General features: G+C 46.4%; 1 protein-coding gene across 1 annotated transcript; it reads right to left on the bottom strand.

The window, feature by feature from the left end:
• Positions 1 to 17810: 17810 nt before the first annotated feature.
• Positions 17811 to 48659, bottom strand: ATP5F1E (ATP synthase F1 subunit epsilon). The gene is made up of 3 exons (XM_086932642.1): positions 48504 to 48659; positions 38772 to 38907; positions 17811 to 17965 (listed from the first exon to the last, which is right to left on the bottom strand). The coding sequence occupies exons 1-2, from the start codon at positions 48533 to 48535 to the stop codon at positions 38784 to 38786; spliced, it is 156 nt and encodes a 51-aa protein (XP_086788768.1). The 5' UTR covers positions 48536 to 48659; the 3' UTR covers positions 17811 to 17965; positions 38772 to 38783.
• Positions 48660 to 72089: the final 23430 nt, after the last annotated feature.

Consider the following 72089-nt stretch of genomic DNA (forward strand, 5'->3'; position numbering starts at 1 on the left):
GGGACTGGGATTGTACTCTCCGCTGGACTGTGAAGTGGTTTTAAGGAGCGGAAGCGGCGAAAACGCGCTAGGAAACAGTGCCAACATCGCACTGCACGTTACACGCGTCCCAACGAAGTACTATCGGCGATAGTGCGGGCCAGTACTGTTGATAATTGGCAGAGATACGGTCTTGCAGGTCGGGCCCTCTGGTCGCTCAGTGATATCTCCATTGTGCACGACTCGACCTCAAATTGAGGGACCGGCGGGCCGGAGACATCATGGTTAGACAAGACAATCGCCAACCTAAACTGACATTCGAAGCTCCAAAAAAGGGGTCGAAAGTGTCGCAGGCGGTCCCGCCGGTGAATGGCGCAGGAATGGCGGACCAGGACGCTGCTTCGCCTTCAGGAGGGTCGGACATCCAACGAGTCCTGCAGGAAATGCGTCAGGGGTTCGCCACGGTGGTGGACAAGGTGGACAAGATATCCTCGAGAATGGATGCGCTGGTTCACAAGGTGGACCAGCATGAAGAGCGCTTAACAGTTGCAGAACAGCGCATATCGGATGCTGAAGACACCATGGCCACGCATACGACCCAATTGGCTCGGATGGACAATATTCTCAGAGTAATAGCGGCCAAGAATGAGGATTTGGAGGCCCGCAGTAGACGCAACAACATCCGCGTCACGGGTATTCCGGAGTCCACAGACACTGGCAGGATGGAGCACTATGTGGAGAAACTACTGAAGACGTCTGTGGGAGAAGATGCATTCTTCGCTCAATTCATCGTAGAAAGAGCACATAGAACATTGGGACCTGTCCCGAAATCAGGTACTCCGCCAAGGCCCATAATTGCGCGGTTGCTGAATTACCGCGATCGTGACGTCGCCTTGAGAGCAGCCCGTACTACACAGCAACTGACGAATAATGGCATAAAATTCTCCATCTATCCAGACTTTACCCCGCTTGTGCAGGAACAGAGGCGCAAATTCCTTGACATCAAGAAAAAGCTGCGTGCTGCGCAGATAGACTATGTGTTACTATATCCGGCGAAGCTGCGCGTGACGCACCAGGCGAAGCAGTACTTTTTTTTACAAATCCCCAGAAAGCGGAGGAATATCTAAAAACTGTCAGGAAAGCCCAAAGAGGAGCTAAGGGCAGACTAGATGTGCACGGGCGGATCAACCTGATGTTGAAGAAGAGGCCTGAACAGCTGTGTGGTGACATTATCCTGAACACTACTGAACTATTGCTTACTTTGCTTCTTAGTGCACTGGAAGCGGTTTGTGACTGATAATACACGTGTGCTGCTCTATAAGAAGTGGACTTGACGGACTGGAACCAGTGGTAATGTATTCCAGGGGCCACTGCCTCTCCCCAGCCGAACCCGAGGGCAGTACAGAAATCACGGCTGGAGGCGGGGGTAGTGGTTGTGCGCTCTCGAGGTGTTTCCCCTAGAGGGTGTACCCCACGTGTGAACAAAAACATTTTTTTTCTCTCTTTGGAAATGTTTAAAGTCATTGCAAGGTTGGAGGGAGGAGGGCGGGACGAATTTTCTGGCAAGTTGGGGATGCTTCAGTGGGAGGGGGTGAGAGGGGCGGATTATCATCCACATAGATTGAACGAGGGATGGTCAATGCAAGCCTATCTGGCTAGAGTTGGAAAGGATGGTGTAGATACACACCATATTGTTGGGGTAGACCGGGCATTGGGGGGTGGGGCGGGTGAGTTGGTTTTCTATGCAGAACAGGGCACGGCGCAGATTCATGGTTGCAGGTGTATGAGGGATCATGTGGGGGAGGCACAGGACACAACCTTCACAGACATGAGAATTGTGACACTACTCGGAAATGGCTGATTTTCTGGCAAGTTGGGGATGCTTCAGTGGGAGGGGGTGAGAGGGGCGGATTATCATCCACATAGATTGAACGAGGGATGGTCAATGCAAGCCTATCTGGCTAGAGTTGGAAAGGATGGTGTAGATACACACCACATTGTTGGGGTAGACCGGGCAATGGGGGGTGGGGGCGGGTGAGTTGGTTTTCTATGCAGAACAGGGCACGGCGCAGATTCATGGTTGCAGGTGTATGAGGGATCATGTGGGGGAGGCACAGGACACAACCTTCACAGACATGAGAATTGTGACACTACTCGGAAATGGCTGACACTGACAGAACGCCTTATATGAGAGTGCTCTCCTGGAATGTTCGGGGACTTAATGATGCCAGAAAATGTAGAAACGTCTTAGCTTATTTAGACCGTTATGGGGTGAACATAGCATTGCTACAGGAGACTCACCTTCCACCCCGCTCGGCTCCTACATTTGCGAGTCGATGGGCGGCGTTCAGGGTGTTCTCTTCATATTCTTCCTATTCCAGGGGCACTGTTATTTTGGTCAAGAAATCCACTCACTTTACGCAAGTTGGAGAGTTCAGTTATACAGGGGGAAGATATGCTATGCTGTGGGGCAGATTTGGTACTGATACGATCACTATAGTGAACTGCTATGCCCCCAATGTGGATACACCTGCGTTTTTTACAATGCTGTGGGGCAGAATTGTTGATATTGGCTCTACTCATGTACTTTGGGGGGGGGGGCTTTAATTTCGCATTGATACCTGCCCTGGACAGAGCGGATGGAACTGTGCAATATAATGCAAAGTCCAAAGATGTTGTATGTGGTATTGTGGAAGAGGGGGGCTTGATTGACAGCTGGCGTTTCCTTCACCCAGGGAAGAGAGAAGGCACACACTTCACTTCTCATACCAACACATGGGCCCGGCTGGATTATTGCTTCCTCTCTAGAGGACTGACTGTCGATATGGGTAAGGCCTTACATTTAGCTAGGACTTACTCGGATCATTGCCCGGTCTTAGTACAATTGAAACCTCCGGGGTTTGATGGAATTAGGCCCACATGGAGATTGCAACCCACAGCGCTGTTGGACGCTGCCTTTAGTGCATAACTGGGGGAAGAAATTACAGCTTTTTTCCCTCGCAATAAAGGTTCAGTGGAAAGTGTAGAGCCAATATGGGAGCCATTTAAGGTCACCGTGAAGGGGTTCTGTATATCTAAAAGCTATGGGATACTTCGAGATATTAGGGGTACTATCTGCAAATTGCAGAAGGAATTGAAAGCGCTGGAAGAACGTATGGCAGGTAATGGCGATATGAGACTACATAAGGTCTTCAGACAAAAGCTGTCTGAATTTGAAGAAGAAGCACACAGAGAGATGAAGTTCAGGGGGAAGCATTGGATGGCCCGTAGGTATTGAGGGTGAGCGACCGGGACGGGCTCTGGCGGAGCGGATTAAGCGTCCTAAATTTGGTAACACAGTGCAAGAGATCACTACATCGGAGGGAGTACAATGCCGGGACTCGGAGGGTATCCTACAGGCGTTTCGGGCTCACTACAGTACACTGTATACGACTCCAGGGCACACGGTTGAGGGCTCTGATAAGTACTTGGATGACATAGCACTGTGCTGGCTCAGCGACGTTCACAGGCAATTCTTAGCAGCCCCCTAGAGATAAACAAGATTAGAGAGGCGATTATGTCGTTACAAAATGGCAAGGCACCAGGCAGTGACGGGCTGCCTGCAGAATTCTACAAACAATACATTGATATAATGGAGCCTGTTCTTAAGGAAGTGTATGAGCAATCCTTGGAGATCGGAATTTTACCGGGCTCGATGTGTGAAGTGATTATCACCTCCCTCTTGAAACCAGGGAAGGAGCCAGGGAACGGATTCGTATCGCCCATTGTCCCTTATGAATTGCGACGCTAAAATATTGGCCAAGGTGCTGGCCAAACGTCTCTTCTTGCTCATGACTACAATAGTGCTCCCGGATCAAGCCGGGTTCGTCCCAGGACGTTCCAAAAGTCATCATCTGCGCACCCTGTTTTCACTGATCCAAACTTTTGCACCGGACCTGCCGGTGGCTGCTGTGTTTCTGGATGCCACAAAAGCATTAGATTCGGTTGAATGGCAATTTTTATTCACCATCCTACATAGAATGGGTTTTCCTAAACTATTTATCTCATGGATCCACTTACTATACACGCAACCTACCGCCAGAGTTCTGATTAACGGCAGGCTATCCACGCATCTCCTGATCACAAGAGGCACCCGGCAGGGATGCCCCCTTTCCCCGTTACTGTTCGCTATGGTGATTGAGCCATTGGCTTGCCGCATACGACAACTCCATAAGGCGAGTGCTTTCAACTGCTTCCAGCGGCAGTTGGGGATATCGCTATACGCGGACGACCTGACACTATATGTTAAAGATCCCCAAACACATCTTAATCCCCTGTTGAGAGAATTCTTGGTGTTTGGTGGAATGTCACGCATTCAGATAAACTGGAATAAATCGCAATTTTTTCCCCTTACTGCGGCCGTTAAAGAATTTCAACTAGACTACCCTCTACAGTGGTGTAGCTCGGACCTTAGATACTTGGGAATACAGGTATCAACTGATAAAGATGAGACACTAAGATTGAATTATGGGACCGCAATCACTAAATTGATAGACAATGTTACACGCTGGATCTCCCTGCCACTATCTTTGGTGGGTAGAGCCTCACTTATAAAAATGGTAATATTGCCTCGCTTCCTCTATCTATTCCTGAACGTGCCCTACTATCCCGGCGCTTTCTTCTCAACGCTACGGTTGGAGCTGTTGCGGCTATTCTGGGGAGGCAAACAGCCACGCCTCAAGTGGGCTACGGTGACACTCCCGTATGATAAGGGTGGATTTGATGTCCCCGATTTCGAGATACTATGCGTACCACTGGATGGTCCCAACGCCGTACATGCCGGAGGATTGGGTAGCACATCCGCTTCCATTATCCGGCCTAATATATGGACCGGTCGCTGCGATAGACACTCGCCCACCACTGTGGCTTGCACAATAGATGCCTGGCGACGAGTAGCGAACAAATTACAAGTGACCTTGCTATACTCTCCGCTGATGCCACTTATCATCAGGCGATGTGCAGGAAACTCGGGATAACGAGATGGGATGATCTGTTTTTGGATGGGAAGCTTCGCAATAAGGAACAGGTGTTCCAGGAAGCCCAGCCTACCCCACTTGAGGTGTTTTACTATATACGTCTATCCCAGGGTCGGAGGACAGTACTACCGGACTATCCGGCTGAACCAGCGCCGACTGTCCCATTGGATAGAATGCTGCGCTCGGGGGCTGACGGGCATTTGGTGTCGAGGATTTTCAGGGACATAAGAACACATAGCCCAGAGACGAATAGCCCGGCTCGCGTGAAGTGGGAGGTGGATATTGGAACATATATTACAGATGATCAATGGTACTACTGCTGTGCCATGACCGCTCACATATCGGCGAGCTGTCGGCTCAAAGTGATACATTATAAGTTCTAACAACGGCTCTACTATACGCCAGCACTGAAGCTCCGATATCGATTGGCAACCGATGATAAATGCCTGCGATGCAAGGCGGAAGGAGCAGGTTTTATGCATTTGGCGTGGGAGTGCCCCGGTGTATGGACCTACTGGACGGAAGTGCATGAGGCCCTTCAGGCCATGACAGGACACCCCTATGATAGAGACCCACTGATTATGTTGTTGGGGTATACAAGGCAGATTCCTAAACAACATCGAAAGCTGTTTGATGTGGCACTGTTACTTGCCAAACGCAGGGTAGCCTGTAGATGGGGCCGGGGCCGAGGCCGAGCACCGAAATTTAAGGAGTGGTTAGCAGATCTCACATACTGTCAGGAACAACAGGCTGTATATGCGGACACACTACCAACAAAATGCAAGCCTAGGGACATCTGCGGATCCCTTCAGACATATTTGTTAAGCATCACAGAGGCATCGACTGACACGGAGGTCAATGCACAGGCTGAGGGTGGATCTCCCTCTCAAATTCATGTTGTATTGTGCTGGGTCGGGCATACTGTGTTGCGAATACCATGGACTGTGGACTGGTGTAGCCGACAGTAGATGATGCACGGATGTGTGGGAGAGGAATATGCGCTTGAGATATGATATACGTCGTTTATAATGTACATATTGATAGTACTGTTGGTCGATAGCTTTGATGAGTGGTGATAACTGCTGTCGCAGAGATAACCATGTCTAATACTATGATTGCCGAGTTATGATAAATGCTGTGGTTCTGCCATGTCGATCCAAACACCATGTATTGCAACCCTTTTTATCCTTCATGATTCTGACAATCTGTGTAATGCCTTACCTGCACTGTGTCTTGTGTTGAACAAAAATTTAAATAAAGTTTAAAAAAAAAACAATATGTTTGCCGCTTTAGACGTGTAATGATAAGTATGGGCAGGAATACAGTTGATATTTTAATATAAAACCTTTAACTTTTAGAAATGAAATATAAGGACCTGTGAAATAATAAAAGGAGGATCTACGCATATATAGCGTCTTGTGCCATCACCAGAACCCATGTGTGGGTTGGAAGTATCACCACGGATAAAGTAAGTCATACTCGCAATCTTTTATTTTCTTATTCTTGAAAATAATTTTCAGAGACTTTGGTTTATAATTACATAATATATCTTTACTCTTCACAGAAGACCTTTACTGGAAGTTATAGGTATCGTTATAAGATCATTTTTATTCACTTTTTATTAGTGACTTTCTTTGCAAAGAATAAACCCTCATTTCCTCGCGCCACCGCATCCTTGTCTTGCATGAAACAATACACCACTATTTTGGATATCAAGAGCAATGGAGCATGCGTGTCTAACACGGGCTTACTATCGAGATTCTATACATTTTCTGCTGAATAGCTCCTCTTATGGGTGATATGGTTGAGATCTTATGGACCATTGGAAACATTTTTTTTCCGCTCTCTCCATCACGTGGGTTCTCGGATTTATATAAAATTTCGTATTTGCTTATGTTGTGGCAAATACTTTTAAAAGAACAAAACAGCGAATGGTTCTTTTCTCCACAATTGGTCAACAAGTACTACGATTGTCGGAATCTTATATTGTGTTTTTGATCATGAAAGAGTAATTACAATGGAGAAATACAATACAAATTTTGTATGTTTATCTTGCACAGCCTTGAGAAAGTCGCAGGACTACTATCTAAAGCGACAAAACGCGTTAGCTGTTTGCTGTTTGGAAGAAGTCCGAATAAAACAAAACAAGAATTTGATTTGAAGATTGAAATTGTGGATTTATACTTTTTCTGCATATGAAATATGTGTGTTATTGAAAAAGGGAAACTGTGTTTATAAATATACGTGTGCTTGGGAGTCAGAAATTGTGTTGTGAGAGACTGGTCTCTCGATCTATGGAGTTTTGTGGTTCTCCATTCCTTTGAGCACCGGTATAAATTTTGGGAATTATTAATCACTTAGTGCGATTCTAAACCCTAGGCGCCATTAACCTATAAATACAACCAATGCACTTTTTGTGTTACTACTTCAGCGCAGGTTGGTCACTCTCAAGGCCGCACAGTCTGAGAGGCAGGGTGCGAGGCGTACTGTCCGGTCTGACCTGGGGTACGTGACGAACAGAGTGCCAGCAGAGTGCAGGGGGTACCGGTGGAATTCTGGGTGCGCAGCGCTCGGCTCCGATTTCACTTACAAGCGCACACCGATGTAGAAGGGGAAATAAAACGTAGCGGGCCCGAGCCCGGGGCAGGATTCTTGTTAGGCGCACTGACACAGTAAATCAAGGATTGTCCCTCATCGCAGGGGGACGTGTCAGGCTCTTGATGCTCTTCGTAGCGCAGACGTACCTCGGGGTCTAGGAAGCAGCGGGGGGTTCCGAAGCCAGGGAGGGGCGCGGCACGGGGGCCTCCATAACGGTCCGTGCTGGGGGAAAAGTCCTCTGTTGTGCAGCGCGGCCTCTCCACAGGTCAGGGGGCACAGCGGGACGGCCGGGTGCGTTCACAGCGCACGGGCGGCCGTCCAGGCTTCAGGAGTGCGCCCAAGAGACCAGGATTCCGGCGGGAGGGGGCGGACAAGCACTCCAAGCACCTCCAATAACGAACAGGGGCAGAGGAGCAGGCGGCCTGACCCGAGGGGCAGAGAGCAACTCTGTAGCAGAGCGAGGCTCTCAACGGGTAAAAGTGCGGGCCGCTCCAGAGTGCCACAGCTCTAGGAGGGGGCTAGGGGGTGCAGGCTTGCCTCCGGCAGGAGGAAACACACGGCTCAGTTCCAGACGAGCCAAGGCACAAAGAACCCACTAGACCTGGGGTTCAGGTCAGGGGGCAAGCTCAGACAAGCCCTTGGAGAAAGTCTCAGCACAAGTCAGCAAAGTCCTCTTTAGGTCTTCTCCTCTCCTTCCTCAGCAAGACAGACAACAGGCCAGTCCTTCCAGCTTCTTCTTCCTTCTAGTTGGGCAGAGGTTCGTTGTGGGAAACAGGATCTAGTTTCTAGGATCTAGTTTATTTACTCAGTTTCTTTTGTTCTTTCAGGCCAGGGGGGCCTTTGCATAGCCTATTTCAGTTTTGAAGCACTCTGTTGTGTGTTTCCTGGCTCTTCCTTTCAGTGTGAGGGGCAGGCATATCAGATGCTCCGCAGGAGGTGGAGCCAGCATTGTGATGACAGGGGCAGCCAGAGTACTCGGTTGACAGTCCTCCCTCTTACTGGGCCAGGTGTCGGGCTGAGTCATCAGTCGCTCCCCAGGAGGTGGAGCCAGCATTGTGGTGGCAGAGCACAGCCCTATTCAGAGTCAAGAGGCACTCCCACCTCCCACTAAGGTGTAATCCTTGCATTCACCTCCTGTCATCCCCCAGCCCTGTCACTCACACAACCCAGACAGCAGATACACATCCTAGCAGAGGTGGGCTGAAATGGTTAGGCAAGCAAATGCTAACTTTCTAAAAGTAGCATTTGCAAACACAGGATATTAAAATAAACTTTACTAAAAGAAGTATTTTATTATTCTGAGTTCAGGCATACTAAAACTTGTCCTTCTACCATGTTCCCTGAGCCTGCTGGGATTATAGAGTGTAATAATTCCAGCAGCCCATCTTGGCCTAAAGAGAACAGGTAGCCTTACAATAGTGAAAAACGAAATTGGCTGTAATTCACTATTAGGACATGCCACACACATCAGGGCTTGTCCTACCTTACACTTACAATGCACTCAGCCCTAGGGCCTACCAGAGGGGTGACTAATATGAAGCAAAGGGAAGGTTTTGAGGCTGGCAAGTGTGTGCACTTACCCAGCCAGCGTGACAGTACCAGACTGCACACAGGTTCTGCAATGGCAGACCCTAGACACATTTTCAAAGGCTGCTTCTGTGGGTGGCGCAACCAGCACTGCAGGCCCACTAGCAGTATTGGCATTTACAAGCCCTGGCACTCCTGGTGCACTTTACTGGGGACTGACAGTAAATCCAATGAGCCAATCATGGAAATCAATCACATATACATTTTACATTGGGAGCACATGCACTGCGGCACGGATTGGCCGTGGCGCAGTGCCCTGAGCAGCGAACACCAGCAAAAACATCTGAGGCACATTTGCAAAAAGTGGAAGGGAGATTCACGTCAAGGTGCCAGGTCTAACACTGCTTCGTATCGAAACTGCACTCTACACTCTAATGGCGGCAGCAAAATCTCAAGCGTTTGCTCCAGAATGCCACACCCCTTCCCTACTCACTGCTGGAGACAGCTACAGATGTCTGCGACACCACTGTCGCTATCCACTGAGGCGAGGGCTTCACTGCTGCCTCAGAGAAGGCTGGAAAAAACATCATGACCAGTGATTGTATGTTCCTGAAGAGTTTACAGAGAGGTGAACTATGAGTGGTGGTAAATACCAGAGTTTCAGCTGCCCTTTCACAACGTTTTCTTTTTTTTTGTGAGATGGTGGGCGTTTAAAAACTCCGGTGCTCACGCATGAGTTATGTCTTTATCATTCTGGGGAGATTAAAAAACAGTCTAACAAGGGAAGTGCCACAGCAAAATCTCTTTACCTTTAAGAGAAGTATTTTATGTTTCATATATTTCACTCCATTTTCCATTTAACTCTCACTTCTTCTACACTCTGCCTACTTTACTCCGTATATATTTAGCTCTCAAGGCTTCACTCCACTTTTCTTCTGCCTTATTTTCTGCATGATTACTTTGCAGATAAGAGAGACGACATGGCTGCCATCGAGCTACTGCTGTACTCTCGCCAAAGGATTGGCCATTTTAAATTAGCAAAACATCAAGGGAGGAACATCGAATATCAGCTTAAAAATAAAAAACATTAGGGAAGTAATTTAGTGTACCTTCTTGTTTAAAGTTATTGGTATCGATTAAATTGTACAAATAATATACGCCAGAAAGTATCAGCCATTTTTGTTTCGGTACACAATTAGAAGTACCCCAGGGTATTATTAAGAGCTTATCAGACTGCCAGTGAGCTCAGTCCGCGCATGCGCTCCTCACAGCCTTCATTTTGTTCAGCAGGGCAGAGAAGAGCAATGCAGCACCATGAGGGGTAGGCAAGCAGCCAGGATTCCTAGTTCCTGAGGCCCCAACGCAGCTCTGCCTCACCTGCACGCTCCAGGTTTCAGCAGGTAATTATCAGTTCTAAGCTGGGAAAATACGCTCCTTGTTCACCTTTTGCATCCAGCGTCCATCCACTTTCAATGCTAACACTCCTGCACCCTCCTGCCAATGTCCATTCCAGCTACCCCTGCTTCAGAACATCAGTAGTGTGGTGGGCAAAAGACACACGCCACAGCTGAGCTGCAGCTAATTCAACACTTCAAGCCTAACCCCCCCCCCCCCTCGTTAAAAGTGCCCAATACTCGCCACTGCCCGTGCTTGACTAATGAGGCCTGTTTGTATTATTTTCTACCCAAGCCAGTGCCACCCTCTGCACTGTGAGGTCTTCCTGTACAACTAGCCTTCATTACTCACCCCAAAGCACTTATACGCCTCCTTGCGTGGCCAGACTGCCCCCCCCCCCCCCAATTTCCTTGCCCCAGTCTGCCGTCTTTAACAGCCTATAGGATGGTCACAGCCAGCCTCTCATTAAGTGGAAGACCCCCATATTTGCTACAGGCTCAAAATCTTGTCCCAGGCTCTTGTGAGTAAATTACATCACCCTGGCCTACCTTCTGTCAGCAAGTGCCATTGACATCTGTGACCTTTACCGAATTGCAGTAAGCTCACCAGGCCTTGCTTAACCGGTTAATGCCCTTAAAATGCAGTGTTCCTTACAATGGCAAGATAACTATACCATGTTGCTTCATTCTTTCAATTCACATTTTTTTGGATCTTTCTCCAAAAAGTGCGAGTGTTCACGTTTAACCTAGGTGGTGTAATATCTCTGGTTAGCTCAAGTTACCTGACTGCATCTCTGTGTGAGTTACTATTAGTGTCAAAGCTTCTTTAAAAAAAAATATATATATATATTTTGAAGGGAATTAACTATATTTTCATTAAATAGCACAAAAGTCCACCCTTGGGTGTGTCTGGCCATTACCAGTGGCACGTGAAGTAACATTAGATGTAGCACACAGGATAATATGCTGCATGGCTAAATACTTATAAAGTCCAAAAGGCAAGACTGATTTGCTATTCCATTGCTTGTTCAATCTCTCGCCAGCTGGCGAGGCAGATTGCTCCCTTTATGGCATTTGTCCTTGGTCCTGGAGCACAGTCTGCTTCATTTGTTTAAACAGACAAAGTTCTTAACTAACAATTCTGCCAGAAAGTGTGCTCATTTGAAGGGGTCAATTTCTGGACATTCAGCCTACGACGCAGGTTTTTCATTTGAGATCAACTTTTCAACCAATAGATCTATCCTCCTTTCACTATTCACGATTGGTGTTCCATTGTTTTTTCTAGTCTTCTGGGAAACATTTTCTTTTTGTGGATGTGAGGTGGCCATTTCCAATACTTCTGTATATCGTCTTTTTCATGTTAAAGCATAGGCTTCTTAAAACGGTTTTGTTTTAGACACTTATGTTAGCTTACTCCGGCATGTCCACAGCGCAGATACCCCTTCGGGGGAGATTCAGGCGCTATTGAAAACTCATAAATAGGCTTCGAGTCGTGGGTCCAGGCTCTTCATGCTGTAGTTAAGTGAAGTATGTATTGGTTTGAAATAAATAAGAGCTTAAGCAAAACGTTGTTGCCATGGTTCTTAGTTTCTTGCTCTGGTATTCTTCACCATGAAGAAGGGACTAGACATGGAGCAGGAGGTGATGATGACTGTATGACATTACAATGACTTGCACTATAGGCACTGGACTTAGGAATAATGATTTACTATTCCTAGTCCAGTGTGTGGAACAGTAGGGAAAGTGTTGGAATAGTAAATCATACTATTCCTTAGTGTAGAGCGCCATCCAGCGCAAGTCGTAACAACTTGCGTTGTAAAGCTATCGCTGTGTAACGACCGCGTTGTGAAGGTCGTTTTCCGGTGATGACACTATCACTTACTTCACTGGTTAGAGCTCCTCTTTAGATTACCAGGTGATGTTATAGCACTTCTTAAGGGGTTAACCGTTCCAGATTGTTTGTGTTGGCAAATAGTGTCTACATCTCTGCAGTGTGTTGGGTCTCATTAGCAAGATTAGTAGTACTCACAAACAAATAGATGTATTTCTGCCAGAGGACATTCTTAAATTACTACAAAGTAATATTCTTTTTTGTAACTTGGTTGGGCATGGAGAAATATAATAATACAAACCCCTACCCTACCCTACTTTCATGGAATCAATAGTTGATAGCATCCTTGGACATGAACAAAATTAAATCAGCTTAGGTTTTCCATCATCAGAATTCAGATTTTCTGCACATCAGAAGAGATGGTCTGTTGAACCCAAACTAGTCTGAACTTAAGCCTTTTCAAACAGAGTATAAATTATAAACCATCCTGCAGGTTTTGCAATTTACAATATATGGAATATAAAAACAAGAATGTGTTTTCAAGTTAGAAAGAAAATAAAAACGGCAAGTTTATATGTCATCCAAGTATGCACGGAGTGGCGTGCATCAAATTTAAAGAAATAAAATAACTTAAAGAGCTGAATGTACTCTGGAGGTGAGCCACATCAGCCCGATGGAAGCCCCAGGCCTATTTAGGCCAGAGTAGGGCTGAAACATGTGAGTTTTGGATGGGATTTGTAACAATTTTAAAAATAAAAGAACTATGGAAAAAGTAACCATGAGCCTCTAACAACATACAGCGCTATTACAATTAAAAAGCAGGACTCTTTTCTCTTATTTTGTAGTGTTTTCAGTGGTTTTTATGGCACGGTATGCATCTCTTTAATTAATTTACCACTTGTAGTTACCCTATTATTTGTGCAATTTCTCACCAACGTGACAACTGGGATGTTACAGAAAACAACTGATACAGGAACCTCTCTGGCAGGGGTGCGTTTTATTAGGAGATTGAAATCTCCGTCCTGACACTAAGGAAGCCACTCACCAGTGTCTGGCACCACTGCAGAGGCCAGGACAAGGCTATCGGCTGGCAATAAGGGGGGGGGGGGGCGTTGCAGGAGTATCCGAGTCCATCCATACAATGGGTTTAGGACCTGGACTCAGAATGCCGGCAACTGGCTGAAGATTGGCTGGGCAGCGCAGCTATACACACTGCTTTAAGCGGACGGACCCCTTAACACCAGCTGTAGCTAACAGATGCTGTCAGTAAAACATGCAGCGTTAGTTAATATAGTTGCACACATGCTGGGTCTCGTGCGTGGTCAGTATTTTATTATTGCGTTTTAGTTTTGAAAGGTGAACAGCATTAGTCTCCATTTCGGTATCCTCTTCCTATCACCCCGATGTAAATGTACAGACGTGCGTGTTTGTGCACATGCGTGCACCGATTCCAAAAGTAATGAAACACTTTCAATGAACTACATGTGATGTTTTAAAGGAGCTTCGCTCTTCGGCATGTCGGAAAGCGCACGCAAACAAACACGAAGATCAAAGGTCACCCACGCGTTTTACAGTCTCCCCTGGGACGGGACTTCCGCCTTCTGCGGGAAGCCCGTGCCTGGACGAGAGGAGCAGAAGGCGGAAGTCCCGCCCCAGGGGAGGCTGTGAAACACTGTAGAGACGTAGGAGGAAGGACGCGGTGGCTGCACAAGTAAGGAGGAGCAGAAGTGGCGACGGAGATGACACCAGGGGAGTCCTGAGCGTGACGGACCCGTAGCCCAGTGAGTGAGTGGGGCAGGGAGTATGTGTGTGTGTGTGTGTGTGTTCATAAGTTGCTTGCCTAAGCCAGTGGCGGGGGGCGACAAGAACCTGGTGAGAGGTGTGTGTGTGCATTTATAAGTTGCTTGCCTAAGCTACGGGGGGGGCGACAAGAGCCCGGTGAGGGGTGTGTGCGCGCGAGATTGCAGGAGGCTGACTTGCCTTAGAAGCGGGACAGGAGATGTGCACGGCGCGTGGCTGTACATGCGCGCACACATGCGGAAATCGCAGACGGCCCTGCGCGTGCCCATACCCTGTCCCACTTCCAGAGCAAGTGGGAAACCATATAGGCTTCGCTGGACAGCAGCGCTTTGCGCTGCTTACACCAACTCGCCCTAAAAAAGGAGGACTGTTGTGTGTGTATATCAGAGTTACTCAAACTATGGGGCACTCCCCGCAGGTGAGGGGGCGACACCATCTCCGGAAGAAGGGGGGGTGGAATGAAAAACTCACCCCCAAAATCTTACCTTTGTTCTCTTCCACTGTCCCCCACGTCACAAAACCCTCACCCATTGCAAATTGGAATTTCTTTTCATTAGAGAAATCCAGTAACAAAGTGTTGGGGGGGGGGGGGGGAGAGAAGAGAGATCATTGGGCACGATGTGCCCATGCTTTTGTCTGCTAACTGCTAACAGTTCACCATCCCAGGAGGGTTGAATTGGTAGAGCTGAAATGCTTCAGCTGCAGTGGGAGGCAGGAAGTCTCCTCTGCTAAAACCGAAGAGACAGTCCTGTTCCTTCACGTTCGATTTCAAAGCAGAGGAGACTCCTGCCTCCCACTGCAGCTGAAATGACTGATCCTTTCTTTCAGTTTTAGCAGAGGAGACATCCTGCCTCCCACTGCAGCTGAAGCATTTCAGCTCTACCAATTTAACCCAGTCTTGGGAGGGTTAGCTCTTAGCAGAAACGAGACAAAGTTTCTTTTAAAGTACACATGCAGGTGCACAACGCCCACAAGGTTAAAAGGGCTCAGTTATTTCCTCCACCCTGATCCCTGGTTAAGGCCATAATAGCAACAGTTTAACTTATATCTGAAACACTGCGCCACCATCAATAACCAGCTGAGTTACTTAAAGTGTCTGGGAATGCACCTTGCATTCAGACAACTCGCTCCTCATTCTTGCCCTTCACTTTCATGCTCACCATGCACACACAGCGATCACAATGCCCTCACACTGATCGTGAAGCACTCATATTATTCACCCGCTCACCCTGCACTCGCAGTGCACTTGCGCTCAAGCACACTACTCAGCCTGCACTCATGTGACACTTCACTGCTCAATAGCAATCTCACTCAAATAAGCCCATCACTAACCAAACATTAATTCATCCCACATCCGCACGCAAATTCATATGTCACCTCATTCACCCTGCAGTCACTCCTCTTACCCTACTCTCACACTGGTGCATGGCTCACCGTGCACTCACATGGGTACTCCTCTCACCCACACAGCACAGAGAGTTAATGTGCCTGCTACAAAGATTGTGTACCATGCAGATCAAAAAACTGACCGAGTGTGTGTAAACAATGAGTAGTGCTATAAAAAATTGAAATGTTTGCCATAAAGGTGCAATAGCGAGATGAGGTGCATTGTTGGTGAGTGGTAGTGAGGCAATTTGTGGAGGAGGAAATGAGGGAAGGTGTGCCAAAACAGACTGTTGCACTGTGTGCAACCAGTGCTACAGCAAGCCCTGGCTGGGAGTGTTAGCCCCCACCCAAAGGCCGGGTCTAGTTGTGCCCCTGTACACAAGAATGGGCATGTCATGCCCCCATTAAGGTTTTTGTCCTATATTTCAAAAGGACAACTTTACATGCACTGCAATCCACCCTTTCTGGGGGCCCCTTGATAGAGGCAGCTGTTTTTTTTCCCCGGATGGCCTGGAATAACTCCTAAACAGATTCATGTAAATACCGTTTTGTTTAATTTCTTTTAAATGTGATAGTCACTGTTTTGGCTGAAAATGTCCGCAGAATATTCAGCTTTAAGAAAAACTGCTATCAGAACTCTTGCCTTTCAGCTCGTCCTATTTATGGGAGACTGGGGTAGATGTGGCACACAACCTGAGGATGGCAGTAGCAAAAAATCCATCCACAGATTGACAGTGTGGTAAAAAACAGACACCAGTCACATTTATGTTGGTGGTATTATTAATCTAGGTCATGTGTAAAACAAAGCATTCTAGTAAAAACAATTTTTACACATTTTATCTTGGAAAAGTGTGATTAGGGCTGTATAATAAGCCTCTGTCATTTCACCACACCCACTCACAAACCTGCAGTTTATTATACACTCTTGTTGTGTAGAACATTATTTGCTGGATATGGCCCATGATATGCACGTGGCAGTCGATTATATAGTGCACCAGTTTCCAGAAAATTGTGTCAGGTGGTGGTGGTGGTGTGGGGGGGGGGGGGGCCGTGGGTGGCCCAACATCTAAAAAAAAAAAATTCAGCTGGGGGAGGCTCAACCTACAAAGGTTTGAAGACCTCTGGTGTGTGTAATATGGTTATGATATGTGTATATATATATATATATAAATAACATAACACACACACACACACACACACACACACTAGTTAGTTATGCTTTAAAGCCCTTGCTAAGCCTCTGTGTTTATAATCTACTAGCAGCCCATCCCGACGTTGTCAGGGTATGAATTGCTGCCGGCCAGTAGTATATTGTTTTGTAGGATTTCGTTTTGATAGCATTTCTTATCTGCGACAGGCCAGTGAAACGCTCCGATTCACAGTGCACTGCTGATGCACTTAAGAGTGCGCGTTCAGTAGTGTGTGAACTTGAGTTTCCCTACTTTATTTTAAGGAGTAAGGGTGGATGGGTTACGATTATGGGGTGCAGGGGTATTTAAAGGGAGCAGGGTGGAAACCCGGAGCTGGAAAGTACAGAACCTGGGAAGAAAAAACAATGAAATATTGGGCACAACGCTCGCTTTTTTTTCCGTAATCCCGCAAACTCCCACGCCCCCCAGCACACGATATGAGACATGGCATGAAGGGCGGAACGTACCACACGCCCACAGCACAACGCAGACACGCCCACAAGGGACTACTTCGCTGGCACGGTTCCTTTACCTTTTAAATGTATATGGTGGGTGTCTGCATAGCCTATGTCCTTCTGCTGCAACTGCCCTTTCCAACGCTGTATTGGGTGCTGTGGTTCCTGAGATTACCCGCCTCAAAGGTTTGGACTCTCTCTTTATTATATTAGTATAGATGGGAAGAGTGCACATCACTCAAAGCTACCTGTAAGCATTATCCATATGCATCAGTCCAGGGTGCTAGTATACAAGTTTATACCTCCCATTCATGTAATGGCAGAAGAACGACTGTCCTGATGCAATTTATATCCGGCTTCACTGTTACAGGACACTTCCATAAGTGGACACATCTGACCACCTACTTTAACATCAAATAATAGTTTCATAACAAAAACTCATCATGCAGAAATCAACAGGAGCGAAAATGAACACAAGGTTAAGCGTAACCAGAATACATGCACAAGATTTTGATAAATAATAGGACATATATAACAGGTGTCTTTACAATTCGGGAACAAATTGAGACTTTCAAGTGAGACTTAGTAGAAGCATTTAACCTTCTGCCACTCAGCCAAAGACTAGTCCTCAGTCATACAGAAAGTATGGTTTTATTGGAAATTCCGTTTAAATTACATCTACATCAAAGTAGAACCCATCAGACTACTTGTCCCCTCTCTAAGCACACGTGCTTCATTTGTCTGTTCGAAAAGGTGCAGTGTTCACAAGACAGCCATCAATCAGCGAACTCTAAGGAGAAGAAAAACAAGGTAGTCATTTTTTTCGCAACACATTCTAAACATTTAAAAAAAGCAGACAAAAACACCCCGCGACATCAGCAAATGAGTGCATACTTGTGAATAAAATTAATTATTGTTCACCAACTGTGAGAATACTATCTTACATGATTAGGTAAATGATTAAAATTGCTGTGGAGGAGGAAATGCCAAACTTGATTAAATGACTCAAACTCAACTCTCCCCCCCCAATATAAGGCAAGTTTTAGGTCTAGACAACACTGCAATTTCTGCTGGAAATGCTAACCATAAAACTTGTAGAGGTAGGTGGGTTTAGTGCAAGAGACTACAGTCACATGACACCCACCCAAGAATCACTGCCAGAGCCAACATTTACACAGGAACACCTCTGTTCACCTACAGGCCAGAAAGTGCCAGAAGGTGACACCAATGAAATAGGACCAGCTGACATCTGTATAATGTGCTATTACCCTATTGCTTTACCTTGACCCAGAAGGATAAAGGACAGGGTTAGTAAATCACTGTGCAATGAGACAACATTTCCGGTCTGGGCTTATATTTAGCAAACCTGCCAAATAGCTCAAGTTAACTAAACCAAAACTACAAGCCCCAAACGTTGTTAAATGAAAGCCAAGAACAGGAAATAAGATGCCCTGGCAACATTGAGCCACCTCTTAACGCCAACACACGTACAATTTTTCTTTATGCTGGTTCCACATGTTCTTGCATTAGAAATGCAGCAAATCGTTGGTTTACTAAGCTTACGAATGTTGAGGACTTACCAGACAGAAATACTAACTTATTTAACAGGATTTCAAAAAAGGTACCCCAGGATGTTTATGCATTTTCTAAAACGTGCTTTAAAAAGCAGCATTTAGAAAGATAGCAAACATATTTTGCCTCAGATAGGAGACGACCTTTCCAAACCGAGCGCATTTGCCTGGAGGCGCTTTAGTACCTTTCTGCGCCCACGCCTTGACCTGCCAACGGACCTCGCCGGCTTCTGAGAGGGGCTGGACTCTGGACACTGCAGGGAGCTGAACAACGCAGGACCTGGGCTGAGGGCTGCAGCAGGGCTGCGAGCGTTGCAGGGACTCCATTACCCAGGAGTCCCTGCGTGACCGAGTGACAGCTTCCGGTCCGCTCTCCCTGTTGGCCCGCCCACTAGAGGGCTTTTTAAACCCCCGTCTTCACCGTATCTGTGGGACGACCTTTCCAAACCGAGCGTATTTGCCTGGAGGCGCTTTAGTACCTTTCTGCGCCCACGCCTTGACCTGCCAACGGACCTCGCCGCACCCGCTCCGCGGGTGCCGCATCGCCGGCTTCTGAGAGGGGCTGGACTCTGGACACTGCAGGGAGCTGAACAACGCAGGACCTGGGCTGAGGGCTGCAGCAGGGCTGCGAGCGTTGCAGGGACTCCATTACCCAGGAGTCCCTGCGTGACCGAGGGACAGCTTCCGGTCCGCTCTCCCTGTTGGCCCGCCCACCGCCCATAACGCTCACTACATCTAAGAACTGTCCTCCCGCAGCGCAGGACGCAGCTCGGGGCGAAGACCGGGCTAAGAGCGGGCCGTTTGAGGCCGTTCGAGGACTGAGAGGCCTGGGCTGGGCCACCCCCCCTGTCTGTTAGCTGCCATATTTAACTCCCGTTATTCTGCTTTTTCTTCATAATCATTATGTGCACACGGGGTAGTCGTAGCAAAACTGCCAAGGGGGTGAACAAGCCCAATGGGACTCTTGATGATTTCCTTACCAAGACCAATATGGCCATGGATGTGGAAATCAGCAAAATGCAACATAGAGTGTCCTTGGAATTAGAAGCAGCTCGTAGACTTTCCCTGAACCGAGCGTCTTCTAAAAAATCATCCTTAGGAAAAATTGCCTCTGTTCTAACCCCGGAGCGCCTGTCTGGCCCCCGCTCATTGTTAACACAGGTGGATATCCATCATGCCCCATCCACACCTCCATTTGAACCTCCTCTTATCCCATTATCGACACCTCCAAAGTCCATTAAGGTGCCTGCGCCATATGTCCCTGGGTCAGGCATGGGCTTCACCAGCAATTTTGAGCCGCCAAAGCAGGCAGCAAGTACAAAGAAAAAAGATGTCACTCATAAAAGGAAATGCCTTGCCAAATCAGCATATGCCCGTAAAAAGGCCAAAATTGCGAGGTCTCATTTTTTTAATAATCGCTGACCTCTGGTCACAAACTGGGTAGATAAAGAGGTCCCTGAAGTCAACACTTGTACACTGGGAGAGGAAAATGGCCCTGGTTCATCCAGCGCTGTGTTAGATTTAACAACGGGGGTTTCTCATGTCAACACTGCCGAGAGGTCTACTGAGACAGGGAAGGATCGGCAGAGGGGGGGGGGGGGGGGGGGGGGGGGGGGGCAAGAATTTCTTAAAATCGTTTGGGCTACCTTAAAACAGCTCCTAACTCCCTTGGAACTTACACTTTCTCGTATTGAAAACAGCCTATTAGAAATGAATAAGACCATAGTTACCCTAGCTAGTCTTAGCCTAAAACAAATGGAAGATATAAGTTTACCAGGGGTGATGATTGTACCACCCAGGCCCCTGTGCTAGAACCCCCGGCCTTGCCCCCCCCCCAAAACCGAAACCCATACCTAAACCCCGTACAAAAGTTTGTAACCCCACAGCTACTATCCCAAGATCTACAGCCCCAACCCCTCTCCCCCCACATGGCATAGTACAATCTAATCTAAGGTCCCAAGCTGTTCCCCACCAGCCTAATCAGCCAGCGACTACGTGTACACTTCCCCAGCAACCTAGCCGCCCGAATTTTCGTGGGGGATTTATTGATCTCCCACCAGAAGCCAGGCCATATGTCATCGTGTTAGCTGGCGTGCCTGCCCTGGACTCACAAACCCAAGAGAACCATTGGTCGCTTAGAAACAAGGTCATTCACTGGCTTAATGTAAATAGACAGCTTCCTAACCACTTAAGAAGCAGGATACTAATGGTACGTAAATCCACCAACGCCGGTCGACAGCTCAATCAAATTTACCTGGGAGACTTCAACCTCCACTGGAATGACCAGAAAGACACTGTGGTGAAGAGCCTTAAGACTTTCCTCGACGCGCTTGACCTCACCCAAATATGCAACGGTCCGACACATGAAAAAGGCTCCATCATTGACCTTATCATCGCCAAAGAAGACTCTACCCAACTAGTTGCAATCGAACCATGTGACTGGTCAGACCACCACATCATCACCTTCTTCATCAACGAAAAAGTCAAACTTAACCTGGCGCAACCTGCCAAAACCAAGATTTGGAAGAGGGACCTGAAGAACCTTAACCCAAAGACCTTGCCTGCCCACACAGGCAGTCTCCTTCTTCCCCCGACGGACGTCTCTGATGTGCATTCATTGACCAACCTCTACCTAGACTCCATGTCTACAATAATCAATGAAGCCGCACCCTTGCAATTGAAGAGAGTCTCCACCAAGAACTCGAACCCATGGTACGATGGCAGACTCAATGAAGACAGACGTGTGATGCGCTTAGCTGAGCGCGCGTGGAGATCGGACCCCTCAGCACTGAACCTTAGAACGCTTAAGAGTAAGAGAAACGCTTACTTCAGAAAAATCAAACGCTCGAAATCAACATTCTTTAGCCAACAGCTGGATCAAGCTATAAACCGACCAAAAAAACTGTTCGAGTTAGTCAAAACCCAAACCAAAACGCAACCTCCACAACCCAACAACTTAACAAAGGCTATCCCAAGTTGCGAAGATTTCTCTGCTTTCTTCAAGCAAAAGAACGACACTATAAGAAGCGATCACATCAAGGATGTAAGTCGATTCGCCGGCTCCATATGCATAACTAACACTCATGCTAAAAACAACGCTTCATGGACGTCCTTCGACACCTATTCCGAAGAATCAATCCACAAGCTACTGGTCACCTTGAAACCCGCCAATCATCACACAGATCCCCTACCTGCCAATGCTGTTAAAGTCCTCACCCCCCTGTTCCTCCCACTCTGGACTAAAATCAACTGTTCCCTGCAACAAGGGCTCATCCCAGATTCCCTCAAGATTGGGCAAGTCACGCCTATACTCAAGAAACCCACAGCTGACCCGGCCGACCTAAACAACTATCGTCCTATCACCAATATCACCACTCTAGCAAAACTGTTAGAAAAATGCGTACAACTCCAACTGACAAAACACATTGAGCAGTTTGACCTGCTCAACTCTCACCAATCCGGATTCAGAGCAAAGCATAGCACGGAAACGGCCATGACACACATAATAGATGATGCCCTCCAAATCCTTGATCACAATGATTCTTGCCTCCTCATCCTTCTTGACCTCTCTTCAGCATTTGATACGGTCAAACACGAGAATCTACTGGAGCTCCTAAATACCAGAATGGGCATATCCGGGACGGTTCTCAAATGGTTCACGTCCTTTCTGCACAACCGTTCTCAGAGGTTCAAGATCAACAACGCACTGTCCTCGCCTGTGCCAGTAACACTGGGCGTTCCGCAAGGTTCCTCCCTATCCCCCACATTGTTCAACCTCATCATGGAACCACTCACCACCTTGCTTCAATCCTCTAAGGTACAGTTCCATATGTACGCCGATGACACTCAGCTCTACCTCAAGCTTCAATCCCCTGAAGACATCAAACTGTTGAATGCCACACTAAGAAACACCCAAGCTTGGCTGGCCGACAATCACCTCAAACTAAATGCTCTGAAAACTGAGTTCCTTCTGATCTCTCCTCCTGCGAAAAAGGCCATCACCCAAACCTGGCTCAATCATTTAACCGCACTCAATGTCCAACCCACCATCGTGGACTCCGCGAAATCCCTTGGCATCACACTGGACTGCAATCTCGACATGCAGCAGCATATTAGCATAGCAACTAAAGGAGCCAACTTCCAAATCAACACGCTGAGAAAACTCAAACCCTTCCTTCCACCCAAGGACTTCCAAACTGTGGTACAAGCCATAGTCATTCCTCGCATAGACTACGGAATTGTGGCTCTCAGCGGGCTCCCCCTGACAACAACGGCTCCCCTAAGAGCCTCCCTGAACGCGGCCGCGAGACTCATCACCGGCTCAAGAAAACACTCGCATATATCCCCTGACTTAAAAGCCCTGAACTGGCTGCCTATTGAAGCCAGAATTCAGTTGAAAATTGCCTGTATGACACTCTGCCGTACACCACAAGGCACCCAACTACCTCTCTCATAAGCGGACCATATCAGGAGGCTCAAGATCCAACAGAAGCACAAACACTCTCCTCCTGAAACCACGGAGATTCCGGAAGGAAAAAACATACAAACGCTCCTATGGAATGGCACCTAGGATCTGGAATGCACTCCCGCCAGAAACCAGGCTTATCCCGTCCACTATACTCTTCAAGAAAGAGGTGAAGGCCATCCTTATGGCTAAATACACCTGAACACTATTGATACTGGAACAATGACAGAATTTGGCTCCCTCATTATCGGCTGTCTGAATACTTCTTTGTACACTAGGACTTGAGTGCCTCAATAACCTGCAATGCACCCACTACTGACTACTGCTCTGCCTTCAACATTGTGTTTATTCACCCTCTGGGGTGCTATAATCTCATCCGTTTAGACATTGTACTGTTTCCATATTATTGTTTCTTGATTGTTATTACTCTGTATACTCTTGTATGATTGATACCCTACTTTTTGCAACTCACTGTCTACGGAATCTCATTGATTTAGGAGTCTTGTTTATCCTACCTACTGTTTCTGTAAAGCGCTCTGATATCTGCAAAGATCTTGTTCGCGCTATATAAAACTTTAAATAAATAAATAAGAGTACCCTGGGTAGGCCCCACACGCAAGTCTATTGCTGGTGACTGCATAGTAATCTCCTTTGCGGATCCCCACACAGCCCAGCATCTTTGTTCATGGGATTCACAAGGTGATAATTCAACTATTGTTGTCAGACCCCTCACATTTTTCTACCCCCCACGGCAGAACGTTGATATAGAGGGGAGCTGGTCAACTGTCCAAAACACCAGACGAAATGGACGAAGGGATGGTCGGCAAGGCCAAAACACCTGGTGGGGAGGGGCTCCTACTTCCAATATGTTCGGATGAGGTTGATTGACTTGGGGGGATTGATGCCTCAGTGCACACCATCGAACCTAATCCCCTTCTGGTGATTCCCCCCCTACCCCCTTAGTAGCTTGCGTAGTCAGCCCTGCTCTCTCCGAAGGCCCTAGTCCAGTCCCTGTGCATGCTATTAGATCCACTGAGATCAGGGCGGATGACTTGGGCTTATCGGAGACTATTCCATCTAGTAGTTTAGTAGGAACAATCAGGGTGGCTTCCTGGAATATAGCAGGGCTAAGGGGTCGCTTGGACAACGATGATTGGGCCGATTTCATCAACACGTATGATATCGTCGTTTTTCAGGAAACCTGGGCAATTGGCCCTCTATTTAGAGCAGGTTACTTGAATTATTACAAACCCGCCATTCAGGGCACCAAGGGTAGGGCCTCTGGAGGACTTGTGGTGTGGATTAGAAACACCCTGGGATTCCAAGCTATGGAAATTTTGGTAGAGAATGCTGGCCTTCTATGCATTAGCCTTAGAAAGGGTAACAATAAGGACATTCTCCTAATTAACATCTACGCCCGAGGCTGCCAGGGTGGTCGCAAGCAACCGGTTTTGAATGACCTAGATAGCCTTCTTAAGAAGTTCAGTGGTGACCGTTTTATCCTAGTAGCAGGCGACCTAAACTGCTCTTATGAACCCATCCTTAGTCTGGCTGAAGATGTGGGAATTGATGAGGATACTGCTTGGAATATCCCCCCGCTATCTATAAGTAAGGGTGTCAGGGGAACTGAGGCGGCCCTCCACTAGTTGGGATTTTGCCTGGAGTGGGGGCTTCGGGCAGTGAACGGCCACACTCCATCTGATAAACACGGGAAACCAACCTTTGATAATGGGACCAGCGTGAGTCGTATTGACTACATACTGGTTAAAGTAGAATTTTGGTCACTCGTAATAGATATGGAGGTAGAGCCTAGGTCAGAGAGTGACCATAATCCCCTCTCTTTGGGTCTTAGGGTTCCCGGACTAGGTGTCGGTCCTATGGTAACAACTTGCCTAACGTCCGACACAATTCTGTGTAACAACAGAAGACAGGTCAAATGGCCTAGGGTCATAGCTGACCCAGAGCTTACTCATGAAATAGAGGCTCTGGTCCTAGAAACAAGGGGTAAGATGATAGACTCATCTCCCCCTAGTGGGGCCGACTCCTTAATTATCAACCTTCATGAGAAGTGTTTTACGGAACTCAAAAGCCTGCTCACCAAGCCATCAAAAAATAAGGTAGTCAAGGCCCACAAAAGATGGTATAACAAGAGCTGTAGGGAAGCCCACAGTAAATTAATAGCAGCTGTCAAATCGAGGATCTCCCACGACATTAAGGATGCCAGGCAGTTCTATAAGCAGGTCCTTTGGACAGCCAAGAGGGATTGGGATGATTCTTACTGGTCAGATCTACTTATGGCGTGCAAGTCATCTAACCAAGTGAAATTTTGGGAGATTATTAGGTGGGGCAGGGATCCGGATTCCCAAATCCCGGTTAATCACGTCTCTGCTCTGGACTGGGTGGAATTTTTTTCGGCCCAATTTAAAGATATGAACGCCGAGCCCGAACTGGCAATCAAGCCTGCACTGGGGGAACAGCCCACTAACCCCGGGTCCCCTCTTATCTTTTCCACCTCAGATGCGGTTCATGCCCTCGGATCCGTCCAGTCAGGAAAAGCCCCGGGTCTAGATGCTATTCCAGCAGACCTTTTTAAATTAAATTTTGATCTGTGGGTCCCTTACATCACCCTATTGGCAAATGCCATTGCAGCCGGGGCAAGGATTCCACAATCCTGGAAAGGGGCAGAGATACTGCCAATATATAAAAAAGGGGATCGATCATTGCCAAACAACTATCGCCCCATAAGCTTGATCGATTCACTCCAAAAAAAATAGTATCAAGAATGGTCCTTGCAAGAATCCAGGGATGGATAGAACAGAATAATATACTTTCCCCCATGCAGGCAGGGTTTAGATTGGGCACAAGCACTATAGACCAGGTGTTCAGATTCACCATGCTCTATGGGAAGGTGGTCTTCTTGGGTGGAGGGGTTATCTATGCCGCATTTGTAGACCTTAAATCAGCTTTTGATCTAGTTCCAAGGGTGAAACTATGGGAAGCTCTAAGACGTATGGGCTTTCCTGTCGAACTCTTGGATCTAGTCATGAGATTGCACGAGGATAATTTTGCCCGAGTGAGGTGGGGCAAGCAGGGCCAGGTGACCAACAGCTACCCGGTCCAACGAGGGGTGCGCCAAGGCTGCGTGTTGGCTCCCACCCTGTTTCTCCTCTTCATTAACCAGGTAGTCTAATATTTTACCAATACGCAGACCGATGCACCATCCCTGGGTGGGTCAAAATATCCGATGCTAATCTTCGCTGACGACACCCTGCTCCTTTCAAAAACCCGGAGCGGGTTGCAGTCAGCCCTGAACAGGTTTGCAGAGCTCTGTAAGATAAATGACTTGCAGATCAATGTAGACAAAACCAAATTTATGGTCTTCAGCAATAAAACCCCAATCAAAAGCTCAGTTAGTTTGAACGGTGTTTTAATCGAACAGGTCAAGGTTATGACGTATTTGGGTGTGACCCTGGATTACCAACTTAGCTGGAAACCCCAGTTGGAGTCACTAAATCTCAAATTTGTCCGCCTCACGGGTTGTCTATTGCATGAACAGAAGAAATCCTTGACTAAACGTATTACCCCAGGATTAAAAATATATGAAGCCAAGGTCAATGCAGCTACCCTCTACGGAGCAGACATATGGGGCTATAAGGATTTGTCAGTTTTGACCACAGCCCAGAATAGGTTCCTACGAACTTGGTAGGGCTTCCCCAATCCACACCCATCAAACCATTGCTATTAGACCTAGGTTGCAGATCCCTAGATGAGATGGCACAGTTTCGATTAGTGGCACTTTGGCGACGGCTTTGGACGACTCCAGAGCTCAGCCTCTTCGCTCGTGAGTTGGATGAGGTTAAATCATTGTGGGGTGCCCATAGAATCCCTGGCTCAGGGAAGTCAAACATGTTTTGTATGCAATGGGCCTTCCTGAGCTGTGGATAAATCCGGTGTGTTCCGCCTTCCCCTCAAAACAAGAATTTAAAGATCTATTCTGGGCTTCGATAAAATCTATTGTGGTTACCCATTCTTCGGACACAAACTTAACGGGGCTCTTTTTAACACACAAATTGACACCTTCCCTTGAGCCTTATTGGGACCGGATATGTAAAACCCTGGATCGTAAACTGTACCATCAGTTTCGTGTAGGCACACTGCCCATTAATTCTTTTACTACAAAGTGGGCAAAGAATGTAAGCAACAAATGTCTCTGGTGTCCGGAACATGTAGAAAGTATTGGCCATTTGTTTTTCGCCTGCCTAGCTTATTGAGCCCCACGACTCAAATGGCTGAAACCTTTATGCAGAAGTCTGGATTGTGGGGAATATCTTGAAGCCCTGCAGAAGTTTCGTAATATTAGATCTGAGCTCTGTGATCTGTGTGGCTAAATTCCTGGGTTGGGCGTGGCTGATCCGTATTAAGAAGTTGAACACCTATCTAAATCAATTGTCATGATGTGAAGTACATGCCGTATGCTCACAACTTTTTAATTATTATGGGAAATGTTTGCAGTTTTTTAACAAAATTTTTATGAATTGTATGTTGTCTTTTATGAATTTTTATTTCGAAATAAAGACATAATGAACAAAAAGTCGATACTCTTGAGATTGAGTATCCCTTTAAATGAAATATCAATCGACTTTACATACGACCATCTGCAGAGATCTGTATTTGTTGTACACCGGGTGTAAGTATTTCAGTCGTTTGCTTTTTGTTTACATGCTAGTACCTTTAGTGCTGCCTTACGAATAATAAATACTGGAGGACCACAAATCACAGGACCATTAAGAAAAAAAAAACAGGCTTTATAACTACTCGTCTACCAGGGGTGCTTCCCTGGCTCTACTGTCCAAACGTTCTTTTGCTTACAGAATCTGTGATGCACAGTAATGCTCACATACCGGATGAAACGTGCTCTCAAAGTCAATGCTTGAAGCAACGTGTTTCAACAGGCAAGAACGTCTAATGCCTTACTCATACTCTAATCAGGAGCCACAAACTAATGTAAACAGCAAATGCCCATAAACCGTATTACTGTGAAGCAGCAAAAAAGAAAACCTGCATCACGTGCAAACAAACTCCGTAGGCGTTGTGCAGGGCAGCTAAGTGGAGAGAAGCCTTTACCATGCAGAAGCAGTGAAGACGAGGGCTGCAGAGCGAAGGTGAATGGAGAAGAAGGCGCGTGGGCGGGTTAGGCAGACCACCACTATTCTCAAAGTTGTTCGGAGAATGGTGGTGCTAACTCGATCTTGCCAAAGAGCATTCTGTAAACACAACTCACGTGATGGACTGCCATTCCTCCATACAACACAAGGCGAAGGGCTGTGCATGCACTCCACAAATAAAAAAGAGAAAAAAACCAAGACAAAATAGAAAAATAAAATGAGCATTTGATCTGCCAGATTCTGGCACTGAAGGGGACCATTGTTAAGCTGCTGTGCACAAGCACACAGCGGTCACCAAGGAAAGACAATAACTAAGTGGGCTGAACTATTGCCACGGGTATATGCTGTTGTGGGTAGAAGGAAAAACAATACAACTAACGAGTGGAGACGGCTGTCTGAAGCCCTTCTCTTATGTAGGAGTTTAAGTATTTTTGTGTGGAAAATAAAAAGGTATTAGCTAACGTCAGATCTCAAAACAGGAGCAGATGTGGCTGAATGTCAGGTTGGACATCTTAGTCAACAGGTGGCAGTGAACAGTAGTTATTTATATAACAAAAAAAAAAAAAAAAAAAAGCATTTCGCAAATCCTTTATGATCATTTCAAATGCTGTGATTGACTGTGTTCCAGAAGTGGATTATAATTCTTGGCCCAATATTGAAGAGTACCCATGAACTACTACTAATCTCATCCATTGCGCCACTTTAGAAAACAGGGATTTAGCATTGGTTTAGTGAGAGAATGCATAATAATTCCTATTTGTAAAGCGCGAGCAGATCACCCATTTAAGGTTTCCCCCACCCTCTGGAGTCAGCCGCTCTGGCCGCTGTGCATGCATGTAGAATGTTTCATTGGTTTTGTATATCAGATGAACAATTGCTATTTAAATTTAACCCTCATCTCAGCTCAAACTGGGATTAGCCTGGCTCATTCGGCCTTTGGATTTTCTATCTTTTAGCAGCAACCAGCCTTGCACCACGAGGACCTGACCAATTCTCTTGTGAACCCTAATATTTACTCGATATTTTATTTATTTTACAAGCAGAGACGTCCATTTGTGATGTTCGCAGAGAAACTTTATGGTGCTTTCAGCCATGATGCAACCACTAATCCCCTTTAGATATTTAGTAGCCATATTTATTTATTTATTTAGAAAGTTTTATATAGCGCGAACAAGATCTTTGCAGATATCAGAGCGCTTTACAAAGACAAGGAGTAATAAAAGGGGAGTGCTTAACATGCTTTTAGGCATAGTCTAGTAGTAGGTAATAATTGAGGTAGGGTAGATACAAGGTGCATAGTCAAGCAGGTAAGTCAATATGGCTTGCAACAGCATCCAGTGCCGCAACCAAGGTTTCATTTTTTCTTTCTTGGTCTTGAAAGTGATCTTCTACTCTTTTGCAACTTAATTTCCAATAGATTGATTCTGGAAACTTTACTGTGCTATGGTTCACTGTGATGAGTTGGTGGTCGTTGAACTGGTCTTATGCAGGTGTTATACCGTCTTGATTTTTCTCATCGTTTGGTGCAGTAGCGCCTCTAGCTTTTTAGATCCAGGATGAATATTTTATTGTTGGTGTTTCGCACCCAAAAAAAATGTAATCCAAGAAATTCTAATTTACCTTGATGCACACATCCTAAATTGCAATTAATGATGGCACACGTATCTAAAGGTATTGTAGTCCCACAGGATTGGGACATAAGCATAGTTCTATACAAGTTATTACTTACCTAGACTGTCTTCCCAGTGACTCCTATTTATCTCACCGGAGAGTCGTTCTGCATAATACCAGTCTATGTACCCAAATCCTTCATGGTTTATGAATTTGACAAGAGGCGAGTGAGTTTTGTTAAACTACTGCAACAGAAGAACCTAACTTGATAGGTCAAACTAGCATCTCAGTAGAAGCGCTGAAAGTCTTCACGCAAGATTATTCAAGAGCGCTTCTTAACCCCTTCCAGGCTGATGACGAGCTGGGCTCGTCACGGCGTAGCCTCCTCGCACGCTGATGACGAGCCCAGCTCGTCACGTAAAGTGCATTTTCGCAAATCTCAGGTTGCGAGCGGAATAACGCTAGCGCGCATGAGGTTAAACACCCTTTTGAGCCACCAGCTCACCCTACAGATGAATGAGCTCTGAGGACAATGTCTTAACAGTCTATGGCTGGGCTCGACCTTTTAAACTAGGTACAGTTAGAAAGTGAAGGACATGGACTAACATCACGAGCAACCCTAGAGTGATGAGAGGGCATTCTGGGTCTTAGACAACCACACCCCTAGTACAATGACCAGTAAGCTACCTCCCAGGACACCCATGAGGAGGTCCCCGTCCTAGTACAGAATTTCACTTATTCACGCCCTCTAAGGTCCCCAATAGTGTTGAATACATATAGATCCGAACATTGAGTTTTATTAATTTGCAACCATTACACAGATACAGAGCACAGGGCTTCAAAAGACAAGCTAACTTGGCATGTGAAATTACTATTCAACTATATCACATCCATGTCCAGCATAAAACATTAAGTATACTATGAAAACCTTGCTTAAAAACTACAGGCCATCACAAAGAGTGGATTTAATGAACCATTGCTGCCCTCTAGTGGCCCTTTGAGACACATACTACCTAGTGGACAACACAATAGCTAGTTACGGTTTCCTGGAATGAAGAGGCAGTTACACCATGGTGAATAAATGACCAAAGGAGTATATTGTAAATACATGATCACATGGGCATATGCAACATATTCAATTTTATAGATGGCTATCAAAATCCTACTGCACTACCCTCGCCACCATTAATATTAGTATGAAGGTACCTAGCAGTGAGACAAAGGAGGCACAATAGAGCAAACTGCAAGAGAACTCCACACTCCTAGTTCTATGTGCATTATTCGTAATAGGTCCACTACGGCGAGGAATAAAGGAACTTTAGCCTTTTACTGCTTTAAGCTCTGCTAATCGGGTAAAAATTGTGTAAATCTTGGAAAAGCATAAGATTAATGGTTGTCTATTCTCTTGATTTCTGTTATTTCTTGTCGGATTTATTTTTATTCATGCTTTGGTATTATTTTTGCTGTGAAACGTGGCCTGTATAGATTATCTTTATTTTTTTTGTTATTGTATTTGTCTCAGTACACGTCAACCTAACACTGATAAACAGTCTGGCCCTGATGAAGCAACATTTAAAACTTTAAAGTCATGTAACACGTGTTCGCCTGTTTCCTTGGAATCACAAGTATATGAACTAAAATAAGTGGTTCGTGACTTAAGAAAATGGTCTAAAAAGCCTGATTAATTACAAGACAGTCATTAGCCAACCTACAGAACTCAGTTCTTGTCTTTTAGTATTTCATTTGAATAGTGCAAGAGGAGAAAGCACTTTATCTTGTTTGAGATCTAATATTCTTTCAAAAGAAACTCTTTCCCCAGTTTCGGTCTATCAGAGTAAAGTACATACAAATCAAATGGTTCTCCAATATTCCTTTATGAGGCTGAGTACTTAAAAAAAAAATCCTTACTGGTTTAAGGAGCAAGAGGGTATTCTTAAGAAAAAATTATTAGGGATACGTAAATCTGCCCCATATGATGAATCGAAGTTGGAATTAGGCACGACTAGAACAAAGTAATACAGGTTTTCTGAGACACATTAAAAGATGTGGGTGCTAATGATTGAGAATTTGATATACAGAACCTGAGATGGTCTTTTATTTGATTTTAAAATTATACAAATGTTTGAGCTAGCTTTTTTGGACATGCTTTTTTGTTCCACCTCTTTTGGACTCATGAGAATAATTAATAATATCGTGGTGAAAAAGGAGTGCGTTAAAAACAATTTTGTGCAGTCACAGAAAAGACTTAAAAGCTTGCATTTTTAAAAATGGACTGCATTTCGAAAAAAAAAAGACCTGAACCTTGATATTCTGCTAATTCTTCCGCTCCAAACAAGTCTGACAGTTCTCTTTGTAACTGAACAGGTGTCATTTAAACTAAAGGTTGGGCGAAAGCCAGGACTAGAAAGCAGTATGCAGAATGGAGACATTGCCTTTGAAAACGTTCTCCAGTCGTTTGCCTGGAAAGGGAAGCAAAGTTTGAGAAAGATATTACGTCCTTCTCTGTTTCAGGAACGCACGGTTATATTAGATGATCTGCTGCATCTCACGGTGAATATTGAAAAGCGTACTCAGAGGCATTTTAAGGCAGGGGCAAAGTGGACTCTGCCCCAGGGTCCAAACCTTTCGGGGAGGGGTGGGGGATGCTGACAGAGCCAGCTCTATTCTGCAGAGTCGTGCCCTGGTTACCATAAATAATTCTTAAACAGATTTACCCTTTTCCTTTCATTTATTAGGTCTCGCTGGCGTGGACTGCGCACATGCGCAGTCTCGCTCGCAAGATTTTATGATTTAGAGGGAGTTACAGCCTTTAAGCCCCGAGCCTCTTTCCCATTGGCAGACATCACTGTTTATGCTAAACAGTGGCCAGCCATTGGAAAGAGATTAGTGGGACGTACACTTTTCTCTTTTTGAGACGGCCCACTTGGACGGGCTTGTCTGACTTCCTTTTGGCGTAAAAGCTTTCTTATCTTTATGGGGTCAAACACATGGCCCCATAAAGATTAAGAACCTTTTACGCCAAAAGGAAGTCAGACGAGCCCGTCCAAGTGGGCCGCCTCAAAAAGAGTAAAGACTGTCAGAACTGCAGCTGCCTGGCGAGCGCTTGTTAAAAGTTCGCCCTTCAGAAAATTGGTCCACCGATCTCTGCGGGCATTCGTCTGGGAATTCACCATGGTTGTGGTTTGTACTGGCTCTGCTCCTGCAAGGTTATTTCAGAAGAGCCTGAATCGTCTACGTCTTGAATAGAGCTCTCGCTGCAAAATCACTTCATTCCAAAGGCATGGCAAAGTCACAGGATCTCATGTACTCCCAAACGCAGGAAAGTGGTCCCTATACAGACCCCCCCCAGGATATTGCGGCATGGATAAGCAAATTTAGCGGCACAAATATGGAAATTTAGCGGCACAAAAGTGGAAATTTAGCGGCATTTTTGAGGCACTTTTTTGTACTCATTATCATTCATTTTCAGCCTTAAATCAATAGAAAATGTTCTAGCAGAGTATTAACTTTAAAATAGGCATGTTTAAAGTTCTGCCTGGCTTGACAGCTTACTGTTTGAAGGTTTTTCTTATAAGATGTGACGGACCACAATGCCATTGGGGAACATCAACTCGTCTATCGTCTATTTTACTGACAACAACCTCACGGAACCCCATTTTACTGCTGAAAACAAGCACATCGGTTATTTGGAAGAATTTTTTTTACGTAAATCTGAGAGTAGTGAGGATAACGTATACATACGGTTGTTAAACTTCCCTCAGGAAGCATCTAGATGTGAGGCAACTTTTAGTGACGTACATTTCTGGAAGTAAACACACTGGTGAATACTTGCTTTCTTATCTTTCTTTATTTATTTTTTGCTCTAAAGGCCTTGTGACAGCGAACTTCATGCAGGCATGTGCCGAGTGGAAGGGCATTTCCCAGCTCTTCCGTTTTTTATGAAACTCTGCTGCCGAATTTTTTTTAATCAAAGGCACACATCCTTGTGAAAAAAGAGCCCAATCACAAGGTTAGAAATGCACTCCTTGCAAGGGTTCGAGCCCACTGGATGAGGCGCTGTGATGTGAACATACCAAGAATGTTTTATCCAGTTCTATTTAGGGCGAATTTTGACAAAAGGGATTAAAGTGCTTTAAATGAGCATTTAGTTATATTACACAAGATCAGATTTGTATTTTAAAATGTGTATAGGCACGGGGAGATGAACTGCATTGCCTAGAATCACGGGCTGTTCAGCAGACACCGAGACGTCTAAATCCAGCATTTCTGACCATTAGGCCACATCCTCTCTCCCGAATATTTATTTATTTATTTATTTAACTTATATAGCGCGTTATAACCACCGGGGTCTCTAAGCGCCGTTTGTCCAGATTACGTAGTGGGGTATAGCATTTACTTGATCCCAGTAGTGCGCCTAGAGGCTGCTCCATGCTTGCTTGAACAATACAGTTTTTAACTTTTTTCTAAAGGATAACAGATTGCATTCCTTCCTAAGTTCTGGGGCCAGTTTGTTCCACAAAGCTGGGAGTGTGTTGGAAAAAGCACGTCCCCCCACCGTGGCCAGTTTGAAACTGGATTGGGATTCATACAGGGTGAACCAACTTTCTTCTCTGTGACTGGCTTGTCCTTGCATTGCTGCAATATGCAATCCTATTAGCTGTTTGCCCTGGTGCGCTGCTGGGGGTGGAGGAAAGGCGTGACCCTGTTCAGCTCTGTCCATCCTTGACTTCTTACAGCTCCTCCAAGCCAGGATAGAATTCCTTTCACCCCCACTGCCATTTACAGCCCGCTCCTCCCAAAAGGTCAAATGAAGCTATTTTGATTACTTTCAACCCCCAGCCGCACCCGAGTACTTCACTGGTCTTTAGAAGACCATCTGCATGTTAATGAGTCTGTTGTTTTTTCACACCTCGTAAGAGCCCCTGCAGCTCCACTCGGCCGATTGCTAAGAAATGCTCTAGTCGCGCCTCTGACCCCATGTGCCTTTTCGCCTGCTTCTCTCCTCTACCTTATCTCTAATGCTGAATGGAAACGCGCTGTGACGTGCATGTTTGCGTACATCCATTAAGAGGACACTGTTTTTTTTTTAAATAGCAGCAAGGACACTCTTTTCGCGGCCGAAATGGTAAATATCGCGGCCATCGCGCTTTTCTGCTGATTTCGCGATTTTTTTGTGAATCGCGAAATCGCGATAAGCTGGAGGGTCTGCCTATATGCACTCACCATGGCGACCGCGTCCTTTCTTGCAGGGTAACCAAATTTGTTTTGCCCACGCGGACGAGGCCATTTTAAACTCAGGCACAACAGAACCAGTTGATGGACTAACTCGTGTGGCGTGGCAAAGCCATGTCTCCCATGTATTAAAAACTTCTGTCATTGTTACATTTGATTTGATTACTTGCACTCTTCACATTGGGCTTAATCGGCCCCACTCCCGTGTAGTACGTGGGTTGCTGCACGCAGAGACGGGCTGTTGAAACAACTAAGAATGAAAAGAGACGAAAGACTATCTTCTATATACACTCTAGGCCGATGCCCAACTCTCACAGACGCCATTCTAAATTCAAAGTGGACACATAAAACCCAGGAAATCGAACTTTCGATTGACATAAAACTTTTCACCCCAAAATGACGTAGTATTGAATTCTTTAGAATTTCGAAAAACAGGCAAAATATGTAACAGAATGTGTCAAACTGCATTGTTTTCTACAATGATATACATTTTTGTTTGGAAAACAAGTGCATGTTGTGTAAAAAATATGTTTTCACCTATTTTTTTTTTTTTTTTTAAAGTGAGAGGTTGATATCACAATTTATGAACGTTAGCCTCTACACGCTTGGAGAGGCGGGATGGGGCAGCTTCTAAGCGGACACATGAATCGGCCTCACAATACCCAGCGCCTGTCCCTGGCTCATTCACCACGCTTGGATGGCACCGGGGGGCATGCCTGGGGGGACAAATGACATCCATGGGAGGAGGCCTGCCTGACCTAGTCCAGGTTTTCGCATGCAACGCCCATGGGAAAAACTCCCAGCTACTGTACGAGAGCAGAGGAGCGCTAAAGCGGGGCGATGCGAGGGGTGGGGGCAGACTTCTTTGAGGAGGGCACGCAAGGTCAAGCATCAGACTCTCCTGGTGGAAGTGGAGTAAAAAAAACGTTGTGAAGCAAGATAAACGATGCAGCTTTCACACGCTTCTGTTCTCCCACCCCCTCTTGCTAACGGCACACATCTGTGTACCTTGTTATTATTTCTCATTAACACCTTCTGAGACACCAACTTTACTGCAGGAAGCGGTGGTCTTGGGCCAGTCGTGAAATTGATATTATGTGTTGCTCCTCACAGACTGTAATTTGCATACTTAACCTAGACACCAGTGTCAGGGATAAAACAAATATTGCTAACGTTTCATTTTTAACAATTGATTTTTTCTTGCATCGGATCACAGTAGAATACATCGCTTTCTTTACCTTTGCATCATAATTTTCAATTATTATTAATATTATTTTATTGTTATTAAAGTATAGCTATGAAAATATAGCCACATCGATAACAAACAATTTGCTTTTCCGCGCTGAATGACGTTTTACGGATAGATAGCGCATTCTCTTTCTGTATATCAATATTTTTTTTCTAAACTTTACGCTGTTTTACGAATGGTGCACGCTACTCATTTAGTTTTAGATACGGCCTTGTGCCAAGGTTTCTATAGCACATACATCGCGTGTTAATACTTCCCTTCTCAGTAGTATCACCATCCACAAAGATATTAGTTTTGTCGACCTCAGACAGATGAACGTCTGAGTTGCCCCGCTATTGTTCCCATCTACTGCTTGAAGTTCACAGAGATCCCAGAAATGACCACTGACTTCATGGGATGCTATAGGTTATCGTTATTGGGTCATTGCACATGATCGGCTTGTAAGCAGTTGATTTGTGTTATTGATTTCAGTGGTGGTGCTCCAGTAAGACTAACCAGAACTATGCCCACGCGACACCACAACACTTGCAACACAGCGGCCTAATGGAACATGACGCCCCCTCCCGCCCTCCGCCACCAATGTTCTGTCCCTCTTGGGTGCGCAGAACTCACGAGGAGAAGAACCTTGCAAGCCTAATAAAACTATTGTGAAAGACGGAAGAAACCTCACACCAATCACCAGCTCTGAGAATCAAAGAGCAAAGCAATTAGTCCTCACGAACAACCACCCTGGAAGTTAATAAAGTGTGGAAGTGCGGGAACTCCATCACTGGGCTTTATTTATCAATGCAAACTAGAAATGCAAATCCGCCTTTGCTTTGATACAAATATGCTCCGACTAGCCTCGAGTGTGCCAGAGTTTTAATGCGTGGAGCTATTGTTAAATGTGAATGATTAATTTATTTGTATGTTTAGCGAGTATTTGCTGCCAAGTTGTATAAAGACGACACCAGATAGTGTGATGCCGCTTCAGTTTGCTGAATGCCACTTCAAAGTGAAGAATGCAACCTCAAAGCAAAGCGTGAATGCCCCTCTGGAACACGGAATTCTGTGTCAAGAGTGCTCACTTCAGTGAGCGCATTACCACTTCAGTGCACGGAATGCTACTTCAGAGAATGGAATGCCCTCACAAAGCACAGAATGCTAGTTCCCTGGTGTCACGTCAGAGCATGGACTGCCAGTCCAGAACATGGCCCATCCCTTCACAATACACATTGCTGCTTCAGATCTTGGAATGCAACTTTTGAGCGCAGAAATCCATTATAGTATGCCCTCTAGGGACACGGAATGCACACGTTCATAGTGTGGGATGCTGATTCAGAGCATGGAATGCCCTTTCAAATAATAGAATGTTTGTTCTGAGGTGTCATTTCAGAGCATGTAATGCCATTCCAGAACACGGTAGGCCCCTTCAGAAAGCAGAATGATGCGTCAGAGTGGGCAATGGCGCCTGTGAGCACTGGAGCCCCTCAGTGGACGGAATACTGCTTCAGAGTTTGGAATACAAATTTAGAGCGCAGAAGGCCAATTCCGATTGTGGTATGCCCCTTCTGGACATGGGATGCAACTTCATGGTACGGTGTTTCAGAGTGCTTCAAAGTGTAGTATGCTCTTCAGGACACAAGTCCTAAAAAAGCATTAGCATAGCCAATAGGTCTCGCTTTTGGGACCTTATAAGTGTTTAATTATCCAGCACAACATCCTTGGTGCAACAACATCAAGTGCTGCATGGCTAAACACTTATAAGGTCCCAAAGGTGAGACCTATTGGCTATGCCAATGCTTGTTTTTAAAGTGTGCGATGTTTGAGTCTATTAGACATTGAGGAGAAATGTTGTGTTTATGTTTCATGCAATAGGCATAAAAATATCTTTTAGATGAAACATGACCTCACATAGGAGAAGTGGGAGGATGTCACAGAAATCTGAAGCAATATTAGTGAGCTGCTGCAGAGGTACAACATTGAAAACACGTCACTGTCCCTGAATATCACATGTAAACACATTTATAATTTGGACCAGTGTGCCTATGCGCCGACAGTGACCTGGCCGAAGAGGGCCAAACTATCAAATTCAAGGCTGTCCTGAACAGGGGCCCCCAAAATACGTCTGGCCCAGGGTCCCAAAAATATTTAAGATGTCCCCGAGCGTACTATCTCAGAGCTCAGTGAACCGTCAGTCAGTGCCTTTGTGGGAAGTATTTCTTTGGCAGTTGTTAGCCCAGCTCCATAAAGAAATGAGGCTTGGCATTTAGGAGGACCCACTAAAGGCGAACAGTTAAAATACTTTAGAGACCGTAACTCACCTTATGGACATTCTAGGAAACCTTAGGTTTTGCAAGTTTGACGTGGGCCTCAGCAGCTTTCTCGGCCTCTACTTTGAACTCTGGCTTCAAGGCAGCACGTACCGCCTTGGCACAGATGTGAGAGTAACGGATGTAGCTGGAAAAAAAAAACCATTTGGTTAGAAAAAGTCTGTTTTCATAGAGAAGAAATCTACCCAAAATTCAAATTGTTAATCCAGAAGATTGACAACCGTCAACAACAAGCCTGCACAAAGTGGTGAGACCACAAAAATCCAAGGCATCGGCGAACAGATCCAAAGACCAGGTCCAAGCAAAGTTGTGTTGCTGGCAACCTCATTAAAAGGTTTATGGAAAACTTTGAGATGGTTGCCAAGTTTTTTGGTTGCCATTTCTGAATAAAAATCGAGCATTTTTAGACTATTTCACATAATTTCGTTATTCTACATAAAAGGTGACTTTGCCTAAAACACACTTTACATACACTGTGTTCTTTTACTGTGCTATGTCATTGAACAGTACAAAGCACTGAAAAAGGTACATGTGAATGAAATTTTAAAAAAGCTGCATGCATTTTCCAGACTCGATGGTTCTGACCAAAGCAGAAAATCATGTTGCAAATTTGGGGGAAAAGCACTACCATTCAGGGAAGACGGACAGTAAAATGTACAAAGTTCGACGAAGAAAAAAAACAACAAAAAAAAACACAAAAGACCTTTGCTTAATACTACTACTAAGAACACAAGCTGAAAAATAAAGTGTTCACTTCATGAATATCTGTCCAAAGACCATAAACATCAGTGCATAGTTTCTACTGCACACATTATTGCTAGGCCCGGGTGGAGTTTCCAAACTGACCAAAAAACTCGGCAGCATTCCACTGCGTGCGGAACGCATTCGGTCACGCCGTTTGCCAAGATTTTTATCACCGGGTTTTTGACCGGCGCTAGAAAATCAGCGCAAACGGCCCATTGCGCAGAGCAGGATGGCACTGCTTCTTTCTGCCACTCGAGTGGACATTCTACTCGAGTGGCAGCTTCCTCAACGCATACGGAAGATTTCTCAATGCCAGCAATAGAAGCCACCCTCAATCGCCAGTGTTGAGAAATCTCCCTGGGAGGTGGTCTGGAGTAAGATTTTCCTAGCTCACGTAGAACTCCAAGCACTACGCAGAGAAGGAAAAACTCCAAACTCTGCAAGCAAAACGGAATTTCACGCCGATGCATAGCCCTTGCCAGTTTCGAACTAGGAGACTTGGCTAACCAGAGAATATAAGATTGGACAGCAGGCAAAAGCTCGACGTCAGCAACACCCAATTATGTTGAGACTACTGAAGGTGCACTGTCAGGCACTTTTGCACAACAAAAACAGCTAACAATAACATATAAACCTAGTTGAAGTCTACTGGTTGCAGCTTGTATGCTCAGAGAAAACTGTCTAAAATGCAAAAGTTAATTTTGCACAACCATAATACTCATGCATCACAGAATGCCTCATTTCCTCAAACTTCTTTTACATTACCAACGGTAGTGACATGAAGAGGAGTTAAAAACCGTTTAAGAAACCAATATATGGGGAATAGAGAAAAATAGTGCGCTGCAAACTACGTAAATGCAGTGAAAAGGACCGCCACATGGAATCGGGGCAGTCGCTGTTCGAGGAATCAAACCACCATAAGGAGGGATAAATAAAACAGATGCCCCTATCAGGAGCACCGATTTATACACGGCATGAAGAGGAACCAATTAAAAGTGATGGGCATAGTTTGAGTCCCTAGAGTGGACTACTAAATGTCGAAAGACCGAGCATGTGCTGCCTAGGCTCGACCTAAAAAGGACATGAATGGACATTATGAGTCAGGTGATTTACAGTAGTTTTCTTTCACATGCCTGCTGGGTATGGTAGGTCACGTTTGTTGACTGATGTGTGAGAATGTAAAGAAAATGTGAGCATAATCCTTCCTTCCATAATCCTTAATATTCCTGAAACTTTACCTTTATGTTTACTAGGAATTTTTTTCATTTTCCTTTCTTTCCCATGCGACTGTCACATCTAACTGCTTTTGCAATCACTGTTTTAGTAAATTAGAATGCAAGTTTGTAAGAGAAGTCTTAATGTTAGGGAGGAGATGCCTTCATTTGTATCTAAAAGGCTGTCACCGCCCTCTCACCTCCTGGGATGTTCAAACTGATGACCTACAACATAAAAAGACAAAGCCAGCTTTTTAGGTTTCGCTGGGGGGCGGAGCCGTTAGGCTCCTCCTCCAGAGAAATCTGTAGTTTCTAGTATGGGTGACTTGAACACGCCCCTCTGCTTCATTGGCTAGCTCCATAAATGGAGGCTAGCCATTGGAACAGAGAGGCGTCCGTCAATGCCGGACCAGACACGGGGGCGTTCCCGAGATTCTTTGGCTTTTGCCGACGTCACGCGACGCCGGGAACGCCCCCGTGTCTGGTCCGGCCGGGCCGTGCTTGCTGCTGTCCTGCCTTGTGTCCCTCCTCCCGCCGTCCCCACGTTTCCCGCCTCCCTCCCGCCGTCCGTTCCTCTCGTGTCCTTTCCCGCCCCCCGTGTCCTCTCCCGCCCCCTCCCGCCGTCCGTTCCTCTCGTGTCCTTTCCCGCCCCCTCCCGCCGTCCGTTCCTCTCCCGCCCCCCCCTATATAAAATTGCATAAATAAATAAAAAAAGAGTTGTGATTAGGAACCTGGTTTCCGTAATTAAATCTATGTGACAGCGTAACCGATCAGCTCTGTTTCACGTTTATCCATCAGTATTCTCGCTGCTATATACGTTACTTTCGTGCGCTTTTCTTATTATTTTCGCTCAACGAACTGCTCCCTCTACGTCGCCTCCGAGAATGCATTTAACGCATTCTCTCCATAGAGACGTCACGGTCCCTCCTCCCGGCTGCGCATTTGTAGTAAATCCTCCTGTCATATGATCGGCGTAGTCACTCACCCTGCGCCAAAGGCGTTACTACTTGTATTCTATAAGCTAGTTTGCGGCACTGGGAGTGCGCGGCCGGGGCATGCGCCTTCTGTACTGCGGTAGTGAACTACGCACATAGCGGGAAGACTACGATTCTCTGCAGCTGCGGCAGGCATTCTCCCTGTCAGCTGCCTTCATCGGATATGCGTGTTTTACGTAGCGCGACCCAAGATGGCGGGTTTGAGCGAGGAGGAACGGGCGGAGGAGACCAGGCGGCGGCTTAGGCAGCATTAAGAGCGGTAAAGCCGGAGAGAGAGCAGCAAGGAGGGCCGAGCCTGACCTAGCGCCCCCGGGGCCTTCAGGCCTCCCCGTGGGGCTCCAGTGAGGTACTACCACCTGTCCGGTCCCAGTGCTCCCCCGGCGGCTCCTACCCCCTCCCTCGGCCTGTCGCCACCCACTGGGCCGTCCCTGCCTACAGTAAACCCCCTTAACCTGTTACTACTTCGTGCTCCCTCTGACCTGTCACCCTTATTACGGCATTCATTGCGCCAGGCCTGAATCTGCCCTCGCCCGTTAATCATCGCAGCCCTGCCCTTCTACGTGGTTTACGACCCCCACACCCCAATCTACTGCCGGCGTCTGTCCCATTTTTATTTTTGTTTTGGTTGCCACCTTTCCCGACCTTGTGCCTGCTTCTGTAACCGCCCCATTCAGCCCCTGGAGCTCCATACCCATCCCCCCTGTCCTGTTTATAACGGCCTACTCGTCCCCAGTCCGCCTTCCTGCCTTTGCTGTCGGCCCTTTCTCTTTAAACCCGCGCCCCTAGAACGCCCTGCCCGTGTTCCCTTGGACTCCACGTTCACACCAGCCTGTGCCCCGCCGCTAGAGAATGATGAAGCTGAAGTCCAACCAGACGCGCACCTACGATGGGGACGGCTACAAGAAACGCGCGGCCTGTCTGTGCTTCAGGAGCGAGAGCGAAGAGGAGGTGAGAGGTCACATGGGGCGGAGGGTGTGATGGTGCTATGGGGCGATAGATGGAGGGGAGAAAGGGTCCAGGATAACCAATAGCTTAGGATAACCTCTAAAAGGGTGGGGCGATGGGGGCGGGAGTGGGGCCGTCAGTTCACCAGGGGAAGGTGTAAATGTAGCATGGAGAAAAAGTGGCCAGCTGATGGTGTACAGTGCGAGGGAAGGGGTGGGCGATTAGGTGAAGTGAACTGAAATGTACATTTTGGGAGGTTAAGAGAGGTCATTGTAAATGAGGAGACGGGGGAGCAGAGGGCAGTGGGCTGGGCTTGAGCTAGACATAAAGCATTGGTGCCACAAGAGAAGGAGGTGAATAGTTTCGGAGGCGCTCTGACGATGAGACATTTTCGTCGAATATGATGAAGTTGGTAGAGGAGCCTGGAAACAGATTCGGTGGTCTTGAAGAGTGGAAAAGATTTTACAGCGGTTGCAAGAACAGAGGGATATACAAGTAAGGCCGTCCTGTGGAGAATCCTTTGGTAGTCAATGGACTTATGTAAAAGTCCGCTAAAGGGACTAAAGAAAAAGGCAGCCTTAAAACATCTCCGATGAGAACAGAGAACGAAGCTGAAGAAAATAACAGTAAGTATGTCAGGGATGCTTAGGTAGTAGTTGAGGAGAAGGACCTATCTGGTGCTGTGATTACTTTGTGAAGGTAGTTGGGTTGTCAAACATTCGTGGTTAGATCAAGAGAATCGGAGCTGGCACAAGGAGCAGATGAGTACCTTTGAGGGAGGGTACCATAATGCCAAAATAATTGTGCTGACCATGGAGATCTTTCTCTGCTATGACCTCAATGATATTAACTCCCCCCAGAGTCTACAAAATATAATGTCCACGTTTTGCTACTGCTATTTGTCAAATTAGATGTAGGTCTATCTAGCAAGTGAAAGTAGATTCCCTTGCCCTCCATTTAACCTTTGCTTTCGATAAACAGACAGGAGGGTTGAGATTTCAAAGGAGTCTAAGTAGATAATAAGGTGATTAAATGTATGGAGTAGATACATGTTTAAGGGAGTTGTACATAAAAGGGATGCCAAGGAGATATGTAATGGTGCTCCTGAAACAATTTTATTTGATTTGTGCCACATAGGTTCACCCATTTAGTGATGGTTTACTTGGAACCTTGCTTTCTGTTATCTAAATATTTTTTTTTACACTGGTGTAGTTTTTCCTTCAGGTATTTAATGATTTACTTTTTATTACGTATGATAAATTTAGGGCAGATAATGTTTGCCATGTCAAATTATTTTACACTTTGCCCTACCTATTTTCAATACCACATGCCTGCCATGGAGTCAACATTTACCATGTTTCTATCCTTAGCTTTATTGCTTCTTTAAAAAATGTTCTCCTTCAGACAGCTTCTTTGATTTGTTAGCCTTTCTTAGACTCTATATACAGGGCGTTAGTATAACCGTAGGTCACCGGGGAGTAGTCTTGCATGCCTCCTTAGGTTTACATATGAAAGTAATTTTCTATCTCGTTTAAAAAAAAAAAATAATCTATCTATCCGTAGTTCCACTCTTAATTGTGGGGCTCTTTGCGTGTGTGTGGGGCTCTTTGCGCGTGTGTGGGGCTCTTTGCGCGTGTGTGGGGCTCTTTGCGCGTGTGTGGGGCTCTTTGCGCGTGTGTGTGGGGGGGGCTCTTGCGTGTGGGGGGGGCTCTTGCGTGTGTGTGTGGGGGGCTCTTGCGTGTGTGTGTGGGGGGCTCTTGCGTGTGTGTGTGGGGGGCTCTTGCGTGTGTGTGTGGGGGGCTCTTGCGTGTGTGTGTGGGGGGCTCTTGCGTGTGTGTGTGGGGGGCTCTTGTGTGGTGTGTGTGGGGGGCTCTTGTGTGGTGTGTGGGGGGGCTCTTGTGTGGTGTGTGGGGGGGGCTCTTGTGTGGTGTGTGGGGGGCTCTTGTGTGGTGTGTGGGGGGCTCGTGTGTGTGTGTGTGTGGGGGGGGCTCTTGTGTGGGTGTGTGTATTGGCATTGTAAATGAGAATGCCATTTATTTATCTGTTTTCAAAACCAACACATAAATAAAAAGTTTGCCATTTACAATGCCAATGGCTCAAACTTTTCCGAAGGCGAAACCGTTGCATTGTAAATGCTTGTTGTCTTTTTATGTTGTATGTCACTACACTTTTTTTTTGCATTTCACAACTCTGTACTTTGGTACTACCATATAGAATACTATAGTCTATTTTTTTATTTTATTAAATCATCATGTTACATTGTAGTTTTGCTTCTAACAGTTTCATTAAGGGCTCAAAACCTCAGCATGCAAAGTGCTGAGAAGGAGTCAGTTGTAAGCTGGGTTTTAAAATGTTGTAAAGCTGCCTACTCCATTTCAACAACGTCTCGTTTGTTGTGTAAAAACAAAAGCAAACCCTGCTCACATATTTTGTGAGGGTTCACTCACTTTGTGCATTTAAACGAGCATTGGCAACGTGGATAAACTTTCCTAAAGCGTGATGGAAAGTTGATCACTGAGCAGGATGGGTACAACACAAGTAGCTTACACACTAACCAGTAAGTGAGAAACACTAAAGGACTGTTGAATGATTTTAATGACAAACATATAGGTAGTACAATACCCCTGCAAAAAAACAGCCAAACCTGTTAGGTTATCACAATTTATTCGAGTACTCACATAGGATGATGAATGCTCACCTACCTACTATGGTATGCTACATTACTGTGTTCAAGATCTTTCGCTGGGAAACAAAGCATTCAAGAGTACTACTGTTCATTGGTTGTACAGTTTTCCAGCTATGGCTTCTCTAGTTTGGGTGAGGTTACGTCATTAATGTCTACATTTATGTTCTCCCTTTCTTAAATTGTCACACCTATATCAAAATTGCATGCAGGTGCTTTACTGGTGTTTCTACCACAAGATTAAATGCAGGAGGCCAGAGCAACAGCAGTGGTGTAACTAAAGTTGAGGAGGCGCCCCTGCAAAGTACACGGAGGAGCCCCATCTACGGATTCAATCCAGAGCTCTCAGGCCTGAATACTGTGCTGATGGCCCCCCGCGGGGGCCTGTGTTACAACCCTGAACAACAGACCATACTCCTCTTTTCCATCAAAATGTTTTGTGCTTGAATATGCCCCTATGGGCTCAGGCAGACTCCCCAACAATACAACCTTACCTTCCATCAAATATTGTAAAATAATCCCAGCTTCATAGGGCATGTTTACCAGCCTGGGGGGGGGGGGGGGGGGGTTTCTTAAATCCCACTGCTTGAAGAAGTCATGCAACTTGTAATTGATGAGGCCTTCAGTTTCGCTTGGCAAGTCACTAATCGTAACCTGTGCTAAGAACAGGCCATGCCCAAGTTGCAGCTTACTGGGTGTGGGCTGATACTGTGAGCTACGCAACCAAAACGAGAGAGACTCCTACCCTATTATCACTGCCAAAAGAGAATGAAAGTGACTGCCAGGTATCATAATTTTCAGCTGCCATATCTGTGTTGAAGTGTGTCTGGAAAAGCAGCTCTGAGCTCATAAGTGACTACTACTTTATTTACAAGTTTTACATAAAAAGTGAATTTTTGTTTCACTTTAGATTATATAATTGCACCTTCATTACAAGGAGTGATTCACAACCCTTCTGCTGCGACAGTTTATTAATGACTCAAGCGGCCCAGTTTCTTCTAAATAAGCCTTTTTGTATGAATGGAGCAACTGTATGACCTATTAAACCATAAACAAGAGAGGTTGTTGTACAGAGTACATCCTGAAATATTTCAAGGAACTCTCAAATGTGAAGAACACTGAAAAGACGGTGCGGTGCTGAGAAGTAGTTTTCTAGTGTCATGCTGCCTGCTCAAGATTGGAAGCTGGAACAGAAACCAGGTTTCCTGATTATATTGTGCAATTGAGATCCAGGATAAATAGCACATTTTTTCCCGCTCAGGCTCGGATGACAATTTTATTGGTGACCCAAGAGGCAAGTCGGTTGTCTTCTGCCTCCTATACAAGGCCATTACTGTTATAGAAGGGGTAACATTATAGTATATCAAACTATAGACACACACGAGGTTTCTGTAAAATGCACATCATAAACTTAATGATTTTAAGATGCTGTCAAATGTGGTAACTCTGAAAAGTTAGCACAGGAAAGAAAAATAATTTCCTTGAGTCCGTTTGGTCAAGCTGCAAAGCTGTGACTGAAACAAGCTTCTCTGTGTCAGGATGCCGCTACTTGTCTTGCTTGCCCTGTGTCCAATAAAAGCTTCTGACTGGCCTGGGTATGTAATGCAAGTTTATTTGTTTTTCTGAGTGATGGGTAACCTATGTCAGTGTTATTTGTAGCACCCTCCCCGCAGACTAATTAGCTATGCTGTAGACAGGCAACAAGGTGACAACCTCTTCAAAAAGGTTTAGAGTGGGGTGCATCTGACTGTGCGATCCCAGCCTCTTCAAAATGTAGATGCCAATTAAAATGGATTAATAAAATGAGAACATGTAACTTTGAGAGAGCCTATGCAGGTAGAGTGGGAGCGATTGCTAGGTTTGAAAGGAACTGGAAATATTTTGAGATGCTTGAATCGATAAAAGGAAGTTAATAGTCTTATTTAAGTCAAATTTTTAGAATGTATTGCTTCTACATTTTTAAGAATTTCAACTACATATTTAATCTGCTATATTATACCAGTCGCTTGTGTATTCCATCATAGATATATTTATTTGTTAACGTTGTGCGATTTTGCATTTGTACTTCAAAGAAATAGGATAATACTCCTCCTGATATATATTGTCGGTCCACCCACTTTAACGCTCTAGTCTCTTTACATATGCCAACTTTACATGTTACTGCACTAGCACTTTAAAAAAAAATGTACAATAATATTCTTGCTGTTTTAAATTAGCGGCTTCCATACCACATTGCACTAGCACTTTATCAATCCGTATTGCAATCTTGATGTTTGTTCCATACCAATAGTTTTTATATTTTCAATCTGACTACGTCTTTGTTTTGGCATTTTATGAAAGGAAAAACGTTTAGTCATACGTTATTGCAGTTTGTGTAGTTTTGTCTCTTGTATATTGTCTGGAAATTTTTGTCTAATTATGAAGTAATTAATGTACCAATGTTTATCCTACGGCTTATTTAATAAGAAAAAAACTTAAAAAAATAAAATAAAAAAGTTTAGAGTGGGGTGCATCTGACTGTGCGATCCCAGCCTCTTCAAAATGTAGAGGGCCACCTCCAGAGAGTTACTGAATTTAAAGTGTGAGGATTCAGTGTATCGCCGAGTTGTAGAGTAGCCCTTGAACTTTTGCAATAAAAGCACCGCACAAGAGGACGAACGATACGCCAAACAGCCAACACCATGGGGTGAGAGGAAAACCGCTTAGGGGAGGGGGGCAAAGCAAACTCTAATAAATCGGTTAAACTAGGTAGTAGGCGGCTGGCTAACTTTCACACCAGGATAATAAAAAGTGCACCTCGGAGAACGTATATTACTTGTAAACGAGACAGCTCTCATACTAGGTCTCCTTAACGCCACTTGAATCCCGAACTGCCTCACTCCAGGGTAATTTAATCCGGAAATGTAAGTAAACGTCCACCGGAAATCGATAACCAACTGAACCCGGTTAGTACGTATCTCAGACCAGCATGTCTGTAGCGAACATTGTCATTGCTCTGGGTCAAAAAGCTATCACAGGACCTCAAACGTCCCCTGCAACTGCACCAAAAGGCAAATACTCATGGAGAACCCCCATCCCTCATTTTAAAAGCCCCAAATATGTCAGGGCAATCTCTGTTCCGGGAACACGCCACCCTCTGTACCTGAGTCCAGCCTGTCTCCAGAACGCCACCATCTTTGCTACCGGTGCTGGAGCTGCAGTATGATCTGCTCGTGCGATGGCGGACGACAGGGGGCGGGACTCGGCCAAGGGTAAAAGGAGAAAAGCTCTGCAATCAGCCAATTAGACAGCGCGCCGGTCAGCATGAACATAAAAGAAATACTGCAGAATCCGGCGGAAATACAGGTCAGAGTGAAAGGCAAATCATATTGCAGTAAAAATAACAGAAGGTGTTGATACAGCTGCATTCCCAACAGAACATATACTAACGAGCGACTTTATTTGTCCATGCCGAAAGGAAGAGACAAACACATTGGTTAATGAAACATATTGTCCTGGTCATAATGCGGAAACGACGACGTTTAATGCATGTTCATCAAGAATTTCCAATACCGATGGTCTGGCATTTGTGGAAATTTGAGTTTTTGGCGTTGTAAATTATATTGTTTTTTTTATTTATGGTTAGTTTTGTTTGTAGTTGAGTGGATGCATGTTGTTGGTAGTGGGATTATGTGGTTTGAATTGGAATTGTGTGGGTTGGATTTGTGTGGTCTATGGTGTATTTGTGTATTGTTAATGTGTGGGGTGAACAATAGATACAGGTGAGAGGTGTATAAATTATATAGAAAGTAAGACTCAGAAGGAATGGTAGTTTGTGTATGAAGAAGTGAATGAACTGTAGACAAAGTAATATAAATAGTGTGTGAGAAAGGGATAGAAGGGGAGAGAAGTAATAGATGTATAAAGAGGCTGTGGTTGTGTATGTAGAAAACGGTGAAGGAAGAGTAGGGGAGTGTGTGTGTTATTTCAAAGTTATGGTATTGAAAGTGTGTAGAAAGATATGAAGTGAAATCATAGTATAAATGCTAGATTAGTGTGTGAGAGAGCGAGATAGTGGTGTGAAAGAGATTATGAGAGAGGGAGTTGTGTCCAACATATGTGATAAATTGTGCTAATGCCACAGCAAAGTTAAACAACTGTAATGCGCACATCTGCTGAACAGACAGAATAAAAGTTATAAACTGGACTGTTTTTTTAAATTAAAAGTCTTCCTCTTATATATCTACACACACATACTGTCATAATACAAAACAGCAAGAACACAACATTAATATGATAAAGCCGAACCAAAAAAACACAGATCATTTTCCAATTGTTTTCTCGAAGGTGATGAGTACTTGTTCCTACAATTTACACACACTTTAAAATTTAGTATTAATACAGCATGTGTACTAATTTAAAAAGTATCTAGTTTTGGGCACAAAATGGAAAAGCAAATTACATTAAGTGGGAAAAGTGATGCTGCCACAATTAAAATAAAATAAATAAAATATTAAGCACAATGCAGCTGGTCCTTCCCATGCTGCATAACATCTGCTTAACACAACAAAGTAATAACAGAATGCCAGCATGCAGTAGTGCAGAGTAGAGTGGTGTAGAGTTTGGTGACATAGAGTGCAGTGTTGCAGAGTAGAGTGGCATAGAGTGCAGAGGTGCAGGGTGGCAGAGAGTGCATTGGCATAGAGGGCAGTGGCATAGAGTACTGCAGAGTAGAATAGAGTGCATTGGCGTATAGTAGAGTAGACTGGTGTAGAGTGCATTGGTGTAGAGTGTTGCAGAATATAGTAGTGCTGAGTACCATGGTGCAGAGTAGAGTGCTGCAAAGTAGAGTGTAGTCCTGTGGAGTGATATAGAGTAGAGTGGACTGGTGTAGAGTGCATTGGCGTAGAATGTTGCAGAGTATACTGAGTGCAGTGGGTTAGAGTGCGGTGGCATAGATTTCAGCAGCTTACAGTGCAGTGTGGTAGAATGTAGTGGCGTAGATTAGAGTGGTGCATAGTAGAGTGCAGTGGTGCAGAGTAGAATGGCATAAACTTAAATGGTGTAGAGAGTGCAGCGACAAAGTGGTGCAGAGTGCAGTGGCGTAGAGTGCAGTGATGCAGAGTGGCATAGAGTGCAGTAGTACGGAGTGGAGTGGCGGAGAGTGCAAAGTACAGTGTCATAGAATGCAGTGTCGTAGAGTGCAGTGGCATAGAGTAGAGTGCCTTAGAAAGCAGTGACGTGGAGTACAGCGGTGCAGAGTAGAGTGCAGTGACATAGAGTACAGCTGTGTTGAGTGCATTTGCATAAAGTGCAGTGGTTTAGAGTAAAGTGGCATAGAGTAGAGTGGCACAGAGTGGAGTAGAATGGCATCGCAGTGACATAGAGTGGAAAAGCATAGAAAACAGGCCACTTTCCAATTAAGTACAGCCAAGAAGAAGCACTAGCTAATAAGCCTGGTTTTAATGTCTTAAAGTATGCTGAGATAGCACATTAGAGGAAGACCCAAGACAGAAAGTCAACAGGGAAGGGCAGAGAGAGCTCCAGTTGTAAAGTAGTACCTTATGTAGTTCAACACAAGCACTCAATTGTGAGGCGTAAGGAAACAACCAAACGGTCAACAGCATTTTGACAAAGTCTAACAGATTCACTCAGATTGAACCCTTACCGTGAGACAAGCTGGTCGCAGGACTTGGACCCCATCGGATTGTTGATCCTTGGACCCCATCACAGAGGATTTCTTGCCCCCGTGGTCGCTGCAGCTGCAAGTGCTGCAAACACTGTCAGCGCACAGAACCTCGCCGGACCCGCTTCGCGGGTCCCGCAGCGCCGTGCGTTTGAAGGCGCCTGTTAGTGTGGGTGTGCTGACACCATCGAGGAGGAGCAGGCAGGGCAGAGTGTCGGCGGGGCTGCGAGCAGGCAGGGACTCCAGTGTCCAGGAGCCCCTGCGCGCCCATTGAGCACACCTGGGCTACTCTCCCCGCTGGACACGCCCCCCGCCAGATTGTTGAAAAGCGAGCACTCACATTAAAACTTTGGAACCCTTACCGTGAGACAAGCTGGTCGCAGGACTTGGACCCCATCGGATTGTTGATCCTTGGACCCCATCACAGAGGATTTCTTGCCCCCGTGGTCGCTGCAGCTGCAAGTGCTGCAAACACTGTCAGCGCACAGAACCTCGCTGGACCCGCTTCGCGGGTCCCGCAGCGCCGTGCGTTTGAAGGCGCCTGTTAGTGTGGGTGTGCTGACACCATCGAGGAGGAGCAGGCAGGGCAGTGTGTCGGCGGGGCTGCGAGCAGGCAGGGACTCCAGTGTCCAGGAGCCCCTGCGCGCCCATTGAGCACACCTGGGCTGCTCTCCCCGCTGGACACCCCCCCCTGTCCTCCCACCTATTGGCGAGGTGCACCTGAAGCATAAAGGAGACCGCGACCCCCGCTAAGCGGGAGCGCGCCGGGAGAAGCCCGGGAACAGGGCGGGACCGTCTGTGGCCGTCAAGGGCCAAGGGAGGCCGGGCTGGGCCAGTCCCCTGATATTTCCCTTAACGGATCGCTTTACAGTAAGTGATATCTAAGTGCTGCATTTTGTTGGCGTTCAGTAGATCAATGTCTACCTCCACAAGTAGTGCCATTTCGACAACTCCTTCTGTCGAGACAGGACCACTGGCAATTGGTCCGCTGGACAAATTCTTTTTTAACCGCCCATCCCTATCCATTGATAAAGAGATAACACTTGCAGAGAGGCGCGCTGAGCGCAGATTATCTATTGAACTACTTAAAAACTCTACGGATAAGCACCCTGCCCAAACATATCCTGCTTTGGTAACACCCTTATCCTCAGTAAATCTCCCAGTTGTAAATGAGCGATATGATGTACCTACAAATGTAACAAATAAGGACAATGTTGCCGAACTGATTTCATCTTGTGGGAGTCATATTGATCCTATGTTGCTTCCTGATTCAGGTGTCCAGGCTATCTTGGCCCAACCCAAGCATGGATCTAAAAGGAAAAGGACTATCATACCGAGAAAATGTAAATTTGTTAAACCCCCACAAAAGCATAGAAAGTTACATAAAAGTATGTGTACTAGAGAGGTTGCCACTGAAGCAAGTTGTAGCACAGGAAGCGTACAGGAGGGGGATGTTGTTTTATTAGATAGCCCAGTCCCTGGAAAGAATATTTCTCCTGAGATAGGTCCCTTAATTGAAGACAAGCTATCACCACTCGTAAACCTGATCCCTGAGTTAGAAAAGCTGCTTAGATTACTCCTCTCCCCGATTGAGGACCGAATTGGTAAGCTCTCTGAACGATTAGACCATTTTGAGCAGGTAACGTTCGACAACTTCTATTCCACAAAAACGTTGATTAAAACTCACGCAAGGGCGGATGTAAGTAGTAAGCACCAGGGCAATACCCACTGTGCTACCCAGGATAAGGGAAGAAGGCCACAAACTAACCCTCCATTGCCGCCCAAGTCAGGTAGTGTGATTGCAAACAGACCTCCCAAGCCTATTGAATTAGTTCATCCAGGCCCTGCTCCAAATCCTACTAATACTGTAAATCCAGCCGAGACTGAGGCGCAGCATACGACAATAATACCAATTCCTCCCCCTTCTGCTGGGCTAGGGGGTAACGTGTGTCCTTCAGTGGGCAATGCTACAGTATCTACCCAACCAACTAATAATCAGTTAGCACCAAACAAACCTGCACTCCGCCCTGTTCCTACAGCTACCAAATCAATCCCACCACCCTTGATAAAGCCACCACACAGGAAACCCCCCCGTGAACCTTACCCCAGATTCTTTCCCCTACGTAGCAGTCCTTATAAATGTCCCACCATTACCTGTAGGACAGAGAGAAACCTTACAGATGCTTAAAAACAAGATCATGCACTGGCTAAGGGAGAATCGGCCTCTACCTGGAGACGTCGATGGGTTAATCTTGGGGGTAAGGAGAATAGATTGGATAGGGTATACAACCAAAAGCCTGCGAGGGGATTGTATTATGGTTAACTTCCAAGATCCAAGGGTGGCAGGATGGATAACTAGACAGGGATGGGGTACAAACAAGGGAGGTATTGGAATTGTTGATCTCACCTTTTTTTATCCCCGCCCAACCAGTGTATTGACTAGCCTGCTCAATGAACACACAAATCCCCCCACCCTACCATGGCCAATTATTCCCACACCAGCTCCACCTCCACTGCCCCAAAACTACACCACATGTACGAATTATAACCCTCCAGTTGGATGGCAAGATCAAGGGTGGGGATGTTGACAAATCCCCCAACATTTGCGCAGTAGTATAGGAGGAAGTAATAATGACTTAAAAGGGAGTTGTGAAGAACTTGATGTCAATGCTGGTACAATTCCAATTGTTGGGAACACTGGAAATGGGAGTTTGATTGTGGTGGAAGGAGGCGGGATAGCAAATACCAACGCTGGTGTAGGGGAATCATCCACACCTACAGTAAATGAGGATGACGACATCGATGGTGGTTTTGTGAGGGTCGCTAACAACATTGAAAACCCAATGACTTCTCAACCATGCTCCAATAATAACAATTCTAGTGGGGGCGAGCTTAGCTTTGGTATGTTTCTATCCTGGAATATTGCTGGGCTGGGAAGTAAGCTAGACTCTCAAACGTGGGTGGAATTCATCAATGGGTTTGATGTGTGTTGCTTCCAAGAAACTTGGGCTTGTGACCCCGTTTTCCTCTGTGGCTATTTAAACTTCTCTATACCGGCCTCCAAAGGAGGTAGGGGTCGGCCAATGGGAGGACTCACTGTATGGATAAAGCAGGACCTGGACATCTCTATCAAAGTGTTGGATTTGGGAACCAGCGATTTACAACTGCTAAGAATTTCATCAGAAAAGGGGTTTTTAATAGATTTGTATAACGTCTATGCAAGAGGCAGCAACTCAGCTAACTCTCCCATTCTAGAGGTGCTGTCTGCCTCCCTAGAAACTAAGTCCCAAGATAGTAGGGTATTAGTAGCCGGGGATCTTAACAGGACCTTCAAACCTCTCGACAGTACAAACGATCCCCTAGGGAAGGAAGAGGACACTCTTTGGGGAGTACCGTCTTTATGTTTAAATCCTGTCAAGCGGTGGACAAAGGACATTCTGTTATTAAACGCTATTTGTATGGAGCACGGTCTAAGAGCCCTGAATGGGAGAACACCAGGGGACAAGGAGGGCAGTTGCACTTTTGATAATGGTCACAGCAGGAGTAGAATTGATTACGTAATATGTAGCCTCCAGCTGTGGCAGGGAGTTATTGATATGGTCATCAAGCCCAGAATAGAAAGTGACCACAATCCCCTTTGTGTGATCCATAGGTGGTGGAATGTTGGATCCGAAAATTCGCATTTAAGGAACGACCAGATCCCAGTAATGGCCAATGACGGACGTAGGCTAAAATGGCCAAGGGTATTGGCAAATGATGAAGCAATGACCTATATTAACCTTGAGGTGGATAAGGCAATTTCCACTATGGAAGCGGTAGATACCACAACCCCCGGGGCCAGGGATATCACAGATATCCATAATAAGCTATTTTCCCTCCTTAAACCATGTTTTATACAGACGAAGATCAACAAAGGGAAAAAAAACCCGGATGTTGGTAGGTGGTTTAATTGCCAGTGCAGATCCGGTCGATTGAAATTGGGCCAAGCCATTAGAAATAGGGACAGTGCTGCAATTAGAGCGGCTAGGAAATTGTATAAAATAGCCATCTCCCAGGCCAAGAGGAAATGGGACGAAGACCACTGGGCAGAGTTAAAGGAGGCCTCTAGTAGTAAGGATTCTAGGCTTTTCTGGAAAATTATTAAGTGGGGCAGAGGAGGTATCCCCGCAAGGCCTGACAACAATGTAGCCGAAGAAGCCTGGGTTGAGTACTTCAGACCACAATACGCTGAAGTAAAGTACCCTGGGATGGGGGAGGCCATACTGCCAGTCTTTGCTATTGACAATTTGTTCTCCCTTAAAGAAGTAGAGAATGCAATTAGCTCTGTACAATGCGGGAGGGCACCAGGGTTAGACGGGATACCCTCGGATATCTTCAAGCATGACATGAAGAGATGGGTGAGGTATATTTTTCTGCTGGGAAATGCTCTAGCCAAGGGGGAGGTGGTTCCCGAGTTATGGCAAGGAGCAATCATCATTCCCATTTACAAAAAGGGAGATCGTTCTCTCCCCGCCAACTACAGGCCCATAAGTCTGATAGCAACCATACAAAAAGTAATGGGGAAAATGGTTACAAATCAGCTTATGGATTGGGTGGATGACAACAACGCTCTTTCCCCATACCAGGCAGGATTCAGGCGGGCAACCAGCACAATTGACCAGGTCTTCCGTTTTACTATACTGCGGTGGAAGACGGTTCTGCTTGGCAGGGGCTGCCTGTATGTCGCATTTGTCGACCTGCGGGCGGCATTTGATTTGGTCCCCAGGTTTAAGTTATGGCTGGTCCTTCAAAAACTAGGCATTCCCGTTGAATTGCTCACCCTAATCATGCGTCTGCATGAATCCAATTTTGCAAGAGTTCAGTGGGGTGGGAATGGTGAGTCAACATCGGACTTCCCAGTGGAAAGGGGGGTCCGCCAAGGCTGCGCCATGGCACCCTTACTCTTTTCATTATTCATCAATGGGATTGTTGAGCGAATGTTAGAAGTGAGTATAGATGCACCATCGTTAGCGGGTGCCAGGGTCCCGATCCTGATGTTCGCTGACGATACCCTGATTATGTCAAAAACCCCTGCAGGGCTACAACGAGCATTAAACATATTTGATGTTTTTTGCAAAGAGCACGACTTAGAAGTAAATGTGGGAAAGACGAAATTAATGGTCTTCTCCCCACGCCGTAAAATTCATCCCAAGGTAACCCTGAACAATAGTAAGCTAGAGATTGTCAAGGAGTTTACATATTTAGGGGTCCAAATAGCAGAGGGCTCGGGTTGGGCCCATCACCTGGAAAAAACGGCCTTAAAACACCAACAATTATCAGGTGCATTGCGGGGGGAACACAGAAAATCCAAGACCAAACCAATCAAACCTGTCCTTATAGTCTACGATGCAAAGGTCCTAGGTGCGACCTTATATGGTGCAGAGTTATGGGCTTGGGACAACCTCTCGACCCTACAGACATCTGAAAACAGGTTCTTTAGAGGGATCACAGGCCTTCCACAGAGCACCCCCCTAATACCATTGTTCCTGGAGTTGGGTAGATGGACAATTAGTGATAGAGCGCGATTGCGCCCTGTTCTATTGGAGACGTCTTTGAACAACTCCTGAGATTAAGGCAATATGCTGATGGTTTCCTTTCGATAATCAAGGAAGATAATTTCCACAAGATAAAGTGGCTAAAAATTTAAGGGCCATGTTAACTAACCTGGGGTTTTCTAATCTTTGGACCAACCCGCAGGGGGAAGTCTTCCCAAGCAAGGAAGCCCTCAAATCCCAATATTGGGATTGGGTTGGCAACAATCTTCTGAGAGGCGCCAGGTCTGACTCTATGGCGGGTCGCTTCTTGGAGGCAAAAATCTATCCTATCTTAGAAAATTATTGGGACAATATTACGGTCCCACTGGATAGAAAGTTAGTCTTCCAGTTAAGATCTGGATCCATCCCGCTAAAAAAACTAACTGCAGGTTGGCAGAGGTCGACCAATATGTCATGCCCAGTGTCTGAAGCAGCTGTTGAAAGCCTAGGTCACTTTCTATTTGTCTGCAAAGCCTATTCATCACCTAGGAGGGTATGGCTTACCCCTGTATGCAAAAACCTTGGGACACGAGATAGTGCAGTGGCATTGAGAATTTTATGTACATCTACCCAGGAGTCGTTAGTTCTTGGGGTAGCCAAATACCTGGGGTGGGCCTGGGCAATTAGGCGGCGATCTATGGGTGGGCTCAGTTAATCTGGTTTTTAATTGTTTTATAAATCCCAACCTAATTTGTTATATATGTGAACCTTTTTATGTTGGTATTGTACGAGCTTGCACAAAATGTCTTATATGAATTTGTATTTGCTAAAATGATCTGTTTTTTATTCTGTCATGTTCAATTTTATGCTGTGCTTTTATGAGAAATTATCTCGAATAAAGCTTGTTCAATAAAGCCAGTGGCTGAAAAGGGGCTTAACCACAACCCACTCAATATATATTGTTAGCAATGAGACCTAAAATAATCAAGTTAGGGATAACATACAAATGGTGAATGTATATAAGTGGATGTCACAAAAGTAAAACAATACTTGCATGAGTGAACTAGCAAAGTTACGAGGGCCTAGTACAGAAGTGTTATTGCACATGCAAATGAAAAAGGTTCTGAAAGCAAAGGTAGTGAGGGCGATAGATAGAGTGAGGGCGATAGATAGATAGAGAAATATACAGCCTTGTAAACCACCTAGAATGCAGAGTGGAGTTACTAGGTTTAGGTTTAATATAATATAACGAAAAGAAAATTGAATTTCTTAGCGTACATATCTGTTAATACTGTAATACATTTGAAATGTATTATGGAGACGGATTCAAGTTGACCGAGTTGAACACTACAAGAAGATGGGTGGGCTTTCTGAGTAAATTGTCCTATTCCTCGCTGAAATATGGGCCACGAAGTTAAACATTTTCAGGGTTGGTGATTGTTTTAGCTTTTCGTTCTACCCTGTTCAGTGTTCTGTTCTATATCTACTTAAATCAGTAGACCTACCCAATCTCTTGTTGCTCGTCATCTGTGCCTGAAATTACATCATTGGTGATTAGCGGCCTGATTTACAATTTGTGACGGACATCTCGTTCATCTAATTACAAGGGAGTGCATCATTTCAGACTTTCAATAGGCCAGATGGATGTCCCTCACGTTTGTGTCGTAATAACTCGCCCCTCCTAGTCCATATCAGCCCCATATCTGGTGTTTGGCAGATGGGCCAGCCTGGGAATCTGTGCAGAACCTCTCCGCCTTTGAGAGAGCTGAGGTAAGAAAAAACGAGACTATGCAAAGTGGTGATTCCGCTCTGAGAGTCAAAACTGTCAGGTTCATTATAGAACGAGCCTTTGGTCAAAGTCGACTTCCATAATTCGACTGCCTGCTAATGCTCACTAGACATGTTTTTCCCAGCGTTGCAAATGAAATTTATTTTTAGACCCAACCATCACCAGGTCGGTCTCTCTGGCATTTAGTGCTTACCAGCACATGAATGACTTACAGGTAGAGTGAGCATTTTTTGGCAGCTATTCGATTACACTGCTGTTGGAAGGCTCGATGAAATGTCATCAGACCAAGAAAAGCGGACTTTTCTTGTTGTCCTGTCTGATCAACAATATACAGCTGACCTTAACCAGCCCCTTAGTCTATCACAGGAAAGGATCTAAGGTCTAAAATTAGATGGTTATACATGCATTCATATTTCTTCCTTGGCAGCCTCAGCAAAGAGGCCAGAGATTGAATGGGCCCAGATGCACAAGTACATTCCCCTCTTCGCCCTCAGGCAGCACATCATTGCAGAGCATGTGCTGCTGCTGCTCACAATACCACATAAAAATAGCAAACAAGCATTTGAAATGCAATAGGTCTCACATTAGGAAAGTTTGAGCTATTGGTATTGTAAATGACGCATTTTTTATTTATGTGTTAGTTTTGAAAATAGCAAACTTAATAGCTTTGTTGTTTACAATGCCAATAGTTTTAACTTTCGCAAATGTGACACCTATAGCATTTGTAATGCAATATGTGTTGTATTTACGTGACTTAGATATATTGATATTTCAAATAACAATGGCTTTTACATTTTTTAATAATTAATACTTAAATAAAAGTTATTGGAATTTATAATAGCAATAGCTTAAACTTTTGTTAAAAAAATTTGTGAAGATTATGTTAATTGTATTTTCTTGTAACGAAAATCCAAGAACAGAAGTGAAATATTAACATCTTTTTGTGACATTTGTAATAAAGCTTGAACATATTTGAACCAGTTGTTGAATGGTTGCACAGATTGATGCTGTGGTGGCGCTGAGTGATGTTGTGGTGGCGACGAGTGATGCTGTGGCGTTCAGTGATGCTGTGGTAGCGCCTAGTGATGGTGTATTTCCCATGAGTGATGCTGTGGTGGTGCCGAGTGATGCTGTGGCGAAGCAATAGATAGATAGAGTGACGGCGATAGATAGAGTGTATTTATGTTGCATTAAGTAGCATTGAGTAGTGTAAGTATGAGGTGTGTAATTATACAGCACTAAGTGGTATTATGTGGAGTGTATTTACGTTGCATTGAGAAGAGTAATTATATGGGGTGTAATTATGTGGGACTGAGTGGTAATATGGGGAGTGTATGTTGTATTCAGTAGAGTAATTATGTGGCACTGAGTGGTATTTGGAGTGCATGTTGCATTGAGTGCAGTGTAATTACGTAGCATATAATTATATGGCACCGAGTGGTATTGTTTGGAGTATATGTTGCATTGAGTGCAGTGTAATTATGTAGCATATTATGTGGCACTGAGTGGTATTGTGTGGAGTGTGTGTTGCATTAAGTAGAGTGTACTTATGTGGCACTGAGTTGGATTTGGAGTGAATGTTGCATTGAGTGCAGTGTAATTATGTGGTGTGTAATTGTGTGGCACTTAGTAGTATTTGGAGTGTATGTTGCATTGAGAGCAGTGTAATTATGTAGCATGTAATTATGTGGCATTGAGTGGTATTGTGTGGAGTGTATTTTGTATTCAGTAGAGTGGAATTGTGTTGTGTGTAAATTTGTGGCACTGAGTGGTATTGTGTGGAGCGTGGGTTGCATTCAGTAGAGTAATTATGTGGTCTGTAATTATGTGGCAGTAAGCGGTATTTGTAGTGTATGTTGCATTGAGTGCAGTGTAATTATGTCGCATATAATTATGTGGCACTGAGTGGTATTTGGAGTGTATGTTGCATTGAGAGCTGGGTAATTATGTGGCGGTGCAGAGTGTGTGAGGCAGCGCAGTGTGTGAGGCAGCGCAGTGTGTGAGGCAGCGCAGTGTGTGAGGCAGCTCAGTGTGTGTGGCAGTGCAGTGTGTGAGGCAGCGCAGTGTGTGAGGCAGCGCATTGTGTGTGTGAGGCAGCGCATTGTGTGTGTGTGAGGCAGCGCAGTGTGTGTGTGAGGCAGCGCAGTGTGTGTGTGAGGCAGCGCAGTGTGTGTGTGAGGCAGCGCAGTGTGTGTGAGGTAGCGCAGTGTGTGTGGCAGCGCAGTGTGTGTGGCTGCGCAGTGTGTGTGGCAGCGCAGTGTGTGTGGCAGCGTAGTGTGTGTGTGGCAGCGCAGTGTGTGTGTGAGGCAGCGCAGTGCGTGTGTGAGGCAGCACAGTGTGTGTGTGAGGCAGTGTAGTGTGTAACAGGGCAGTGTGTGTGATGCAGCGCAGTGTGTGTGAGAGGCAGTGCAGTGTGTGTCTCACAGTGCAGTTTGTGTGTAACAGTGCAGTGTGTATGATAGGACAGTGTGAGTGACACAGAGCAGTGTGTGCCTACGTAGTGTGCGTGTGAGGCAGCGCAGTGTGTGTGAGGCTGCACAGTGTGTGTGTGTGTGAGGCTGCGCAGTGTGTGCGTGTGAGGCAATGCAGTGTGTGTGAGGCAGCGCAGTGTGTGTGAGGCAGCACAGTGTGTGTGAGGCAGCGCAGTGTGTGTGAGGCAGCGCAGTGTGTGTGAGGCAGCGCAGTGTGTGTGAAGCAGCGCAGTGTGTAGCAGGGCAGTGTGTGTGTGAGATAGTGCAGTGTGTGTCACAGGGCAGTGTGTGTGTCACAGGGCAGTGTGTGTGTCACAGCGCAGTGTGTGTGGCAGCGCAGTGTGTGTGGCAGCGTAGTGTGTGTGTGGCAGCGCAGTGTGTGTGTGAGGCAGCGCAGTGCGTGTGTGAGGCAGCACAGTGTGTGTGTGAGGCAGTGTAGTGTGTAACAGGGCAGTGTGTGTGATGCAGCGCAGTGTGTGTGAGAGGCAGTGCAGTGTGTGTCTCACAGTGCAGTTTGTGTGTAACAGTGCAGTGTGTATGATAGGACAGTGTGAGTGACACAGAGCAGTGTGTGCCACCGTAGTGTGCGTGTGAGGCAGCGCAGTGTGTGTGTGTGTGTGAGGCTGCACAGTGTGTGTGTGTGTGAGGCTGCGCAGTGTGTGTGTGTGAGGCAATGCAGTGTGTGTGAGGCAGCGCAGTGTGTGTGAGGCAGCGCAGTGTGTGTGAGGCAGCGCAGTGTGTGTGAGGCAGCGCAGTGTGTGTGAAGCAGCGCAGTGTGTAGCAGGGCAGTGTGTGCGTGATGCAGCGCAGTGTGTGTGTGAGGTAGTGCAGTGTGTGTCACAGGGCAGTGTGTGTGTCACAGGGCAGTGTGTGTGTCACAGCGCAGTGTGTGTGATAGGACAGTGTGAGTGACACAGCAGTGTGTGACTACGTACTGTGTTTGTGAGGCAGCACAGTGTGTGTGTGTGAGGCAGCGCAGGGTGTGTGGGAGGCAGTGCAGTGTGTGTGTGTGTGTAGCAGCGCAGTGTGTGTGTGTGAGGCCGCGCAGTGTGTGTGTGTGAGGCAGCGCAGTGTGTGTGTGTGAGGCAGCGCAGTGTGTGTGTGTGTGTGAGGCAGCGTGGTGTGTGTGTGTGAGGCAGCGTGGTGTGTGTGTGTGAGGGAGGGCAGTGTGTGTGTGAGGCAGCGCAGTGTGTGTGAGGCAGCGCAGTGTGTGTGTGTGAGGCAGCGCAGTGTGTGTGTGTGAGGCAGCGCAGTGTGTGTGTGAGGCGGCGCAGTGTGTGTGTGAGGTGGCGCAGTGTGTGTGTGAGGCAGCACAGTGTGTGTGTGAGGCGGCGCAGTGTGTGTGTGAGGCAGCGCAGTGTGTGTGTGAGGCAGCGCAGTGTGTGTGTGAGGCAGCGCAGTGTGTGTGAGGCACCACAGTGTGTGTGAGGGAGGGCAGTGTGTATGTGAGGCAGCGCAGTGTGTATGTGAGGCAGCGCAGTGTGTGTGAGGCAGCGCAGTGTGTGTGAGGCAGCGCAGTGTCCAATGTGTGGAAGGCCCTGGTTACTTCAGCATGAATGACGCACCTGCACTTCATAGCAGCTAGATTTAGACCGGCACTGCAGGATTATAAAGCCCTTGGAATGGAATGGAATGGAATGAGATTTTTAAAGCGCATGGCTGCCCAAGAGCGTCCCAGCGCTGACAGAAAATCTACGTAGTCAGGTGTGGGGAACGGGGTCGGGAGAATGAGAATCGCCACGAGTATGAATCTGTCTTTAACTGTTTTATTCGGTTTGACAACACCGAGGTAGGTTCAAAGACTTTAGAGAACAGTGTCCTGGGGAAACATAAGTAATATGCGAGGATCCTCTCCGTTGGGAAAACTTCCGAGGTCTTCGGTTCCAGTCTTGAGGCAGCTGGAGGTGACCACAGGTCCGGAGATACACTCGGGGAAAAGGAAAAGAAAAACAGCCACTTTAGGGGCTGGGCTCGACTATACAACAAATGAGAGGAGGGTAGGGTAGTGAGGGTTCACCAGGGTGCTATCACCAAACCTATCAGTCTGGGAGTGTAGATGGCCGGCAAGATACGACGATAGTGACCACCCTCAGGCTACCCCGTCCCACCCCGTGATTTGAACAACCCTTGAAAACGCCCTCGTACCTTGTGGAGCCACACTTCTCCCCTGGAAGTGTGGCGGGGCGGCTCGTGGTATCGTTGGCCTCCTGGCTTGTCGTCACTCAGCTCCAGGGGTCCTAGCAGCGGTTCCACGACAGTTCCTCCGTCTTCTTCCGTGGCGTCCTCCTCGTGCTTCGGCTGGCGTTCCGAAGGTTCCGCGCCGACAGTCCAAAATGGGGCTTCCTTAAACGCCCCCAGCTCCTCTGATTGACCAATGCCAACCCCAGAAGCGTCCGTCTAGAGGATGAACCGTTTAAGGAAATCAGGGGAAATGAGGACAGATGAGGAAGTCAAAGCGTCCTTCAAGGCTTGGAAAGCCGAAGACTGTGCTAGAGAGGGAGTGGGGAGTGCAGTAGACTTGATGTTCTTCCCAAGGAGGTCTGTGAAAGGAGCGGCCAGACTAGCAAACTGAGCAATGAATCGGCGGTAATAACCCACCAATCCCAAGAAGGCCCTGAGTTCTTTTTTTGAAGAGGGGTAAGGTAAAGCTTTGATTGCTTCCAGTTTCTCAGTCTGAGGCTTAATTTGTCCATCCCCCAAAAAATACCCAAGATATTTGACCTGCTGGAAAGCAAATCGGGACTTCTTCGCATTAATGTGGAGATTGGCCTCCCTTAGACTGGTCAGTATGTTTTCAAGGTGATGTAAATGGTCATCCTAGGTCTTGCTAAATACTACAATATCGTCCAGGTAGGCAGACGCGTATTGTAGGTGAGGTGCCAGCAGTGTATCCATGACCCTCTGAAATGTAGCTGGCGCCCCATGCAAACCAAAGGGAAGTACTGTGAAGTGGTAATGACCAGATGGGGTTGAAAATGCAGTTTTTTCCATGTCTTTGGAAGCAAGGGGAATCTGCCAATACCCCTTGGTGAGATCTATGGTGGTAATATACCGAGCCTCCCCAAGGGGTTCCAGTAGCTCATCTACCCTAGGTAGAGGGTATGCATCTTGTTTAGACACCCGGTTAACAGCCCTGAAGTCGATGCAAAAGCGGATACTACCATCAGGCTTCGGTACCAACACCACCGGCGAGCACCAGTTGCTGTGGGAAGGGACTATGATCCCGGACTTCAGCATGCTGTCTACCTCGGCTTGGAATGCCGACCGCCTTGCCTCGGGGATTCGGTAGGGCTTCTGTTTTACCACTGTATTTGGGAGAGTAGGTATGCTGTGTTCTGCCAAGTGGGTACGGCCGGGTTGATCTGAGAAGACTACTGAATGAGATAAGAGTAGTTTCCTAACTTCTTGTTGCTGGCTCGACGATAAGTCAGGGTTCACAGGAGCGGCACTGACTGTATGATCTGTATTGAGTACAGGAGACACCACGTTGACTGTCTGGGGGGGTGGACCTAACCATTTTTTTAGGATGTTTATATGGTACATCTGGGTTTTGCCTCTTCCTAACTGTACTAGATACGTAGTACGTCCTATTTTCTTCAGGATTTTGAAGGGTCCCTGCCACTCCTTCCTCATTTTATGCGTAGAAGAGGGTAATAGAATCAAAACCCAGTCATCTACATCCAACACCCTCCACTTTGTACCACGGTCATACAGGGTTTTCTGTTTGGTTTGAGCTACCGCTAAATGCTCGTGAGCAAGTGTTCTGAGTTTATGCAGCCTGCTCTGGAGTTGTCTGGTATAATCCAACAGGGCTTCAGCTTCTTGTGCTCCCTCAGTTTCCCAGCTATCCTTCGTGATCTCCAGGAGTGTTCTAGGGGGTCTCCCGAACAGCAATTCAAATGGGGAGGTCCCTAGGCTGGACTGTTTCTGGCTACGAAGTACAAAGAGAGCCAAGGGTAATAACTGGTCCCAGTTCTTTCCATCACCCGACAACAATTTTTTTAGGGTTAGCTTAAGGGAGCCGTTGTATCGCTCAACCAAACCATCTGTTTGTGGGTGATATACAGAGGTCTTGATGTGTTTGATGTTTAGCTGTTTGCATACCTGTTGCATCAAACGGGAAACAAAAGGGGTGCCCTGATCGGTAACGATCTCTTTTGGAAAACCCATGCGGGAGAACACTTCAACTACCCTCTGGGCAATTGCTACTGAAGTGGCTGATTTGAGAGGAAAGGCCTCGGGATACCGCGTGGCGTAATCAACCAAGACCAAGGCGTATTGATGTCCTCGGGATGATTTCGGTAAAGGCCCGATTAGGTCCATTCCAATACGATCAAATGGGACCCCTATAATAGGCATGGGTACCAAAGGGGCAGGAGGTGGAGTGTAGGGATTCCGTTTCTGGCATATTCTACACTCCTGACAATATTTCTGTACTTGGGCGTAAATACTGGGCCAGAAAAAGTGCCGCAATATAGATTGACACGTTTTCTCTACCCCGGAATGGCCAGCTAACAAATGGGCATGACCAAAGAACAATATCTGCTCGCGAAAGTCATTCGGGACTAGCAGTTGGGGTTCAGCGTCAGCCTTGGCGAGTCTATAAAGCAACCCATTTTTTTCAGGAAAAGTGGGATAGGTCCTAGTGGTCGGATCCTGTCCGTTTCGTGCAACCTGCCACGCGTTGGTGAGACTTGCATCGTTCAATTGGGCAGTCCTAAAATGGGTATCCCTGGCCCAGGGTTCTGCGGCTAACAAGGTATCATGGGGAAGGGACAGGTGTTGTAGGGTATCCAATAGCAAAGTACTAAATGAAGGATTATCAGTCCCTATGATTATGGGTTCAGGTAAACCAGCCATAACTCCCACAACAACTTCCATATTCTTCCCTGAAGGTGTGTGAAGTGTGATTTTAGCGATAGGATACTCCTTAACATCCCCATGGACACAACGGATACTGACCCGTTTCCCTGGAATGAGAGAGTTGCGGCCTACCAGCTCTTCCCTTATTACTGAATGTTTGCAACCGGAATCTAGCAACGCTCTTATACTAGTACCGTTCAAAGAGACACGTACATAGAAAGTGGTTCCAGTTTCTTGTGCATATAGGATAGACCTTGGGGCACAGCTCACGTCCATAGGTTCGTCTTCTCTTTCTTTTTTTTTCCGACAAAACCAAGCAATATGCCCCCATTCACCACAGTCATAGCATTGAGGCCCTGAATTGGGAAGTTCGGGTCGTTGGAACCGGACTTTCGGAGGTTCGGGAATGGGTTTTTGGAACCTTTTCTCATTTTTAACAGGTGGAATGATTTTAGTGTTTTTTTCGGGTTCCTTCATATACGGCTTACCCTGAGCCCGGGCATAACAAGTAGCCATTTCTATAGCATGTTCCAAGGTTAACCCCGCATGTTGTTTAAGCCACCTCTGGGTACTATAGGGGAGAGCTTCGATGAACTGTTCAAGATATACTTTATTCATAATGGCATCGATGTTTCCTTCATGGGGCTTTAACCATAAGTCCGCGGACTCCTTTAATTTGAAAAACAAAGTTTTGGGTAAATCCCCGGGTGACCCTTTCTCTTGCCGAAACCGTAGTCGATGGGTTTCCTCGTCTACCCCCAACCTATCGAGGATGTACTGTTTCACAACCGCATAGGCAGTTGTTCCATCCCGGTTTACTGTCTGATAAGCTGCCTGGGCCTCACCGGTTAGCAATGGCGCCAAATAGAAGGGCCACCTATCGCCAGGCCAGGAACTAGCTCTTGCCGCTCTTTCAAAGTTCAAAAAGAAAGCAAGGGGGTCTTCACCTGGGCTAAATTTCTGTAACGGAACAACAGTGCCCGGAGGTGGAGCTGTAGCCCTTCCCTGTCCTATTACAGTCATCAATTGTGTTTGTCCCTCCGCCAATTTTAGAATGCTATCAGACTGCGTTTGGATGGCTTGAGAAAACGCAGTTCGGTCTGCTTCCATTTGGGTCAAAAGTTCCTCCATTCTGTATCGAATGGTGTGGTTCACTGGTTGATCCGAGTCACGGCACCACTTGTGGGGAACGGGGTCGGGAGAATGAGAATCGCCACGAGTATGAATCTGTCTTTAACTGTTTTATTCGGTTTGACAACACCGAGGTAGGTTCAAAGACTTTAGAGAACAGTGTCCTGGGGAAACATAAGTAATATGCGAGGATCCTCTCCGTTGGGAAAACTTCCGAGGTCTTCGGTTCCAGTCTTGAGGCAGCTGGATGTGACCACAGGTCCGGAGATACACTCGGGGAAAAGGAAAAGAAAAACAGCCACATTAGGGGCTGGGCTCGACTATACAACAAATGAGAGGAGGGTAGGGTAGTGAGGGTTCACCAGGGTGCTATCACCAAACCTATCAGTCTGGGAGTGTAGATGGCCGGCAAGATACGACGATAGTGACCACCCTCAGGCTACCCCGTCCCACCCCGTGATTTGAACAACCCTTGAAAACGCCCTCGTACCTTGTGGAGCCACACTTCTCCCCTGGAAGTGTGGCGGGGCGGCTCGTGGTATTGTTGGCCTCCTGGCTTGTCGTCACTCAGCTCCAGGGGTCCTAGCAGCGGTTCCACGACAGTTCCTCCGTCTTCTTCTGTGGCGTCCTCCTCGTGCTTCGGCTGGCGTTCCGAAGGTTCCGCGCCGACAGTCCAAAACGGGGCTTCCTTAAACGCCCCCAGCTCCTCTGATTGGTCAGTGTCAGGTGACGTCGTCTCACCTGATTGGGCGATCGCTGTAGAACATGCCCCCAGCGTCATAGAGGCTGGATACAGAGGTGCACGTCCCTGAGGTAGAGCCGGGGAAATCCAGGAAACGTCCAAAGGATCCTGCGGACGGGGTGGAAAGGAAGAAACGTTAGCAAGGACACCCCGTCCGTCCGAATCAGGAAGCTCATCTAAGTCAGGGAGCTCGGCTTTGTGACATCAGGTCAGGCGGAAGCAAGAAGAATGTCAAGGGAACAGCCACGTCTTCAAGGATTTGCAGAAGGACAGGAGGTTAGGTTGGGCACGGAGGTCCAGTGGGAGAACATTCCACATCTTAGACGCCTGGTAGGAGAACCGCCGGCCTCCGGAGCGTGTTTTCTTAATCCTAGGTATTTGAGTGAGGTGGACATTAGAGGATCGGAGGGTTCTGTTTGTGATATAAGGCATCACAAGATCTTTAAGAACAGGCGGGGCGTTTCCGTGGAGGATTCTGTGAGTTAAGCACATGGCCCTAAACTGCACCCTTTGCTCCACCGGAAGCCAATGGAGTGCTCTGATCGCTGGTTTGGCGGAGCAACGTTTTTTTTTGCCCGTGAGAATCCGGGCGGCCGCGTTTTGCACCACCTGCAGCTGGCAATAACTTTCTTCGGTGAACCGAGGTAAAGGGCATTGCCGTAATCCAGTCTCGACAGGATAAGACCCTGTAGGAGTAATTTTTTTGACTGGAAAGGAAGCAGGGGGAGGATCTTGCGGGTGGTCCGTAGTAGACCAAAGCATGTTCCCGCTGTTTTTCTGGCCTGGGTGTTACGGGTTAGATTATGATCAAGCCAGATCCCCAAGCTTTTGATGTCAGTTTTGGGCATTGGGGGGGGGCCATAGAGACTCCGGACGATAATGGGACTGATTACCCAATACCATTAGCTCCGTTTTATCCCCATTGAGCTTTAAATGGGAAGCGTTCATCCAACTGACTATGTCCCCCAGGCAGGAATGCAGATCAAAGGTGGGGTTGTCTGACTGGCTGAGGGAGACAACCAGCTGAGTGTCGTCCGCGTAGGTCAGAAGTTTAATACCATACGGGACGACAATTTTTTCCAGGGGTGACATATACACGTTGAAGAGCGTTGGGCTCAATGATGAGCCCTGGGGCACTCCACAACGTATAGGGGTCTCCCTGGAGAGGAAGTCACCCTCCGCCACCTGGAAAGAGCGGTTGTGGAGATAGGATTTGAGCCAAGAAAGGGCAGACCCAGAAATTCCAAGATTTTCCAGTCGCTGAGCCAGGATGCTGTGGTTGACGGTGTCGAATGCTGCGCTGAGATCCAGGGGGATCACTGCCACTGATCCTCCTGCGTCAATGATCTTCCTAGCCTCTTCGACAACCGCCACCATCGCTGTTTCTGTGCCCTGGCCCGGGCGGAAACCGGTCTGTGATGTTTTGAGCAGATCGTTGGACTCCAAATAATTTGATAGCTGGGAGTTGATGTATTTTCAGCCATCTTGCTGATGCCAGGGAGGAGGGAGATTGTTTTTTTGATAAGGGCTTTCACCACCGCCTTCTTCCAGCTTGTGGGAACCGTTCCATTTTCAATGGAAGCGTTTATTAGGTTCACCATTGGTGCTAAGATAATAGGAGCAACCTGTTTTAGGTGTCTGACTGGTGCTGGGTCATGCGGAGATCCGCTTTTGAGGGATTGGAGAATGGGTCCGAGAGATTCCTCACTGATTGGGGAAAACCTACTTAAATCTGTGTCCCTGTTCTGGCACTGTAAAGAATAAGAGAGAGAGGGGTCCACAGGGAGAAGAAGGGGGAGAAGTTGGAGAATGTTTTGTATTTTTAAATCGAAGAATGTGGCTAGCTCATTACAATGATCATTCGAGGGATTGTGTATAACTGAAGGAACTGGGGTCTTTAAAAGTTTTTTCGCAATTAGAAACGTTTCTCAGGACGAACAAGCTGCCTCGCTGATTTTTTCATTAAAAAAGGATATTTGAGCGTTTTTTAGAGCCTTTTTGTAGTTGAGGATAGTCCGCCAGTAATCATTTTTACTATTAAGATCGAAGTCTTTCCTCCATACTCTTTCCGCTCTCTTACAGATTTTCTTTAAGAGGCGTACCTCCTGGGTGAACCATAGAGATGTGGCTTTTTTCCTTGGTTTCCGATGAGGTTTTTTGGGGAGGACTGTATCTAAAGAATTAGTAACCCAAGATGAGAACTCCACGTCTGCTAAATCTGGGTTTGAACTGGGATGTGGTCTGGTGTCCTCAAGAGCTTGTTTCCATTTATCATAATCTAGTTTCGCCCAAGGGCGAGATGGTCTACCCAAGAATTAGTAACCCAAGATGAGAACTCCACGTCTGCTAAATCTGGGTTTGAACTGGGATGTGGTCTGGTGTCCTCAAGAGCTTGTTTCCATTTATCATAATCTAGTTTCGCCCAAGGGCGAGATGGTCTACCGGGTGCTTGGGTGGAAGGCGGAGTGGACTGAATACGCCAACTAAAGGGAATGAGCAGATGGTCAGACCATGGCACAGGGATTGGCGTTCCCACCACAAGGTCAGGAAAGTTGCAAAAGATGGGGTCAAGCAAATGTCCATGATTGTGTGTGGGGAGGGTGTTCTGTAAGTGCAGTTGATGAACTGCCAGATCTAGAATCAGTTCTGTAGCTAGTTTGTCTTTGCTATCTTCCATATGGACATTGAGGTCCCCTAAGATGAGGAAGTTAGGCCGTGTGCCGGCCATGGCTAAGGAGCATTCCAGAAGAGAGTTATGGAATTGCCCCAAGGGTCCGGGTGGGCGATAAATAAGGACTCCCGAAAGGGAGATGCAAGGGGAAATTTGAATAGTGAAATGAACATTTTCACAGTCCGACAAGGGGCTGTCAAGGAATCTACACGGGAGAAGAGTCTTTAAAAATGACAGCAATTCCTCCTCCCCTGCCCTTTGGACGGTTCAGATGTTAAATAAGGAATCCGTGGGGAAGAGCCTGAACTATGTCGGAGTCTGAATCAGGCACAAGCCATGTTTCTGTAAGAAACAGGATTTCTAAATGGTGTTCCTCAATAAGTAAATGTATTTCAAGGGCATGTTTGGGCAGTGACCTGCAATTGATCAGAGCCATATTAATGGTTGTCTGGGTAGGGTGCTTGTTAATAGAGGGAGTGCATTTAAAAGAACAGTGGGGGCAATGGGTGAAACAAGAGTCTCCTCTCAATACCTGAGAGCATGGCGGTGGAACAGGCCGGTTAAGGTGGAGTAAGGCATCCCTTGAGTATGGTGTCCTCATCCCAGACCCCGTGCCTGGCTCCTGGCTAGTACCGGCGCGGACGGGCACAGACAGGCTTGCCTTAGGCGCGCCTTCGGCGTGCAGTCGTCGCGCCCGCTGCGCTCGTCCGCTGCGCTTCCGGTAGGGACACATGCTTTATAAGAATGGAGAATGGGAGCAGAGGGGCGTGGCTATGGTGGTGGGCGTGCCTCTGGCGACCGGCCAATCACGTCGGTAGACCTAGAAGTCCCTGCCTGTGTCAGCGAACAATCAGCTAGCTGATCGGGGGAAATAGTGCAGGTACGACGAGTAAAATCAAGTATATACACAAATCAAGTTTTAAAAATGTGGTCTGTTCCCTGCTGTGCCTCAGGAGAACCAAGCTATTAGAACGCTGCGCTCGTAGTCAGCGTGCGTTTTAACACAAAGGGGGCGTGTCTATGGTGGTGGGCGTGTCTCTGGCGACCGGCCAATCACGTCGGTAGACCTAGAAGTCCCTGCCTGCGTCAGCGAACAATCAGCTTATCGGGGGAAATAGTGCAGGTACGACGAGTAAAATCAAGTCTGTACATCCAGTTCTAGGGTCACAAGACGCATTCTTTTCTTTTATCCATTTCCAATACACGTGGCTGTGTTTAAATGTGACGTGGTACTGCTTGGCCCAAAACATGGGCTTCAAACGTCTGGTCGCAGAGCGGTGCAGCCGCCTGCAAGCACACGGCTTGATATAGAATGATTTACATTTAAACAACAAGTCCAAGGCTGAAAAGGGCGTGGGCAACGCTCCCGCACAGCATGCTGCCAGCCGGCGGTGATCTCAACCCCTGCTGTCTTTTGGCTTTGAAGCGCTGTGAGGAGGAGAAGGAGGAAGAGCTTGGCCATAGGGTACAGTTTTATTTCTTCACCCATGTCAGCCTCAAGCAGAAGACATGAAAACCACCAAACTTTGCTGCCCGGCAGTGAGACTGCAACACGTCCGGGGACGGGCAAACTTAAACCAGCACTTCCCAGGAAGAGGGTGCGACCGTGCGAGCTCTCATCATACATGCTCCCACATTGCCTGAGATATCTTCCTGGCTTCTGTCCCGCATTACACTGCTTTCTCACACTTAGTTTAACTGTTAACAGTACCAGGACATTTAACAAGCATCTATTCTACATGAAATGAATGCGAAATCGAATAGCTCTTGTACCTGCTGCATTTTCACCTCATATATAGAATAAAGTATATGCTCCTTCAGTTATAAGCCAATTTTTCTCCATGTTATGTCGCCCTTATTATGATGTTCATTGTACTGTGCTG

The sequence above is a fragment of the Lissotriton vulgaris genome, chromosome 7, assembly GCF_964263255.1.
Source record: "Lissotriton vulgaris chromosome 7, aLisVul1.2, whole genome shotgun sequence".
In the NCBI taxonomy this organism is placed as follows: domain Eukaryota; kingdom Metazoa; phylum Chordata; class Amphibia; order Caudata; family Salamandridae; genus Lissotriton; species Lissotriton vulgaris.

Coding starts and splice junctions, on each gene's coding strand:
- ATP5F1E (XM_086932642.1), bottom strand. CDS start 48,535: ATGGTGGCGTTCTGGAGACAGGCTGGACTCAG. Junction 38,908..48,503: donor TGGAGACAGGCTGGACTCAG/GTACAGAGGGTG, acceptor TTTTTTTTCCAG/CTACATCCGTTACTCTCACA.